This window comes from Nicotiana attenuata, unplaced genomic scaffold (assembly GCF_001879085.1).
Source record: "Nicotiana attenuata strain UT unplaced genomic scaffold, NIATTr2, whole genome shotgun sequence".
Classification (NCBI taxonomy): Eukaryota; Viridiplantae; Streptophyta; class Magnoliopsida; order Solanales; family Solanaceae; genus Nicotiana; species Nicotiana attenuata.
In genome coordinates this window covers 22,272-94,360 of record NW_017674312.1, presented here as the reverse complement: position 1 = coordinate 94,360, position 72,089 = coordinate 22,272, and the positions used below count along the sequence as shown (strand labels likewise).

The 72,089-nt window shown below is 39.1% G+C and overlaps 4 protein-coding genes across 8 annotated transcripts; all 4 read left to right on the top strand.

Annotated features, from left to right (window-relative positions):
- The first annotated feature begins 18,983 nt into the window (after window positions 1–18,983).
- On the top strand, window positions 18,984–21,201 carry LOC109218394 (coiled-coil-helix-coiled-coil-helix domain-containing protein 10, mitochondrial-like). The gene is made up of 5 exons (XM_019382761.1): window positions 18,984–19,090; window positions 20,060–20,110; window positions 20,279–20,362; window positions 20,602–20,777; window positions 20,916–21,201. The coding sequence occupies exons 1-5, from the start codon at window positions 19,072–19,074 to the stop codon at window positions 21,006–21,008; spliced, it is 423 nt and encodes a 140-aa protein (XP_019238306.1). The 5' UTR covers window positions 18,984–19,071; the 3' UTR covers window positions 21,009–21,201.
- A 2,104-nt stretch (window positions 21,202–23,305) lies between these two features.
- On the top strand, window positions 23,306–40,295 carry LOC109218393. Of its 5 annotated transcripts, XM_019382757.1 has the most exons (7): window positions 23,306–24,362; window positions 30,477–30,527; window positions 36,985–37,221; window positions 38,063–38,318; window positions 38,630–38,716; window positions 39,227–39,314; window positions 39,581–40,295. In XM_019382757.1, the coding sequence occupies exons 4-7, from the start codon at window positions 38,290–38,292 to the stop codon at window positions 39,863–39,865; spliced, it is 489 nt and encodes a 162-aa protein (XP_019238302.1). In that variant the 5' UTR covers window positions 23,306–24,362; window positions 30,477–30,527; window positions 36,985–37,221; window positions 38,063–38,289; the 3' UTR covers window positions 39,866–40,295. The 5 variants fall into 5 exon arrangements, 4 of the variants coding, with proteins under 4 accessions (XP_019238302.1, XP_019238305.1, XP_019238304.1 ...); XM_019382760.1 differs by lacking the exon at window positions 36,985–37,221; XM_019382758.1 differs by lacking the exon at window positions 23,306–24,362 and having other exon boundaries at window positions 30,503–30,527; window positions 36,998–37,221.
- Window positions 32,897–34,017, top strand: LOC109218392. The gene is made up of 2 exons (XM_019382756.1): window positions 32,897–33,640; window positions 33,967–34,017. The coding sequence occupies exons 1-2, from the start codon at window positions 32,897–32,899 to the stop codon at window positions 34,015–34,017; spliced, it is 795 nt and encodes a 264-aa protein (XP_019238301.1).
- A 10,851-nt stretch (window positions 40,296–51,146) lies between the features above and the next one.
- Window positions 51,147–57,988, top strand: LOC109218391. Its single transcript, XM_019382754.1, has 6 exons — window positions 51,147–51,218; window positions 54,728–54,892; window positions 55,030–55,089; window positions 55,495–55,592; window positions 57,142–57,459; window positions 57,613–57,988. The coding sequence occupies exons 1-6, from the start codon at window positions 51,147–51,149 to the stop codon at window positions 57,986–57,988; spliced, it is 1,089 nt and encodes a 362-aa protein (XP_019238299.1).
- The last annotated feature ends 14,101 nt before the right edge of the window (window positions 57,989–72,089 follow it).

Below are 72,089 nucleotides of genomic sequence, written 5' to 3'. Positions count from 1 at the left end.
GGCCCAGTATGCAGCTGTTTGTGTACAGGGCTTCAACTATACAGCTGATTATTATCTGGGCCCTTAGCAGGCCCAAACTCATTTATTTGGACAATTCAATTGAATTTTTGGTATCTGTTTTTCTGAGTTCTAAACCGACGCCATAGGCAACTGTTTTCAGAAGTTGAAGCTATTTAATCCTAACAATTTTTGACAAACACAGCAACTAAATGGTTCAAAACCACCGGAACGTGTAAACAATTATGCTATGACAGCCATTTGACTATTCGTGATCTACTGGAACAACCAAACCAAATAAAGTATATCTACTAGATTGTATATGTATCAAAACAAACAAGAAAATGCTTCAATACACACGCCGATTGTAAATCAAAATTTCATGTTTGCATCTAGATTATACATATTCTAATGGAACACACATGTACTCTAGAGTTTATTTTGTAGCACAGCGCTTATAGTTCAAAATCCTAATATACCTGCAGCTTTCACTGTATATGAATCTAACATAATTCTAATTCAACATTCATACTAGACATGACAGCAAGTTTTAAAACGAAATTAAATTGTACTACAATTACACTAGATAGAGTACTCATAACACGCCTAAACAGTTCAAACAGTCCAGTACAGTCCATAACAAATTACGATGAAAATTTAAATAACTCATGAAGCTATGTAAAACACAATGACTCGTTAAAGAAGAATCAGCAGAGAAATCAAGCATCACTTTTATTTCATTTCCAAACTTGCAAGCTACATCGAAGTGTACCTGGAAATGGAAGAAAGTAAAAGGAGCAGGAGTCAGCAGCAGCAAGAGGAAGTGAGCAGTGTTAAGCAACAAAAGCAACAACAGTCTCAAATCGAAGTCACAGCCACCAATTCAGTTACTGCAAGATTCCTTGACTAAAGTACCTAAACTACCCTTTTATTTATTCTGAAATTATCAACCTATACTAATTGACCCCATCCCCTTTTACTAACCATGGTTAACTAAATAAAGGTCTAGACTATTCAGCTATAACCAAAAATAATTTTAAAAACTCTAAAATTGAATTATTGAATCCAATTAATACAGAACAAGACTGAAAATTAACCCTAATTCATACTACTGTCAAACTATCCGTTAAACAAAATTAATAATCAAAATCAAACTAAATCGATGTTGAACTAAACTAGACTAAACAGTAAAAGCGAACAATCAAAGAACATGAAATGAACACAGGATTAACTAATCAGAAAATTCTAACAGAATCAATCGAAACAAAACTAAGCTAAAAATCAAAAATAATGCAAATAAAATAGAGTCATCAAACAAAATCAAATGAGGAAATAAAAACTCACTGATTTAGGTCTTCTAATTGATTGAATTCGAATTGAGTCCCCAAATAATATTATATGTTTGTTCTTGGTAAGAACAAACATATAATTTATTTAGGAAACCAAATCGACACTTGGTAGTCTTTGAAGGATTCAACCAGTTTTTTATAAAACCCTAGATCTAAAATTTTGAAAGTTGCGGTTGGATTTGGGGGAAAATAGTTCGGGGTTTAGGCACAGGAGAGTTAGGAGAGTGTAGGGTGTGATTTTTGGGAATTTTGGAGAAGTTAGGGTTTTGGGCCGGAACTTTGATTCGAGATTCAAAGGTCTTGGGTGTGTTTTGAGGGAAATGGATCGTGGATTCGGAACAAGGAGGTTGAGATGGGGTAGTGGTGTAAATTTGGGCGAGTTTGGGGCATCGCCGCTGACGGAGGCGATTTCCGGCCGGCGGCGGACGGCGGAGGAAGGCGGAGACACGATGGGGTATTGGCCGGCGTTACAGGGGTGGTCTGAGATGGTGAATGAGGGGTAGGGGGGGCTGGTTCGGACACTAATATATTAAAATTAACCCACTTCCCAGCCGTTGGATCAAAGATCCTCGACGGTCAGGATTAATTTTAACAAAACGACGTCGTTTTGAAGGGGACAGGGTCTGGACCGGGTTGGGGTGGACTGGGCTGGAACTGGGGGCGGGTTTGAGGACTAAAACTTGGGCCAACGGATTGATATTGGACTTGGGGTGAATTTGGCCCAAATTTGGGTCTTTTATTAAGGTGACTCAATTTTCTTTTGATTTTGTTTTCTTTCCCTTTTCAAATTAAATCTTAAAAGTCTAAATTAATTCTAAAAATTAAATTAACCTACCCAATCTATTTAATAATTGGCACAATTAATTAAATATCAAATTTAAAGGAAATCTAACCAAAATCAAAGCTAAGAATTAAACAAAGCAAAAATAACTCATTTTTTTGTGATTTTTATATTTTTTGTGAAATCCTAATTACCAATTAATCTAAAATATATAAGATTAAATCCTAAATGCAAATGCAATGCGAATTTTTGTATTTTTTATGAATTTGTGTTAAATTAAAACTGCAAATAAACACGAAAATTATGCAATTAATTCCTACAAATTAAACAATAAAATAAAAAAAATCCTAAATCTAAGAAATCTGTAGGAGTAATTCATGCGAGGCAAAAATCACATGCTCACAATGAACTAGGATAAATAATCAACACCCAATCATAAACAAGAATTAAACTAAATACCCATAAGGTTTACACACTAGGGTTGGAATCTAGCTACTCATAGTGGGAATTAAAGAAAATAAAGAAGAAATGCTAATTAAACTCATAATCAAAGATTTAAATGATAAAATATAATGTTTAAACACTAAAATAATCACAAACTTCTTAAAATGGCAAAATATAACGGTGTCAAGGCTCTATCAGAAGCCGATAAGTATGCACCCCATGTACACCAGATAGAGGTGAATGATGTACCTCAAGAAGAGAACCGAGGCATACAAGAGAAGATGAAGGCGGAGGAGCCAGACCTCACATTTTATCGAGAAGACTTATTTGTTGCTAGGGGACCTTCACCATAATCGTCCACTGTACCTTTCAGGATATATTGGTGAAGTAAAACTCCGACAAGTGCAAGTAGATCCGGGGTCAGCTATAAATGTTATACCCCTAAAAACGGTAAGGAAGCTCGGGATTCCCACCAGGAAGCTGAACAGCATTAAGACCCAGGGTACAACGCTGAGTCTCAGAAAGCTATGGGCAAGATTCGCCTCAAGTGCCAGATTGCAGATCTTAAGACAGAAGTAATTTGCTCCGTGATCGAGAACGAGACTTCCAACAGCCTTTTGCAGGGAAGGCCTTGGATCATGCAAATGGCATCTTTACCTTAAAGCTGCTGAAGATTGTTAAACGTAATTAACTATTCCACTTGATGAGCTCAGAGCGATGAAAAAGCATTTTCGGGAGAAGGGTAATGGAGACCAGGGAAGAGGGAAGCGTCAGTCAGCCTTAAGGCATGGAATCAACATTCTCGTTAGCTTTTTTAGTTGAGGTAAGGTATAAGATAAGGCATGCAAGTTCGTTCCTTGAAGTATTGTCCTCTTAGTTTAAGCTCTTGGATGATATAATCCATCTAATCAAAAGCAAGGAAGGATAGACAGTCCAACAGGTGTATAAGCATGAAGTGAAGATGAAGTAAGCATGGCTTTATTTGCGCGCCTCTGGAATTCCCTACAGCAGCTCAAACTTCGAAACTTTTAACTAAAAATATGAAACACGTCTATTTATAATGGCCAAAAATCCGCTGACAAAAATGCCCCTCGGGAGGTTCTGCGGCCGCACAACTCCATGTGCGGTCCGCAGATTTCTTCAGTTGACAGAAACTTGGATTCTGCAGTCGCACATTTCTGGATTGCGGCTACGAACCATATTCTAAGGCCGCACAATTCTTGTGCGGTCTGCACTTTAGCAAGGCTTTAGGACTTGGTCTTTTGCACACTCTCTGAATTTGGAATCATTTGTTAGTGCAGACCCTGTTCTTCGGCCGAAAAATTCATGTGCGGTCCGTACATTGGCAAAAGTCCTATTGGGTTTTTTCGCTTAGTTTGCGGCCGCAGATGGAATTCTGCAGTCCGCACTTTCTTCTACGGTCGCAGAAATCTTTCTGCGGACCACACTTCTTTGATTCTACGCCCTTTATTGCCTTGTGATTCAAAACACTCCTTTTTGAGTTGGATTTCATCATGGGAGACTAAACTTTCAACATTCCTGCAATTTGCATATTTTCATTAGTTTTGGGATTATAAATCAATACTTTCGGACTAATACAAAAGCAAAAAGGTGCTAATAAGTAGTCAAAATCCCCCCTTATCAATTCCTCCAAACATAAGTCTATTCTTGTCCTCAAGCAAATAAATAAGTTCTGTTACGCCCCGAACTTGGGGGCGAGACAGGCACCCGGTGCCTCACCTATCCTTGCGTACCAACTTACGACTGAGGGATTCCGAGCATATAATGTCAGATTTTGGCCTTGCGCCACGTTGCAAGACAATTGCGAATACTGACTAAATATCAATATAAAGTTGGGCCGACAAGGCCGTCATAACTAATACAACTGGCAAACCAACAAAATATACATAAAAGGACTACCAGCCCAACATACTGCACTAACTGACAGGATATGTCTACAAGCCTCTATTGGTGGATATACTGTGATCGGAACAGCTCCCCGACCTACTCATAACATATATACATATATACACAAGATTTACATAAAGCTTTAGACCCTACAACTCCGAAAGGCATGAAGCTTACCGATCAAGCTGAACTCGAGCAACACTTAATGAGGAGGTCTACCCGTCTGTCTGTCGGAACTTGCACGCATGAAATGCAGTCCCCAGAAAAGGGATGTCAGTACGAAATAATGTACCGAGTATATAAGGCAATATACTGAAAGCTGAAACTAAACTGATAATATAATAAGTGAAAGCAACTGGAAGTCAAAGATAATCTGAAGATATGCTTACCTGCTAATACTGACTCAACTCTCTCAATATAGTAAGTAAAATAGCTGTCCGGCCCTATAAGGCTCGGTATATATATATATATATATATATATATATACTGCTCTGCCGTAGTAGGCTCTCTCATAGGCGCTCGGCCATACTAGGCTATGTATCTCGACCAACTGGGCTCACTCATAGGCGCTCGGCCACAGTAGACTCGGTATATAACTTACCATCTGATCATAGGTTACCCAATAGGTGCCTGCCCATCGATTATTGCTCGATGGTAATGAAAATATTGTAATACTGTATATATAGACTCTCTGCTCTCTTGACTGGAAGAAGGAAATACTCAACTAAAAATGAAACGATAAAGAGAATATTGTAACTTACAAAACTATAAAAATATACGTGAATTCCGAGATATGAATTTTTCTTTATGATTCGTTATCAAACTCGTGTAATTACGAGATCATGCCAAAATGAAGGAAGGGCTTAGCCTAAACATACCTGAGCCGATTCTCTTGACAATCCCTTTAACACACGTCAATTGCGATAAATCACGTAACGGCGGATCGAAATAGGGGAAAATCTGTATGATATTCTTTGAGAAGGATTGCACCGTACTCCCTTAGAATCGCAAAATCTCGTTGCTATAGCACTGTAAAGTGCCGCATGAATTCTTTTTGGAGAATTCCATCCGTAATCTCCGGCAAGCATTCCCATTCCCGGCAGAGTTAAGTTACAGATGTTTCCAAACTTCACAATGTACGAGCTCTGACAAAAAAAAAAATAGTAACAGAGTGTTGTGACTAGTCGGGTAGACAGTCCCTTCTTGCCACAAAAATGTGACGACTTGAAGAGAACCCATTCATGAGTGCTGAATTTTGCAAAGAGAATAAATTAGTGGTGTACAATCTTGGAAGGCACTATAACAAAGGTGTCTAAATTAGTGATATAAAATCTTGGAGAGTGACCACCAAATTGTGGGCATCATGTAGTAGTTTCCATACATCAAAATGACCAGCCATGTTATTGCACTTCCCATAGAATTCCATCCATGCTACTATACTTAATGATTTGTTTCCTCCTATGTAATAAAGATGTTGTAATTTCATAAAGCAATATCCAAGAATTCTTACGTGTAACAAGGTATGTCTTATGACTCATTTTGCATGTTTTTGCCACTTGGCTAAACTTATGCCTTGTGGCAGCCCCAAATAATCCTTATCCACTTAATACCATAATTATCCCCATAATTAATCAATTATCTGCATAATTAAGAATTATCTTAAATTATTTAAAACACTACTCACTTTTAACACACTTTATACATCCTATCATCATGGTCATGAGTTACCTTGTATGGCACTAGTTCATAAATATCGGGTATTATTGCTCGGCCCGTATTTTATCCCAATATGCCAAACTTGGACGAAAATTCATTTTCTTTGACTTGCTTCCCCTCTCACCTTCACGAATTTACTCATCACTTGTTTGAAATAGCATAATACTTATAATCTTCAAATAATCTTTACCTTGGACTGATGTCAATTATCTTACGACAAATTCAATGTACAATACTACAGGGTGCAACATCGTCGTAATTTAATACTGCGAAGCGTAACATTATCGTAATGTAATACTGCAGGTCGAAATATCAACGTAATATTGCGGGTCGTAACATCATTCCCCCCTTTGGAACATTCGTCCCCGAATGTTGACTGATGCTCTTATCATTTTCATAACTTATAGCTCTTGTGAATACTTTAATACTCTCCTTGCCATTTAGGCAGTTGTTCTGTGAATAAATTCAAAGGCCAGGGCATTCCCCCCTTTGGGACTCTTTCCCACGCCATGACTTGTGATCGAATTCCTTCGATCTCGTAATTGTTGCTACCTTCTACCATGCAGCCTCTACGATACTGACCTTGTAAGTGTGCCTGTGCGGCTCTTATCTCCTTTTTTCCTCCAGCTTTTAGCCAATCTCTATGCAATCTTGCTTGCACCATAGATTTTCTTATATTATTCTGGAACATCAAGCGAGACATTGCATCGTCTCTAACTCTTGTTTACTTTCTTGGCTATATCTCTTGGTACTAGAAACCATAGGCTGGAAGATATACTACTGACGATGCCGCTATTATTCCTGGATACTATATCCTAGTGCTTCTAGCCTTTTCTCTGAAGTATGGACTATACCCTACCTTCTGCATCTGAGTATCTCGTACGTTGTTTACTTTTACCTTACCACTTTAAAATCTTGCATCGTATCTTCTATCTCTTTCATGACCTCCCTTCCACATAGGTATAATTCACGTCCATAACTTGAACTTTTATTATAATACTTGCACCTCTGGTGCCTATACAATCCGGTGGGAGCTCCATACTGAATTCTTATGAGGCTGGTATTTTTCTAACTGGCTTTATCGTAGAGCTATTATAAAATATGGCTACTGTACTATCTCTCGTGCACCTCTGATATTAAGAGTGATCCTGCAATGTTCTCAATTACGGTGTCCATAATTTTCTAGGTGCAATAATCAGATTCCTGATTCACTTTATTGAGGTAACTCTTTAGTTTCCTCCTTCTTCTGATCGGCCTTTATGTAGGCTTAAGTTATCTCCCGATCTGTGGTTCATGGTATTAGTTATTCTGTTTAGCCTTCCATGGGCACTGAGGAATATGCATGATACAATTCTTTAACAATTTAGTCCTTTGTCTATGACCTGGGCTCAATTTTTTCTTTTAACGTATACCAGAATCTTCTACGGCTGTATATGCTGCATGTATAAAACTCCGAAACCTAAGTGTGTTCATAACGTAACCAACTCTGGATCATTGATAGAATAATTTCTTTCGTTCCATCTTAGCTTTCTTTCAACGTAAGCTATTACTTTTCTTGGTCTTTCTGCCCCCTTGTTGCGTCCATACTTAGCTTATCTTAGTGCCCATACATGCCAGAGTTTTCGTGCAACTCATATGATCTCGAATATTACTTTTAATTTTACTTCCCTTTTATTAGCCACGGTAGGTGCCACTTTACTTTGGAGTGCTTACAATGTTTTTGTGAGACTGTTGTTAACGACCATTTCCTCTTTAGGTTATTGTTCTTAGGTTGCAGCCTTCTTCCTAATTTTCTCAGCTAGTCTTTCGTTGTAGTACTTAGGGAGAACCCTTGACTCTTGTAAAGTTGTGAGCTTATTACAGACCTTTTGATGTCCTTCCTTGCCTATAATCACTCGTAGTTGCTTACCTCCATGCCCTTGTGCTTGTAGGGTTGCTCCTGAACAAATATTTTGACTGTCTTCCCAGTGGCACTTTCTTTTATCCCCGTAATACTCATACGGAACCTTTAACTAACCCGACTCCTATTTGAATATATCTCAAGTATTATAATGACATTACGGGGGGCTAAATTCCCCATGTTGGTGTGTATTTCATTTATCTTGCATGATCTGGTGATTTGTTTGTAACCTCTTGTCTAGTCATGGCTAGGCTCTTCCTGAATCAACTACTAACTACTCGTCGGCCCACTCTCATATCCATATTCCTCGTAATCTTTCTTGGGTTATTTTCTTGTCTCAACTTACCTCACGTACTGGCTCCTTATCTGTCAATAACATCTTGGGCAAGAATCCTTACTTTCTTTTCTTGACGTCGTGCTTACATAATATTCTGGAATCATAGCATATCTGTAACATTTGAATAAGTGCAATCTCATCGCTTTCTCATTTTTTATCGCATTCTTCCTTTATCATTCCATATTCCCCTCCTTTGGGGAGTACTAAGACTTGGAGCTATGACGACCTACCTATAGATGTTTTTCCTCTTCATCTTTGGCGTCCTTTCACATCATCAATGACCCTTACTCTCCTTGCGGTAATCTTTCTGTACCAAGGATAACAAAATTCCCCACTCGCGATGGTGACACTTAGTGTAACTGGCACGTACAGTCCCCTAAGCTTAACTTTGCTCATATTGCTTGCTTTAGGGAAACGTCTCCTGAATGACCCTTCTCTGAATTCATCGTGGATCTTCTTTTGTTGTCCATTCTATTATTGCCGGAATACAATCTGAAATTCTCATGATGCTGAATATTATCAAATCACTCAGTTCCTACTTCATGTTTAGTTTATCTTGTTCACAAGTCCATACTGATTCCTATTACTCTAGGGTCTAACTTTTTCTTCTGTTAATCACGTTAAAGTCGCGAACTTATTTCTCGAAATAAGGATGTGACAGTATGGCCTATACCTTTTTGTTGTCTTAAGGCCCATCACCTCTCGTCTCTTTCTTCATTTGACTATAGATTCTGTAACACTCTACCGTTGCTATCCATGTATCACATTTCACTCATAATGCTTCATTATCCCTCTTCTTACTTCCCTGCTAATATTGTTATCTATCAATTTATTCTAAAAATTCGAACAAAACATTCTTTTGCTTTTAGCTCCCCTTGCTCCATCCATTGGCTCTTCGAATTTCCAAACATTCTTTCTCTACTAGGGACGGGAGCCACACTAAGGTAATATTTGCCCTTTCCAGGATTCCAGTGCACGTCTTTGTAGTACTCATATCTAGATGTACTATTTTAGAGTGCACCATCTAGGTATCTTACAAGGAGATCCATTAGCACCTTTGTAACATCCTTCGGAAATGTCAACTAGCGCAAACCATTCATTCATCATTTTGGGTTACTCTAACCCCAGCCGGATCCTGCTATCCTATCCTTCTCTTAAACCATATCCGTTAGTTCCCATAGGGCATGACTGAGATAGGTGTGGCCGATTATACGTACATCTATTGCTGTTGAAGGTAATTTAAAATGCTTATATCTCCCTTCCTGAATGGTAAATAATGATAATCTTTATTAACTGGGTACCTCGTACCCTTCTTCACCTTGCTTCTTTTACTTGCTGCAACTCGTGTCTAACTTCTGATTTCGTTATTCCTTTTTACTATAAGAATGGATAAGTATTCTATTCCTAAAAGCTCCTTATCCAGAACCATACACCATTTAGTACACGCATGATCTGCTGAATACCTCTCATTTACTCATCATAAGCAAGATGCAAAATCGAGTTCCTCTAACTCAACACTTCCACAGCTATATCTCTTATCGATCGTCTTTCTGAATGTAGGCATCGTCTTATTACGAATAAAATAGAAGTTCGGAATTTGAATTCTTATAAGTGAGCTCTACCACACGATCTAGAGTAAGAAGAAAGAGTGACAGTCCTAAATGCCTTGTAGCCTCCTGCTTATAGGTGTGGTGCACAACACACCCAAAAACAAGACTCCACTAGACACGGCTTGTAGACTTCCTAGGACGGAACTGCTCTGATACCACTTTTGTTACGCCTCGAACTTGGGGACGAGACCGGCACCCGGTGCCTCACCTATCCTTGCGTACCAACTTACGACTGAGGGATTCTGAGCATATAATGTCATACTTTGGCCATGGGCCACGTTGCAAGACAGTCGCGAATACTGACTAAATATCAAATATAAAGTTGGGCCGACAAGGCCGTCATAACTACTATAGCTGGGAAACCAACAAAATATACATAAAAGGACTACTAGCCCAACGTACTGCACTAACTAATAGGATATGTCTACAAGCCTCTACTCGTGGATATACTGTGATCGGAACAGCTCCCCGACCTACTCATAACATATATACATATATACACAAGATGTACATAAAGCTCTAGACCTGGCAACTCCGAAAGGCATGGAGCTTTCCGATCAAGCTGAACTCGAGCAACACTTAATGAGAAGGTCTACCCGTCTGTCTGTCTGAACTTGCACGCATGAAATGCAGCCCCCAAAAAAGGGACGTCAGTACAAAATAATGTACCGAGTATGTAAGGCAATATACTGAAAGCTGAAACTAAACTGATAATAAAATAAGTGAAAGCAACGGGAAGTCAAAGAAAATCTGAAGATATGCTTACCTGCTAATATTGACTCAACTCTCCCAATATAGTAAGTAAAATTGTTGTCCGGCCTTATAAGGATCGGTATATATATATATATATATATATATATATATATATATATATATATATATATATATATATATATATATGTAGTAGGCTCGCTCATAGGCGCTCGGCCATACTAGGCTCTGTATCTCGACCAACTGGGCTCGCTCATAGGCGCTCGGCCACAGTAGGCTCGGTATATAACTTACCATCTGATCAGAGGTTGCCCAATAGGGGCCTGCCCATCGATTATAGCTCGATGGTAATAAAAATACTGTAATACTGTATATATAGATCTGCCCTCTTAACTGGAAGAAAGAAATACTCAACTGAATACGAAATCCCGATAAAGAGAATATTGTAACTTACAAAACTAGAAAAATATACGTGAATTCCAAGATATGAATTTTTCTTTGTGCTTCGTTATCAAACTCGTGTAATTACGAGATCATGCCAAATTGAAGGAAGGGCTTAGCCTGAGATTCTCTTGACAATCCCTTTAACACGTCAATTGCGATAAATCACGTAACGGCGGATCGAAGTAGCGGAAAATTCGTATGGTATTCTTTGAGAAAAATTGCACCGTACTCCCTTAGAATCGCAAAATCCCGTTGCTATAGCACTGTAAAGTGTCGCATGAATTCTTTTTGGAGAATTCCATCCGTAATCTCCGGCAAGCATTTCCATTCCCGACAGAGTTAAGTTATAGATGTTTCCAAACTTCACAATGTACGAGCTCTGACAAAAAAAAAAATAGTAACAGTGTTGTGACTAGTCGGGTAGACAGTCCCTTCTTGCCAAAAAAATGTGACGACTTGAAGAGAACCCATTCATGAGTGCTGAATTTTGCAAAGAGAATAAATTAGTGGTGTAAAATCTTGGAAGGCACTATAACAAAGGTGTCTAAATTAGTGATATAAAATCTTGGAGAGTGACCACCAAATTGTGGGCATCATGTAGTAGTTTCCATACATCAAAATGACCAGCCATGTTATTGCACTTCCCTTAGAATTCCATCCATGCTACTATACTTAATGATTTGTTTCCTCATATGTAATACAGATGTTGTAATTTCATAAAGCAATATCCAAGAATTCTTACGTGTAACAAGGTATGTCTTATGACTCATTTTGCATGTTTTTGCCACTTGGCTTAACTTATGCCTTGTGGTAGCCCCAAATAATCCTTATCCACTTAATACCATAATTATCCCCACAATTAATTAATTATCCGCGTAATTAAGAATTACCTTAAACTATTAGAAACACTACTCACTTTTAACACACTTTATACATCCTATAATCATGGTCTTGCGTTACCTTGTATGGCACTAGTCCATAAATATCGGGTATTATTGCTCGGCCCGTATTTTATCCAATATGCCAAACATGGACGAAAGTTCATTTTCTTTGACTTGCTTCCCCTCTCACCTTCACGAATTTACTCATCACTTGTTTGAAATTGCATAATACTTATAATCTTCAAATAATCTTTACCTTGGACTGATGTCAATTACCTTACGACAAATTCAATGTACAATACTACAGGGTGCAACATCGCCGTAATTTAATACTGCGAAGCGTAATATTATCGTAATGTAATACTGCAGGACGAAATATCGACGTAATATATCGGGGCGTAACAAGTTCCCACTTCCTAGAGTTAAGGGTCATTTCAGCAAGTCAAAGGTGAGCCATTCACACATCAGTTGGGGCCAACAATTATCCAGAGTAATCATGAATTATCAACAAGGTGACAAGTCAAATTTTTATGCACATATAGTTCTAGTGTGACCATTGAGCTTCAAAAATTAACTTTACTCATCAAGGATTCTTGTTCTATCATGTAGGTCATGGTGGCCTCCAAACTCTTTCTCATATACTTTCCATTTTCCATGCTCACTTAAGAAATTAACACTCAATCTTAGGATTCATGAAAGGTTCACTCATCTCTCACAAGAGAATGTCACAAGTACAGCTTCAAGTACCATATGCTTGCCCCTCATGTAGATTGCTAATGTAAGCTCATTCGGTTTAAAATCAAGTAGAACTTCTTTCGGGATGTAATGAAGTCTTTTGGATTAGGGTAGGATACCAGAGAGTAAGTGGTTATACCTTTCCTTAAGCACTCCACACTTTCATTTCTAGGCTCTCAATTGCCAATTCTTAGATGCACTTTCTTTCCATTAGGGACTAGAGAGACTTAACATAACTCTTTCTTGTTCATTTCATTCTTTTTCTCCCTTTTTGATTTCTCAATGCTTGGGATCATTGCCTCTTTTTGAATCCATTAACCCTTCCACTTATTCACGTCTTACATTTTTCTTTTTTGTTCTTTTCTTTTCTTGCCTTCTCATCATTTCTTTTCTCTTTTTGTGCCTTGATACCTTTTTCAAATTGCTCATCTCTCCCCCAAACTTATGTTTTAAGCTATTTATTTCACAAGAGTGTTAAGGAAAGTCAGGGTGCCAAAAGAGGGTCACGATAAAATGGAAAAAGGCTTATAACATGGTTATCACATGAGAAAGGATAGAGCCTGGAAGGGGTTGACTAGAGATAACGACATTGGTTGGCAATAGAAACTTCAAACAGGCCAAGGAAAGCCTACAATTACTTCTCAGACCAAGCAAAACTTAGGATTTCGCCTTGAAACACATTCGGGGCAAGTTCTAAACCCTTCGCACGGATACTTGGACTAGCAACAATTTATCTCACCACTCACGCAACTAGATCATAGAAGTGGATAGAGTCGAGAGCCTACATCGACCACATCCAAGTTTAAAGGTCACTATGGTCCAATTAAACCACTCGATGATTGCTAAAGTCAACTCAAGAGTCACAAGGTCACTAACTTGAGTTATTCTTTCAAAAACCTTGTTTCTAACTATAAGCACGTAGTTAAGTGTGTTGGTACCAATTGAAGCATTGTTGACTCTTCGAGCATGACTTGATTAGGTCTTTTTATTCATTACTACTACTATTATCATCTAAACACCAAAACGGACTCATTCCCTTAAGAAAGTTATCATGCCATCTATCGTTGGGACCAGTCACTCGGTTCACACAACAACTACCTTTGGAAAAAACCGTGTCGTTAAGAAAACCAAAGGCGTATTGTCTACTAAAGCATAAAAAGAAGCTACGTGACAAAACAAGAACTAATGTGGAAAAGATAAAGAATGTAATAAGCAAAAACTAAGATAAAGAAGCTAATGAGCAAAAGCTACTAAAGATATAATGAATATACATAAAGAGAGAGAGAGAGAGAAGATAGATAAATACAAATAAGAAAAGAAAGAATATCATCAAATTATTGCAGCCCAAATGTATCAAAGTGTACCAATGTGTCAAATAAACTCCACCCCCCCTCCCCCGAATAAAAATAAGCATTGTCCCAATGCTTAGCAAAATAAGAGTAAAAGAGTAGAGTGAAGAAAACTCCCTATGGATCCTTGGAAATATCAGTGTCCCCAGCAATGGCATCTCCCTCAGGATCAGCCAAATGAATCTCATCATCGTCAAATCTAAGTGTGGCTGGGTTGAGAATTGAGAATTTTCCATCCGAATCAACTCCGAACCTCCCGAAATTCAATTCCGACCACACGTACAAGTCATAAAACATGAAGTGAAGCTATTCAAGGTCTCAAACCGCCGAACGACATGCTAGAGCTCAAAATGACCAATCGTTATCTTTACACTATTATTGGCCCCGGATGAAATAAGACGCTAGAGCATTTGTACAAAAGTGCGATAAATGTTAACGCTATGCATAGTTAGTGCATTAGCCAGCTGAACTTCTGCATTCAGTGGTGTCACCGTGGCCATTCATGAAATGGGTAATGGACATAGTCGGTCCTTTGCCACAAGGGGTAAGGTAAAACTTCCTTTGGTTTTAACTGACTATTTTACTAAGTGGATTGAAACAGGTGCTTACCAGAAAATCGGAGAACGAGAAGTGGTTGATTTTATATGGGATCACATCGTTTGCCGATTTGGAATCCCAAAAGATATTGATTGTCACAACGGGCCACAGTTTGTAGGATCAAAGGTCACAAAGTTTCTGGAAGGATTAAAGATCAAACGAATTATGTCTTCGCCATACCACCCGAGTGCTAATTGACAAGCGAGGTCAACCAACAAGATAATCATTCAAAACCTTAAAAAGAAGTTAGAAGATGCCAATGGCAAGTGGACAGATGAACTTCTGGGCATGCTATGGGCATATTGAACCACAGCAAAGTCGAGCACGGGTAAGACACCCTTTTCCCTCACATACAGTTCAGAGGCTTTGATACCAGTGAAAGTAGGGGAGCCGACCTTAAGGTTTTCCCGGGCAAATGAAGAAGCGAACAACGAAGTGTTGCCGGTCAAGTTAGATTTGCTCGAGGAGCACCAGGACCTGACATACGTGAGGATGAAAAGGTATTATAATTATACGACAAATTTTGATATTTCAAAGTAGGGGATTTGGTTCTAAGGAAGGTCACTCAAAGCACTCGAGAAGTCAATGCCGGAAAGCCGGGATCAACATGGGAAGGACCTTAACGGGTTTCAGCTGTAATCGATAAAGGCTCATATGAACTGGAAAATCAAAATGGAGTTAATTTGTCGAGAAATTGGAACATGACTCACCTCAAAAGGTATTATTGCTAAAGATCCTTGTTGGTACTGGAAGTATGTGCTGCACTCTTTTTTCCTTCGACCAGTTTTTGTCCTAAATGAATTTTTCTGGCAAGGTTTTTAATGAGGCAGCAATGTAAAGCATACTACAAAGGAAGGATCGTCGGAAAGTTGACCAAAAGCTCTGTATGGATCAAATCATATGACAATCAACCCGTGGAAGGTTAAATAATCTTTGGGCTGATAGTGTAGCTCGTATCCCAAGAGCCTCATCGACCTCCTATAACAGATTGTTTATCCGTCCACAAGCTGATTCCATTGATGAGCAAGCGACACAAAAGTTTTCTATGAAAGGAATGTGATCGGCGAGGGCAAGACCTCCAGTGTTCAAACTCTCATGCTTAGCATCCAAACATTGCGGGGAAATAATACATGACAAAACACTAAAAGTGTTACGAGAACCGTGGACTGTTACAATCGGGGTCGATGCCTTATCGGGACCGGAGACTGCATGATCATCCCCGTTGAAATAAGTTGTATAAGTTAGCAACATGTATTGGCAGATTTACTTACTTAAGCAAGTAAATGTTTATGTAAATGTACTTTTAAAGATAGAAGGAATAAATCAAAGTCCTTTTGTTTTTATCTTATTTCTTGTCCGATGATAAGTTAATTTATTTTATCATTTGAAAGTTAACAAAAATTTCAAATCTTTGTGCCGGAAAGGAAAGGAGACGTCCTCTTCAAGAGCACCGTAAACTTAAGGGCCTTATCTTATGAAATCCTCATAGTAAAGGGTAGATTCCGAAAGAATTTATGTCCGATGTCAAAAGGCTATCGAATGCGAACATATTCCCGAAGCTTTCTCAATCAAATGAAAAGGAATGTTTTTGCACAACACTTAAGCAAAAGTTTCTTTTATTAATTAAAGTTCCAAACTTAGTAAAAAGCTTTGGCATAATTACAAAAAGGGAAAAAATATATATAAACATTAACTCTTACCACTGGAACCCGAAGAGAGAGAGGAGACTTCATTTCCTTTATTAGGAGAAGGTTGTTCCGCCGCCGATTCGAGGCCTTCATCTTCTTCAGTTTCCACTTTGGATCCCGAATACTCAGAATTAGTATTCGAGCAGTCAAATGTAGCGGGCCAAGCAGGAAGATTCTCACGAGCAGTTATCTCTAGTCCTCAGGCCTGGGCAATACAGTCATTGATGTTGGCAATGCCTTCTTTGGCCTCCTCCAAAGTCTTCCTCTTCATATGATACATGGCGTAGGTTTTCACGAAGATGAGGGAATCTTCTTGGTCCTGGAGTTTTTCTCGGAGTTTATCAATTTTGGCTTGAAGCTCTTCATTTTCAGCCCTCATTGCCCTCATTGGTGGTTGAGTGAAGTCGGTTCTGACCCATTACTCTCTTGAGTCTCTCTTCAATTTTTGCCCTCCTCTCCTCAACAGCATTGGCCTCCTCGGTTTTGGCACACAAGATAGTCTCCAAGTTGTTAACTTGTTCCATGAAGGCAGACACACGCTCGACAGCAACAATCATTGTATCGTAAAGCTCGACCCATTTAGCCTTTGCTTCCTTACGACTCTCATGTAGCTGGACGGCTTCTTCTCTATGAGCCATCCTGTCTTGCTCAGAGTGCCACAGTTGGGCCTTGAGCTCATCCATTTGAGAGAATTTGGCCTCCAGCACCGGGAGGCGCTTAACAAGCTGATTCCTCTCAGCCAAAAGTTGATCTCATTCTGAAGCAATCTCTTGCTTGTCCAGAATCAATCTTTGCAGGCCCTCCGAGGCAAGAAGGTTGGCATGAAAAAAAGGATAAAACCAAGATTATTACTTTTAAAACATAAATTAAAAAAAAGGGTGACGAGAAGTGAGGTTGCTACCTATGCCGAGCAATGCATGATGTTGTTTATTAGGCACTCCCCATAAAGGGAGTCCATCTTTTTCCAATCCTTTGCTGAAGCCAGTGGCTTTAGGTAATTGGCAAGCTCCACCATCTTGGAGAGAATATGGAACTCCTTTGAAATCGAAACAGTGGCACTTCGCCTTCCACGTGGATCTTGAGAAGGTGCCGAGTAAGTATTTCCTAAGTTCCCGTGGTCGGGGGACCGTGGAGGAAAGGCATTCCGTACTTGTTTGGTTGATGTTGGTGGAGGAGAAGTAGTCGGTGCTGGTGGAGAAGGGACAGCTGGTGTCGGTGGATAAGGAATTGTTAGTGTAGATGGAGAAGAAACAACTAGTGTAGGAGGCGTGGAAGTTGTGGCCGGCTCAGTAGTCGGTGACAGAGGAAGGTCAGGGGCCGAACTCCTCAGACTGGGAACATCGGTAGGCATCGGAAAGGGGGAATCGGCATCTCAACCAAAACCCATTTCCCCTTAGAGTGCATGTGCTTTCTCTGACGGGATTTTGAAGCTCTGCCGGCTGAGCACCCGGTTGAGCTGATGAAGATCTTTTTCTTCTTTGAAGAGGGGCGCCTTCATCATTAGCCCCTTCTTCATCATCAATAACCATTGTAACCGGTACAGTTGATGATCTTTTCACTCTCTTCTCCTAAGCCCCAGTCGAGGAGGTTCACTTCCTCTTTGGTTTCTTGCTTTTAGATTGGCGACTCCGAGATGAGGCACCCTCACAGAGAATACCTGCATTTAAAGCCAACCGTTATGCACTGATCAATGGCGATTTTATTCTCATTTAAAGGGAGCTTAATTTGAGGATCTTGTCCCCTTAAAGACCATTTTAGGACATGAAACATTCTACACACAAAAGCTATAATCTATTACTCCCTCCATTTCAGTTTATGTGGACCTATTTGACCGGACACATAGTTTAAGAAAAAAGAGAAGACTTTTGAACTTGTGGTGTACAAAGAGGCACATACATTTTGTGTGGCTATAAATCATTGCACAAAGGTAAATTGTTTCCAAATATGAAAATGGGTCATTTCTTTTGCACGGACTAAAAAGAAAATAGATTCACATAAATTGAAATGGAGGGACTTGTTACGCCCGATTTGAACTCCTAAACGTTGCTTTTACCTTTATCCTCGAAAAGGCTAAATTCTTAGTCAGACTTGTTATCTCCTTTAATTTCAGTAGTTAATCTTATTTTCGTTCGTATTTCTTCATCGTTTTTAGATCAAATCGATTCGCTTGTCTATAAACCACGTTATAAATTTAACTCTATCGTTTTCAACTTTAAATTTTTTATTTTTAACTTAAATGATATAATTGTACAACCACACTAAAATCTTGATATACATAAGATCACAAGTTAAAAAAAATTATAGTTTTAACTCTTAAATTTCATGTTGACAAATATCACATTCGAACTAAAGAAGATTTGTTAAGTCAGCACATTCTGGAAAGACCGGCAAGATAATCAAATGCGGTGACTTCCATCATCCTCACGTGAGCTTCAGCACTAATTCATTCAATTAAGGCATCAACCACTTAAATATTGACACGTAACAATATATATCGCCGCCTACAATTTTCCCCCTAATATATCTATTTCAGGGAAAATATCATAGTCATATACGTGCATTTGAAGAGTTTTCTTCTCATCCCAAATCTCACGCTAGGGTTTCGCCGCCTCTATCAGGAAATCATGCCTCGCCGAAGCTCTGGTAATTACCATATTCTATCTACGTTTTATCTTTTTAATTTAGATCTACTTTCCATATTGCCTATCTTTTTTGTTTATTTTCTGATGTTGTTTGGTCACTCCTGGAAATTGAAATGGATTCTCTTACAGTGAATCGAAGAAATAATCTTCGTTTTTCATTTTTCATATTTGGAGGCAACTGATTCATCATAAAGTTTTGATTTTTCCTTTCTCTTTGAGTTTATTACTATAATTCTTGCTTTTACAACAAAAAGTTTTAAAATACTTGAAGAAAATATTTAAAGAATCTTAATTTTTGCAACGAATTAATTTAATGCTTCTCTTAGAACTTGCAAGTATGCGTATCTTATGAAGAAAACTGTAGAAGGTATAAATATTGATAAGATATTTGGTGACTTACTCGGATTTCATCCCCCAATTACCTGTAGATCTTTTTCATTGGCTTAATTAGATGAACAATTGAATATTCTCAATTGAGCTCAAGTTAGGTGATAATCCTTTCTGCGAAGGTTGACTGTAGTTCTGGGTTCGTGGGTTGAGAAGGAAATATGCTTCTGTTACATTGAAACCCTAATTGCACCCTAGATTATTTGCATTAGTATTTTCGTTGAAGGCCCTGTGTTTATTTGGGGTTATGTAGACAATAGTTTTATCTTTAATTGTGTCTGTTTGACTTGTGTTGAGTTTGAGGCTAGAAATTTTGACATGAGATTCACCAATTCCTAAAAGGGGGAGGAGATTCAGGCTGAATTTGTTACATTTCTAAAGGAACAAGTAGGGAGAGGGCGCACGGAATTGCTTAAAACCTCAATTATACAATTTTTTCTGTCTTAATTCTCCTTCAATGTTTGCATATGTCACTTTACCTTTTGTGCTGTAGTCTTCTGTTTGCTAAAGGAAATAAGGCTAACTTTTTGTAGCCCCTTTGTTCTGGTTGATGAGTTCAAATTTTCCATGTTTCGGTGTACAGGAAGATCTGCTCCTCGTCCTGCCCCTCGTGCGGCCCCTCGTCCTGCTCCAGGTTGGTTTTTTGGTTGTCAAACTTTTTACCTCATGGCAACTCATTTGGTTGGCATTTTTTTTTGTTGATATGGTTTAATCTATTTTCCTTGCTTGTGCTACTTCATATTCTATCGTTTAATCTATTTTCCTTGCTTGTGCTAATTCATATTCTATCTCATTTGTGCAGTGCACCATGCTCCTCCACCAGCTCCTATGCAAAGTAGCGGTGGTGGATCCATGCTTGGTGGTATTGGTTCCACCATAGCTCAAGGTATGGGTATATCCTGCATTATGTAAAAACTTACATCACAATTCATCAGTTATATTCTGTTTCCGAAGTTGCTCATAAATGAAAGAAAAAAGATTTGAAAAGAAGGGAAGGGAAGCCTCGCGTCGCTCGCTCGCTCGGCTTTGGATCCGGTCAAATAATTGGCTGATTAATTTCTGTTACAATTCTCCAATAAAATTGCTCATAAATGTCTCTTGTCTGTTTACCATTATGTCTTACAGGGATGGCCTTTGGTACTGGAAGTGCTGTGGCACACAGGGCTGTAGATGCGATCGTGGGTCCACGCACCATTCAACACGAAACTGTTGCTTCTGAGGTACCTGCTGCAGCAGCAGCTCCTACAACCATCGGTGCTGGGTCTGATGCTTGCAGTATGCACTCTAAAGCCTTCCAAGACGTAAGTGTCAACTTTGCACCTTCTAACTACTTTTACTTTGCAAATTTGAGATTGTTCTAGCCTTCATAGTCAGTATGACATGTCTTATTCTTACTAAAAGATTCTGATGATGCCATTCTTCTTTGGTTTATCTTGCAGTGCATCAATAGCTCTGGAAGCAACATTGGAAAGTGTCAATTCTACATGGATATGTTGTCCGAGTGCAGGAGGAACTCAATGCTGAATGCTTAAGCTTGTTGTGCCTCATTTTAATAACTTAGAACTCATTCTTAATCTGATTGTTGAAAACAGCGATGGAATTATGATAAAAGGCTGGGTGGTATTGATGGAGCAAGTGAATTTTGTTCTTGATACACTTTTGGGTCAAATAATTTATGCTGAAATATGAACTTTATAATATAGACTCCTTGGTTTTCAGTTTCAACATGCTTTATATACTATAATGTGCTTCCTTTGGCTTTTTTTGATTACTAGCCCGTTGTTGAGGACTTCTGTGGCTGTCAGTAAAGTTATAACTGCGACGAGCTGACGTATTAGCGTTTGGTGTTTGAAATACTGTCGTTGTTTTGGATGGGAACAATATTCAGCCTCGATTCCTGATACATTGAGTGTATGTGGGCGCATCTATAGGTTTGTATACCTATGCTAATAACTTGCCACTTAGTGCGTTTTTCTTAAAGCGGTTTATATTCAATTCTGAGCACTGAATTGGATAATCAGACGTCTGTTATACATGGGTCATTTTTTACATGGTGCGTAGCATATCCACGTCGTGTTTTACCCTGTATCTACTCGCCATTGTATTATTGTTAATTGGTATGTTAGTGGTCATTGACAAGGTTTTTCCAGCCTAACGGTCATATTGTTGATAGTCGAAAGCAGAATTAACTAAATCTTTTTTATTATCTAGACGAGCAGATAAGAGAAAACTTATGGAAAAGATTACTTGGATATTATATCCACTATGCTTTATCGTAGAACTGTGTCGTCAGTAGTTTTAATATGGCCCCTTGAATATACAATTGACAATCGTCAAGTGATGCTTAGGCCGTATTTAGGGGAGATATATTTTATGGTCTATTTTCTAATGTTCCATTTGTTGCACGATCATTTTATAGGAGATCAGTATGAAGTAATAGAGGTGATTGGAGGAGATCTTTTTTTCTTTCCTATTAAAATTGTAATTGTCGTAGGATATCTGTTCATTTAGTATACGACATCTATTTGTTGGTGAAGCTTCTAGCGGTAATTTATCTCCTTGCTCATTCCTTAATTTGCAGTGCAATGACAGTAATGTTGAGTCAACTTGCCAGTTAATTAATTCAGTTCTTAACAAGTACATTATCAGTTATGCTTCTATTTTTCATACTTTTTTCGAGGCTTCAATTTGGTCGTACTTCCAAGTTAGTAGGTTCACTTCTTACTCCAGAAGAAATTTTCCCACAGAAAATTACATAATAAATGTAATTTTAGAGGTAGTCGTTGGATTTGTATATTTCCCATTAATTAGAGAAATTTAGTATGAAAAAACTCTTCAAGTTGCAGCGATGTATTCTGATAGTCTACCTTACACCACTCGATGTTAATCCCATAGAAGGTCATCTCTTCTATTTTCACCTTCCTCTCTATTCACGGATCCACATCTTTTCTTAAGAACAAAGGCAAAAAAATTCACTCAATGTCGATGACATGGTGTTTTTGGCCATTCAGCAACAAAGTCAAAGATGTATTTTCATGATTTAAATTATCCTTGTTATTTACTTATTTATTTATGAGTAGGCAAAACATATTTTTGGTCAGCCACCAAAAACAACAGACTGAGAATAAGAATCAAGGAGTAGCTAGAATATAAAAGCTGGAAAGCAACTGCAATTGACTTATCATTCTGACAATTAAAAATTGAGTATTAGTTTTGTTGATGATACGAGGCATCTAGTGCGCCTTTGGAATGCCTCTTAACTAACATTTCCTATGAATTTTTTTTTACTGTTTACACAAATTACCAGTAAGATTTACTATTTTCTTAGCAGGTATATATAGATTATACACTAATTATACATGGTTATATACGTATTATATGTGGATTATACATATATTTGCGCGTACCCTTATTTCAAATTATGAGATTGCGTTGAAGAAGACGATAGATGGGAATGCCCATAATATGCTCACCATACCTAAATATTTCAATTCCAGTTCTATTGGACCATGCCATCACCTCAGCTTTTGGTGGAAGATCTTTCATCTAATTTTATTAACTCTATATTAAAGCTAATTGGGATAAAGCAAAACGAAACTAAGAGAAATTAAACAAACACATGGCAATTTTGATAGTGGTTGAAACCAGTTACGTCATTTTGGTGACACTCAGTGACTTGCAGAGATGCAGGTAAACTGAGAGTGGTGAAAACATTTGAAGTTGAGAAAGTAACAGTGGTTATACCAATTTCTCATCCAGCAGTGGCTAATTCCCCCCAAATGCTCTTCCTAAACATATATAATCACATAAAAAAACGTGACAAAAATTTTAATAACGTAAATCATATGTTGGATAATTTTCTCATTTCCCTTTCGAGCCAAATGCACTAACACTTTATCTTCAGGAATGCACTAACACTTGACCCTTTTAACTTGAACTTGAGATTTTCTCCGGCGACCCTTTTTATTTCCGGTTAAATCCCCGCCGGAACCACTTTTTCGTTTTGGCTTGCGTTCTTGGATATAAAGATTTACAGATTATCCTAACATCGATTGAAATCATTATCCGTCCTAATCTCCGGCGACCCTTTTTGCTCCGGTCAAATTCCCGCCGGAAAATCTTAAACTCGTGTTTTATTTGATTTTCACTTTGAAACTTTTTCCAAGACTTCCCATAAAATCTGATTTGCACTTGCTGATAGCGTTAACCACTGCTCGGCCGCCGGCAACGAACTTCCATACTTGCTCATAGCATTTATTTTAAGCTTTGTGGATTCTGACGTCTTTTAAATTTTAATTTTTCTTTCATATTTTTTAATTTTCTTTCGATCTCTGAGTTTGATAGTTGCGTCAAATTTTGCTTGATTACCACTTTTTCGTTTTGGCTTGCGTTCTTGGATACAAAAATTTACAGATTATTGTAACATCGATTGAAATCATTATCCGTCCTAATCTCCGACGAACCTTTTTACTCTGGTCAAATTCGGAAAATCTTAAATTCGTGTTTTATTGACAGCTCAAAATATTTTGATTTTAACCGCCAATTTTTTCACAATTTTGTTTACTTTAAGAGATTCCAAAATCTTTGACATCACTTATTGTGTAAACAATTTTTACAAATATTAATAATTCAATTTCTGAACTTTGAATTTGTTAGAATATTCTTCTCGCATTCGAGCAAGAATATCCGAGTTTCTTCGATTCATTTATGCATTCGAGAACTCCTCGCCGGTATCTTTGTGTGTTTTGCAGGTATCACTTTTGTGGCTATTTGGCGGCGGTAAGGAGGTGCACACGCACAAACAGTAGAGCAGCAGCTATACGTCGGGTTCCGCAGCATTGGGAGTATACCAAGTCGAAAGTTCTAGGTTCTATTCGCGGGAATTGGTACCTCCCGCCTCCTGTTTCTCTGTCTCCTGTGTTAATTACTTTGTTGTCGTAGTATTCCGTACTAGTCTAGTTAGTCTAGTAGTGGGCTTGTAGTTACTAGTTGCTCCCTTTGTTGTTTTGTGTGGTATTTTTTCTTTTTCATTTTTAGACCTTCGTAGGTATAGAGACTGTGGTTTGTAATGGCAGAGTAGGGTCATGTCCTCGGGGAGATTGGGTGGTGGGGAGGGGGGTAGGGTAAGGGTCAGGAGGTGGGACGGGGCCCAAAGGGGGTAAAGGGAACAAGGTCGCCTGTAGGTTGAGAATTGGATCGTGGAATATAGGGACGTTGACGGGTAAGTCTATAGAGCTGCCGAAGATTCTCCAAAGAGGAGGGTCAATATAGCGTGTGTGCAGGAGACTAGGTGGGTAGGATCGAAGGCGAGGGATGTAGACGGGTATAAATTGTGGTTCTCCGGAGTCGTGAAGGGCAAGAACGGAGTGGGCATTTTGGTGGATAGGGAGCTCAGAGAGTCGGTGGTAGAGGTTAGGCGGGTGAATGACAGATTGATGGCGATTAAGGTAGTAGTTGGAGGGAGCACTGTGAATGTCATTACCGCTATGCGCCACAAACGGGCTTAGACAAGGAGGTTAAAAGGCGCTTCTTGTTGGCCCAAGTAAAGGTTAGTTTTGAAGACTGACAAAGAAATTCAGGATGAACCAGGTCCATCACTCAGGTGCACAGAAACGGGCAGATTCGAGCATGTGGGTTGCACGTGAAGGAGATAAGCTTAACTTGGTGTATTTAATATCTCCTGATCGAAAAGGTTGCATAATTGATAAGGAGAATGACTCCTTTATCAAAGAGAACACAATTCAAGATAGGGAAGGAGTTAGAAGTTGAAATCAACTAGAACTCTTCTACCAAGGAAGAGTTGCATCAGAACTCTAGTTATTTCTTCATCTACTAACTCTATAAATTGCAGGATGTTCTCACATTAAAGTGTTGCACAAAAACGCAGAAGTTAAACGTGAATTGGGAGCAAAATAGCAAGGCTTTTTGCAAGCAGTTCGTGTGTAATTCAAGTGTGCAAACCAGAAGCTACATGAACCAGATTGAAGAACCAGCTCAATAAAGAGTTTTATGTGTCTTTCTTTATTTCTAGTTCAATTGTAGTAGGTGTTTTCATATTGTACCTTTCAGCTTTATCTAGAAGCAATTATAATAGGTATTTTGAGTATTCAAGTTAGAGTTAACTTGAAGTTGTCGCAGCAGTTAGAGGCTGGTTGCCACAACGGGATTAAAGTTAATCCTTAGGTTTACAAAGAGTTTTGTAAATGCTGTTTTGGCTCAGTGATTTTAGTGGAAGTTTGGGAAAATCCTACTGAGTAGTAGGTCGTGGTTTTTTCACCTTTTGAGCCAGGTGTTTTCCACGTAAAAATCTCTGTGTTCTTTATTTTATGTATTTATCATTCCGCAAACAACAGTAGTTAGTACATCTAGAAGAACCAGGTTCTTCTAGAGCGAAAATTGGGTACCACACAAATCACCCCCCCTCTTGTGTGGTATTGGCGTTTAGAACATCAATTGGTATCAGAGCAGGTTATCCTTGAAGAGGCTAACACCTTAGGAACAGATCAAAATGAGCGCACCACCTGGAAACTGGGAAGGTCAATCCACTGATAGGCCTCCACTCTTTAATGGCCACTACTACTCTTGGTGGAAAAATAGGATGAGAGATCATATCATAGGAGAGGACTATGAACTCTGGGACATAGTCACTGATGGTCCTTTGGAAACTACAAAAAAGACAAAGAAGAACGAGGAAGGAGTGTATGTGCCAAAAACAAGAGCTGACTGCAATGCTGAGGACTCGAGGAAGTGGGAAAAGAATGCAAAGGCCAAGAAATGGCTTGTGTGGGGACTTGGTTCAGACGAGTACAGTAGAATTCAAAGCTGTACCACTGCTAAGGAAATCTGGGACACTTTGCAAGTGGCTCATGAAGGAACACCTCAAGTGAAGAGGTCCAGAGGAACACTGTTGTATTCTCAATATGAGAATTTCATCATGAAGGAAGGGGAAACCATCCAAGAGATGTATACAAGGTTCACCACACTGACAAATGAACTTATGTCTCTTGGAAGGGTTATTCTTGAAGAAAACAAAGTTGAGAAGATTTTGACAAGGGTACTGCCAATCTCTTGGGAAAGCAAAATCACAGCTATTCAGGAATCAAAGAACATTGCCACTGTTAAGTTGGATGAGCTAATTGGAAATCTCACTGCCTATGAACTCAGAAGGCAAACCATGAAGATGGATGCACCCAAGAAGGAAAGGAGCATGGCATTCAGAATCACTGAAGGTGCTGATCTAGAGGAGGATGAAATGATCATGATCACAAAGGATTTCAAGAAGTACCTAATGAGGGAAAATGGTCCTTCAAGAAATGGAAGCTACAACAAACCAAGGGTTCCTGAAAAACAAACCAATGAGGGGTGTTACAAGTGTGGCAAGACTGATAACCACATCAAAAATTGCCCTCAATGGGAAATTGAATGGAAGAATGAAAGAGCTCAACGAAGGAACAGGAAGAAGGAACAGGTTCATCCCAAGAAGCACAAAGGATTAACAAAGGCTATGGTTGCTGCTTGGGGTGAAAGCTCAGATGATGACTCAGAAGACGAAGATGGAGATGAACAAGCACTTGTGGCAATTGGAGAATCCGATGAGGAATCTGAGGTAAGTATAATTCATCTCAAAGACAAGATTAAGTTTTTGTCTAAAGAAAGTCTATCTGAATTACTTCTAGATTTCATTGATGAATTTGAGGTTATAACCAATGAAAAGGAACAACTGTCTAAGGAATGTGTGATTCTGAAAGCTAAGTGCAAAAACTTGGAACTTAGGGCTAGTGAAAGTGATAGTAAAAATGCTGAGTTGAAGAACCAGGTTCATGAACTTGACACCACAGTCTTAGAGCTTAAATCTGAAAATCTTAAATTGAAATTAGGAACTGGTAAAAAGAAATCTGATCACACACAACTCACTTTAGAAGAAAATGTAGGAAAAATGAAAGATGAGTTGTACAAAAGAGATGAGCAGATAAGAGTCCTTAAGGAGGATCTAAACAAGGTCAAGCACGAGCTAGATAGAACCTGTAAATGGAATAGGTCCTCCGATGCACTTTCATGGCTACATGAACACCATAGTAGCACTAAGAGAGGACTTGGCTACGGGGCCCTTGCACCTAAGTGGGATCCCAAAAGCAAGTACCTCACACTTCCTGAGAGCAAAATTTGCACACATTGTGGTAAAACTGATCACTATAAAAGTGAATGTATTGCAAAAGAAAAGCCTAGTCAAAAGAATAAAGAATTTGTTCAAGGGAAAAATAGGCTGCCAGGTTGGGCTAAAAAGAATTTGATTCACCCTTTTGCCTATAGAAAGGGACCCAAACTAGTTTGGGTTCTTACGACTAACCCCTGATTTTCTTTCGCGGGTCCAAGTGAAGGGGAGCAGCCAAATATGGTACATGGATAGTGGCTGCTCAAAGCATATGACAGGAAGCAAGAACCAGTTCCTTTCACTTGAGGACCTCAAAGGAGGTAATGTCTCCTTTGGAAATGGGAAGAAAGGTGAGATCATTGGGGTTGAAAAGGTAGGTAAGACTGACTCTCACTCTATTGAGAATGTCTACTTGATAGATGGCCTAAAGTACAGTCTAATCAGTGTATCACAATTATGTGATAAAGGTAACTTGGTAGCATTCACCTCTACCAAATATTTTGTGATTAATCTTACCACTGACAAGATTGTTTTGCAGGAAAAAAGAGTAAACAATACATACATTGTAGATTTGTCCACACTTTCAGAAAATGAACTCATTTGCTTAAGTGTGTTGGACAATGATCCCCTCCTTTGGCACAAGAGATTTGGACATGCAAGTCTGAGCCAACTCAACATATTAGTCTCCAAGGATCTGGTGATAGGGCTGCTTAACATCAAGCTCAAGGAAGACAAAGTTTGTGAGGCTTGTGCAAGGGGGAAGCAGGTAAGATCCTCTTTTAAATGCAAGAAAGTGGTAAGTACCACCAGAACGATGGAACTGGTCCGTATGGATCTCTGTGGTCCAATGAGAATATTAAGCAGAGGTGGTAAAAGACATGTGATGGTGCTTGTTGATGATTACTCTAGGTTTACTTGGACATTGTTTTTAACATCTAAAGATGAAGCATTTGACATGTTTACTTCTTTTGTTAGAAAAACTCAGAAACAACTAGGTAATCAACTTGCATCAATTAGGTTTGATCATGGAACTAAATTTGAAAATCCTAAGTTTGCTGAATTTTTGCATGCTACATCATAAATAGTTGCATGACTAGACCTCTTGTTAAGAAGATTCCCTATGAGTCACTTAAAGGGAGAAAGCTAAATATATCCCATCTTAGGGCATTTAGATGCAAGTGCTTTGTGCACAATAATGGCAAAGACTCCCTAGGTAAGTATGATCCCAGAAGTAATGAGGGAGTATTCTCGGGATATTCTTCACATAGTAAAGCTTATAAGATATACAGTAAAAGAACTATGTGTGTAGAAAAAAATGTATATGTTATTTAAAACTAACATTCTTTCTGAGAAGCAGGAACAAGATAATGAAGAGATTGGGCTGATAAGAAATTCAAATGGTGAAACCATAGTCTAGCCTGAAGAAGCATCACAGGAAGGAACATGTGATGGAACAGGTCCCTCTACCCAGGGCAACATGACAGGGGGAACTGACTAGAGAGGAACTGATCCTCTAACCTCGAGGGAACCTGTCCATGAACCTATTCCTCAGTAATAAAACCAGGAAGGAACATCCAAAGAAATTGACACTCCTATTGCAACATCTACGAAATTGGATATAGATGAACCTGGTTCATCTGTTGATCAGAAGTTGTATAGGGGAATGATTGGTTCTCTTTTATATCTCACTACTAGCAGACCTGACATTGTGTGCAGTGTAGCTCTTTGTGCTCGATTTCAGGCAAATTCAAAGGAGTCCCACTTGACTAATGCAAAGAGAATATTCAGATACTTGAAAGGCACCACTGACCTTTGCCTTTGGTATCCAAAAGGTAGTAATTTTAATCTAGTGGGATATGCTGACGTTGATTATGCAGGTTTCCTAGTGGATTGGAAGAGCAGCCTCAGGTATGGCACACTTCCTTGTTCATGTCTTGTGTCATGGGCTACTAAAAAGCAAAATTCAGTGGCTTTATCTACTGCTGAAGCTAAGTATGCTGCTGCTGCTTCATGATTGTGCTCAATTGTTGTGGATCAAGCAGCAGTTGATGGATTTTGGTATTGAAGTTGGTTGCATCCCTANGCTGTACGGAGTCTATCCTGAATCATCTTAACCTTCTCCAATGCATCCTGAACTAACTACGTGCCCAATAGCCTGGCCTTACCCGGCTCAAACCAACCCACCGGGGATCTACACCTCCTACCATATAAGGCCTCATACGGCGCCATCTGAATGCTGGACTGATAGCTGTTATTATAAGCAAACTCCGCCAATGGCAAGAAATGATCCCAAGACCCTCCAAACTCAATCACACACGCACGGAGCATATCCTCAAGAATATGAATAGTGTGCTTGGACTGTCCGTCCGTCTGGGGGTGAAATGCTGTGCTCAACTCCACCCGAGTGCCTAAATCCTGCTGCACGGCTCTCCAGAACCGCGATGTAAACTGAGTACCTCTATCTGAAATGATAGAAACTGGAATACCATGCAGATAGCACATAGATGTTAGACACCATTTTTTTAGGGACAACTATGAGAAAGGCTTGATCACTATGGAGTTTTGTGCTACTGACAAGCAAATTGCTGACATCTTCACAAAAGCCTTAGGTAGAGATCACTTTGAGAGGAACAGGTTGAAATTAGGGATGATTAAGATCACCTAAAAGAACCAGTTCAAGGTTAAACGGAAAAAAAATTGAAAAAAAAATTTGGTTAGAAAGTCTGTAAATTGTGTATAATTAAATTAAATCTTGCTCAGTCTCATACTTTCCATAGTATACTCTCGTGCCATGTGTTAAAATGACTCATAATCTCTAATGATATTTTCTCTATTTTGGCAAATTTAGACTTACACAAGAGAATTATCAGTGAAGAACCTGGTTCATCAAGATAACACGGTATGTTTTCTATACTCTGCATAATTTGAAATTACTATATTTGGATCATGAGCAGAGTCCTACCAAATACCAAACTCCTTTTGGACTTATCCGTTACAAGTGAACCAGTCCAATTCAAAAGAGTTCCAACCGAATGGAAGTACCTAGATTATAGGGATACACTCCAATGTCTCTTCAAAGTTGAATTTCAGTTTGATTAAAACTTCTAAGAGTCTGAAAAGCTGTAGCTACCCCATCAATTATTCCCTGTATATTGATCAGTTTAGTGTATTCCTTACTTCATCTCTCTCAAGCGGTTAAAAAACTCTCGTTCTTCTTTCATCTTTCAAACACAATATAATTCTCTTCTCTTCCATACCCTAGCCCAGATATGTCGAACACTTCTAAAAATCCTTCATCACCACCACAGGAAATCACTTCCACACCTTCTACAATACCAATCTCTAAGAAAAGTAGAGTAAAGATGATGGCTCGTAAGATTGTGGCTGAAGGAGAGCAGATCAAGAAAATAAACAAGCAATTGAAATCAAGTAGGGAAGAAGAATCCTAGAAATTTGAAGATTCATTTAAGTCTGCTAATAAGGGGGAAGAAAGTAGGTATTCCGAAACTGAACAGGTATCTTCTGATTCTAAAGTTACTCCTGAGACAAATTCTGAAGTTGCTGCAAATTTAGAGAATGGATTTGTACTGATAGGATCTATAGCAGGTGTTGAGACTAAAGAATCTGAAAAAGTTGGTGGTAAAAATAAAAAGGGAAACAAAAAGGAGAGCACGGGTGCTAGGAGTACTGTGAGGGGAAAGGGTACAAGAGTGGTTGATTCTTCAACCACTCCTGTTGGTCTAACAAAAGAAACTGGTGCAATGGTTATTTGGGGAGAGGAATTTACTGAAATAGAAGAGAGTGTGAGCAAAACAGGGGGAAGTGGGTCTGGCGAAGCAGCTGAGGGGTTGTTTCAACTTGGGAAAAATATAGATGAACTTGTTTCATCTGAACAGGAAACCCTCTTGGACCTACTGGATAGGGTTATCAATGGCACCAAAACTCATGCCATTCCCTATGTTTTCATTCTCACAACTGTGCTTGTACATTTCAAGGTACAAGCAAGGATCATTTCGGGGTTAACACTCTGTTTGCTTGCGATTATGAAGTCAATGTCATTCTTAATGAACCTGGTTCATCTAAAAAGACACCTATCAATAGCAAAGTCAGAGTCTTGGTACAGGAGAGTGAGGCAAAGGATATTGAGATAGCAAGGCTGAAGACACGATTGGTTGAGGTAGAATCTGAGAGAGATGTTCTCAGAACTGAACTTGCAAGGGAAAAGGAGAAGAATGATGGAATTCTTCAAGACATGCTGAAACTTCTCCAAGCAAATAACCCAGCCCCTACATCTTCCAAGCCTTAAATCCTAGCCTAGTGTAGATCAACCAGTGACCCAGTTCGGGACGTTTTGTTTCTTTTGCTCATGTTTTCAGTATTTTTATTTCTTCTTATGCTTCGTGGTAGAATCTTATCAATCATCAATGAAATTCACTGTTTTTGCTCTAACTGTTTGTTCATATTTCTTTGATGGTTAAAATTCTTAGCTTGATCTATGATGATTAATCCATGATTGCATTTGACGTAGCCCCAGTGGCTAGGGGTGCGCGTTCGGGCAGTTCGGATTAAATATAGAATTTCGGTTTGGATTTTTGGTTTTTGGTTTTCGGGTTGAAGAAATGACAATCCAAATCCAATCCAAATAAGCTCGGATTGGATCGGATTTTTTAAGTTCGGTTTCGGATTAATCGGGTTGGATATTTTGGATTTTCGGTTTTGAGCTTATAAGTTGACATGTTTCTTCTTTTTACAAAAATGAATATCCAAATGAAGTACTCATATTAAATTGCATGAAAAGTTACTCACTCTCACCGCAATCATCCAAATAAAGTATTCAAGTAATGAATTTACTATCAAGAAAATACAACAGAGACATTAATACGACCGATGAGAAGTAGTAATAGTAAAACCATGTCCAAATAGAAAGTATTCTGACAGTAATTTAATAATTAATACTGCATATATGAAATAATATCTAATGGATAGGGTATTTAGCTTATTATTATTGACATATAGATAATGGACTAAATATAAAGTATAAAATTTTCGGATTTTCGGATATTCAAAAATCCAAAGTACCAAATCCAACATCCAATCCGAAATCCAAAAAATTTAAAATGTTCGAGAAGGTTTGGATGACAAGATGTTCGAGAAGGTTGCAAATGCGACAACCTCCAAGGAAACACGGGACATTCTTCAAACTTCCTTTAAATGTTTGGACAAAGTGAAAAAGGTTCCTCTCCAGGCCTTTAGAGGAGAGTTTGAATCATGCATATGAAAGAAAATGAATCTGTTTCAGATTACATTTCAAGAGTTTTGGCTATTGTCAATCAAATGAAAAGATATGGTGAAGAGTTGAAGGATGCTAGGGTCGTTGCAAAAATACTACGATCCCTAGATTCAAATTTTGATTATATTGTTGTTGCTATTGAAGAGTCCAAAGACTTGGACACCATGACCATAGATGAACTTTCGAGTTCTTTGCAAGCCCACGAAGAAAAATTGAAGAAACCGAAAGAAGAATCGGTTGAAAAGGCATTGCAAGCAAAACTTTCCTTCAAGGAGAAAGATGAAAGGCGTGGTTCACAGCAAAGAGGTCATGGAAATGCAAGAGGTCGTGGTAGAGGGGGAAGAGGTGGTAGTCAACCACCAAATAGAGACAATAAAAGCCTAGACTATAGTCAAAGAAGAGGTCGTGAAAGAGGCAAAGGATGGAGACAAAATCAAGGAAGGTATGACAAATCGAATGTTGAATATTATACTTGTCATAAATTTGGACATTTTTCCTGGGAATGTAAAGATAATTCGGAGGAGAAAAACAACTTTGTGGAGAGCAAAAATGAAGATGAAGATGCCACTCTACTTCTTGCATGCAAAGGAGAAGAAAATGTGGAAAAGAACAAATGGTATCTTATCTCAGGTGCAAGTAATCATATTTGTGGAAAGAAAAATTTATTTGCGGAGCATAAGGAGCTGAATGGTGGCCCAATCACTTTTGGAGACTCTTCGCGAGTTCAAATCAAAGGAAAATGTACGATTTTAATTCGCTTAAAAGATGAAAGTCATCAATTAATCTCCAATATTTTGTATGTGCCGGAGATGAAAAGTAATTTTTTAAGTTTGGGACAATTTTTAGAGAAAAATTATGACATTCATTTGAAAGACAAAAAGTTGTATATGAGAGATGAAAAGGGAAGATTGTTAGCCAAAGTACCTATGGCTAATAATAAAATGTTCATCTTATATCTTCAAAATGATGTTCCGAGGTGCTTGCTTTCATGTGCCAAAGATTCATCTTGGCTTTGGCATATGAGATTTGGTCACTTGAATTTTGATAGCCTAAGATTGATGAAGAAGGAAAGCATGGTGAATGGATTGCCAACAATTGATCATCCCAACCAACTTTCTGAAGGATGTCTCTTTGGAAAGCAAGCAAGGAAAAGCTTTCCTAAAGAGTCTTTAACAAGAGCAAGATGCCCTCTCGAGTTAATTCACATGGATGTGTGCGGACCTATCAAGCCATCTTCACTTGGTAAAAGTAATTATTTTTTACTTTTCATTGATGATTTTTCTCGAAAAACTTGGGTTTATTTTTTGAAGGCAAAATCAGAGGTGTTTGAAACCTTCAAAAAGTTTAAGAGCATGGTGGAGAAGCAAAGTGGCTATCGAATTAAGTCACTTAGGTCCGATAATGGTGGAGAATTCACTTCAAATGAATTCAAGATTTTCTGTGAGAAAAATGGAATTCGTCATTACTGACAGTTCCAAGATCACCACAGCAAAATGGCATCGTGGAGAGAAAGAATCGAACTATTCTCAACATGGCGAGGAGTATGTTGAAGAGCAAAAATATGCCAAAAGAGTTCTGGGCTGAAGCTGTTGCTTGTGCGGTGTACTTATCAAATCGGTGTCACACCAAAAGTGTTCGTGGAAAAATACCACAAGAGGCATGGAGTGATTTCAAGCCAAAAGTTGCTCATTTGCGAGTTTTTGGGAGCATCGCATATGCACATGTGTCAGATGAGAAGAGGTCTAAGCTTGATGACAAAAGTGAGAGGTATGTCTTCATTGGCTATGATCAAAGTTCTAAAGGTTATAAATTGTATAACCCCAAAAATGGCAAGGTCACCATAAGTAGAGATGTTGAGTTTGATGAAGATAATGCTTGGGAGTGGAAATCTAAAGAGCAAGAATACTCTTTTAGTCCATTCTTTGAAGATGATGAAGAAGAAGATGGGGAGCAGGCTATCACACCACCTTCAACACCTCCGCCACAAGATCAAGAAGTTGGGGAATCAAGCTCAAGTTCAAGTGAAGCACCTCACAAGAGTAGAAGTCTCTGTGACTTGTATGAAAATACGGAAGTGGTAAGAAATGACTTGTATGATTTTACTCATTTTTGTTTGCTGGTGGACAGTGAGCCTCTAAGCTTTGAAGATGCTTGCCAAAATTCCAAATGGAGGGATGCAATGGATGAAGAAATCAAAGCTATAAAAAAGAATGATACATGGGAGTTGGTCACACTTCCAAAAGGCAAAAGCACCATTGGAGTCAAATGGGTGTACAAGCTAAAGAAGAATTCCAAGGGAGAAATAGAAAGGTACAAAGCAAGATTGGTAGCTAAAGGCTACAAGCAAAAGGCCAGTATTGACTATGATGAAGTATTTGCGCCGGTTGCTCGTTTGGAAACAATTCGCTTTGTCATTGCTTTGGCGGCACAAAATCAATGGAAAATCAATCAAATGGATGTGAAGTCGGTTTTCTTGAATGGCGTATTGGAGGAAGAGGTCTATATTGATCAACCTTCGGGATATAAGGTTGAAGGACAAGAAGATAAAGTCTTGAAATTAAAGAAGGCTTTATATTGGTTGAAGCAAGCCCCGCGAGCTTGGAATAGTAGAATTGACAAATATTTCCAAGCAAATGGTTTTTCTAAGTATCCACATAAACATGAACTCTATGTAAAGATTGCTAAAAATGGTGACATCTTACTTGTTTGCTTGTATGTAGATGACTTGATATTTACGTGAAATAATCCAAAGATGTTTGAAGAATTCAAGAAAGCAATGGCTAGAGAATTTGAGATGACGGACATTGGCCTAATGTCCTACTATCTTGGAATTCAAGTAGCACAGAGGAAGGATGTCATTTTTATTTCTCAAGGAGAGTATGCAAAGGAAATTCTCAAGAAATTTGAGTTGGAGAATTGCAATCCCGTAAGCACCCCCGTTGAATGTGGAGTTAAAATATCCAAGCATGGAGATGGAGATAGAGTCAATCCCACATTTTTCAAGAGTCTTATTGGAAGCTTAAGGTATTTGTCATGTACAAGGCCGGATATTCTTTTTGGAGTTGGACTCCTGAGTCGCTTTATGGAAACTCCTACTACCTCGCACTTAAAGGTAGCCAAAAGAATACTTCGGTACATCAAAGGTACGCTTGATTATGGAATTCTTTATTCATCTTCTAAAGAATCCAAGTTCGTGGGATATTGTGATAGTGACTGGGCTGGTGATATTGATGATCGGAAAAGTACTATTGGACTGGTGATATTGATGATCGGAAAAGTACTACTGGGTTTGTTTTCTTTCTTGGAAATTCCGCATTTACATGGAATTCTAAGAAGCAACCAATTGTGACTTTGTCAACTTGTGAAGCGGAGTATGTAGCAGCTTGTTCGTGTGTTTGCCATGCAATTTGGCTAAGGAGCTTGTTGGAAGAACTTCACCAACCACAGAAGGATGCTACAAAGATTTTTGTTGACAACAAATCGGCTATAGATTTAGCCAAGAACCCGGTATTTCATGAAAGAAGCAAGCATATCGATACGAGATATCATTTTATTAGAGATTGCATATCTAATAAAGTTGTGGAGCTTGAGCATGTGAAGTCTGGAGATCAAATTGCGGATATTTTCACCAAGCCTTTGAAGATTGACGCTTTTCAAAAGTTAAGGATGGCGCTTGGAGTAATGAAACAAGTTTAAGGGGGATGTTAAAAATAGTAATAAACTTGTTTCCATTTGTCCACATTTGTTTAGATTTGTTTACATTAATTTAATATTTTCATACATATAGTTAGAAAAGAGTAAGGTGTGGACATGTGTGAATTTGTGTGAACTAGTGTAGGCATGTATGGACTAGTGTGTACATGTGTGGACTTAATTAATATGTACACATGAAGTTTAGGCTAGATACATGTAGGAGTTCTACTATAAATACCCATGTATGCTAGCCATTTGGAGCAAGTGAAGTTGAATAGAAATCATCTTTTCCTCCACCTCTCTAATAGTGAGTTTTGAGTGTTTGTTTAGTTGTCTTGCTCTCCCAAAATTTCTAATAAAATTGAAAGAAAAGGTCGACCTAGCAGCTGCTGGTCAGCAACTGAAGAGTGCTGATGTTGCTGTTCATAATTCGACACTGCGGTGTGGTATTTGTAACAAGAGGTGCTATGACGAGACTGCTATGGCAGCACATCTTAACGGGAGAAAGCATATGGCCAAAGTTCAAAAAACAATGAGTTCGAAGGTTGTGGCAGAGAGGAATCTTGAAGAGAAAGGATCTGATGTTTCCGAGAAACTTGTTACAAACAAGGTATGTCTGATGTTACTTCAGCAAGGTGTAGCCACTTTATCAGAAAATTGGATGCTCACTTATTTTCAGCTAGTTAGATGATAATTGAGACTGCTATTCTATTTCAGTCACCAAATGTCAGATTCCATGTTAGATTCTTACCATTGCGGATGTGCAAGTATATGACTACATATTCCACTGGTATTTTTGTTGCTGTTGTTGTAAATTAAGGTAGTTATTCCACTGGGCAAATATAGCAACTTTTTAATAAAGCAGGTTCCTCACCACCAACCAGGTTCCTCAGTTGTTATTCGTAGCTCCTCGTACTGTATGAAACTGTCGATAACTTCTCAACTTAGTAAGAAAGCATTAAAAAATGTGAACTTTCCTTAGTTAACAGCGAAATTAAATCTTTTCCTTATTTAATTTCTTATATTTTTGGTAACGGTGGTGTCCGGGCCAGCTTGCAAGTACCTCGACTATTCCACCGGGTACCTGCTATCTGCCACCAGCATAGGTACCAAGTAACTTTATCCACTAAGGTATCAATAGATAGGAAGAAATACTTCCAATATTTTTGGTCTGTACCAGGATTTGAACCTTGGTGTCCAAGGTTTGCACCCACTTAATTGACCACTAGACCACATCCTTGGGTACCATTCTTTTCCTTATTCTCTTGTAGATTCTTTTTGAAGTTTGCATTCGATATCTTAGTATTATCTTGAGCTTCTGTTTAATTCTCATGAGAATTTAAGAAGCCTATTGGAAAAACGGAGAGAACTGAAGCTCTTAAGTTTTTTTTTCTATAATCAAGCATAATCAATCAGTATGCCAGTTATTAAATTGTCTAGTGGACCTACAGGTCAAACATTTGAAGGTAAATGTTATTCGGATTGAGAATAATACGAAAGGACTACTAGAAAGGCCAAAGCAACTGAAGAGTGCTGATGTTGCTGCTCATAATTCTACGCTATGGTGTGGTACTTGTAACAAGAGGTACTCTGGCGAGATTGCTATGGCTGCACATCTTAACGGGAGAAATGAGTTCTAAGGCTGTGGCAGGGAGCTATCTCGAAGAGACTAGATTTGATGTCCCTGAGAAACTTATTGCAAACAAGGTATGTTTGATGTTACTTCAGCAAGGAGTAGCCACTTCTTTGGTAAATTGGTGCCACTTATTTTCAGCTAGGTACATGAGAGTTGAGACTGCTACTTTGTTTCAGTCGCCAAATGTTAGATTCTTACCATTAAGGACGTGTAAATGTATGACTGCATGTCCACTGCATAATGCATAAATATTTATTTATTTATTTATTTTGTTGATAAAGTAAGGTAATTATTCCACTGGACAATGTAGCAACTTCAAACTTGACTATTCATTCTTTTCAATGCTCGTCATTAGTGTATGTATCATGATCTCCTATTGCAGTCCAAAGATTATAGTCTGGATCATCACACGGAAGAGATCAAGACTACTGATACTAGCAATAAAGCAGGAATGCTCACTGCTAACCAGGTGCCACAGCTATTTTTCCTAGTTGTATTGTATGAAACTGTTGTTAACTTCTTATGCTGCTGCTTTATTGGCGTTTTCACACCATAATAAATCTGAAAATTACATTGGCAGTTGAGTACTAATTATTGAATGGTTTGCATAAAGTAATGAAATCATGCACTGATTATTATTTCCAGCAAATTCATGAATTCGCTCCTTCTGCATAGACACAATGTACCTTCCGACCCATAAAATATTGTATATGCGCGTTAATAGGCTGCATTGTGCAGCTATCAGCTGTCTCAAATAAAGCATAAAAAAATTATGAATTTCCCTTGGTATTAACTGCGAAAACCTCACTCAGTATTTTTGTCTATGGGATTTGAATCCTGGTCTCCAACGTTTGCACCCGCTTTATTAACTACTAGGCCACATAATTGGGTGCCGTTCTCTTATTCTTTTGTTGTGAAAATCATTTCATCCACGCACATTCTTTCATTCCTTAATAACATTCATAGTGCCCCTAAACAGAATTGAGTGTGAAGATGGTGGTCCTGTTTGGGAAGATATCAAAGCAATAGAACAAATGGCAAAACATGAAGCAGCTGAGCCAAAACAGGTAATATTTTTTAACACTAGAATTTCATTGGTTGTTTTTTTTTTTTTTTTTGGAATATTATGTGTTCACAAGTATTATCTGGAGTCTGGATGCAATTACTCAGCAAACAAGCTGTCTGGTGAGGAGAACTAGCGGTTTGCGATACTTTTAGTGGCCAAGTTAGGAAGAGTAAACAAATACTAGCCTAGTATTTGTTTTTTCTTTCTTCTGTAATCAAGCAAAAGTAATCAATATGCCAGTTATTAAAGTTTCCCATGGACCTGCAGGTTAAAAATTTGAAGGTGAATCTAATTCAGATTGCGAATAATACGACAGGTTTGCTAGTCAAGGAAGCGGCAGTTCCAGAAGAGATTAAACTACGAGAGACTATTTCTTCAAAGGAAGTTGAGACAGAGTGGGCTTGTGCAGAATGCCAATTGACAACCACCTCGGAGCATCACTTCACGTCCCGTCTTAACAGAAGGAGACACAGGGAAAAGTCTAAAGCGCTGAAAACTTGCAAGCACACGGCCAAGAGCGAAGGAGACCTGCCTGTTGCAACAAAAAATTAAAAGCAGGAGCTAGTAAAACATGTAGCTGCAGCACCATTAGCGCACAGTACTACTGAAATATTGGTGTCCAGTTCATGAACTCAGTTTGAGAATATGATGGAATTAGTTCACGAAGTTACGGAAAGAGAGGTGTAATTAGAGAGATATTGTAGAGAAGAAATTGGTGTATTTTGATGTATGCATTCCATATCTGTTTAACATGTATCTTCACTCGATGAAATCTACAATTGTACTTCAGGTGTTCCCTAGTTATAGTTGCATATTTTGCTAAAGTCATGTAATCGTAAAGGGAGACCTGGAATTGTTATTTTGCTAGTAGTAGCTGTAGGTGTTGGATATGGTATTCTGATAACGAATTAACCATACACAACTTATTTGACAATATTAACTTGTGGCAGCTTAATTGTAAATTTCAGCTCAAGGTTGATGATTTTTCGGCATTTTTCATTTTATGGAAAATAGTTTCTGCATGTTTTTGTTACAAATTTAGCTTCGCAACTTGCAATAGACCTTTATTTTAATGACCAATCATGACATTTAACTCTCATTTGTGACCAAAGGATGTAGTGGGATGCATGAGATTCCTCACCCTTAACAAGATGTTTCGGATTCGAGCTCTCGAATTGAGAGATTTTGTTTAATGATCCAATCGGTCATTTCGAGTTTTAGCATCTTCCTCCTTGATTTGAGGTTTCCCGTGGGTTCATTTGGTATCTTATTGTGGGTATAAATTGTTTTGGTCCTGAAGGGTTCGAGAAGGATTAGAACGCTATCTTGCTATTTGGAAGGTTAAAAGTAAAAAAATAGTGACTTTACCCCTCGGATTTGGTACACGGTTTGAGTCGTTGCTTGAAGCTTCTAACAGTTTGTAAGATGTATTTGGACAATTAGTACCCTAGTTGGAACTTTAAGGGTTCTTGCGTGAAAAACTAGCAAAAATCCTGCACCAGATGTGCATGTCTGAGGTGCCTGCGTCGCGAGCGAGGCTGACCTCTAGCACCTGAAGTCCTGCAATTTCAATACTTTGTATAAATAGCCCCATTTCGTATTGGGAGAATGACACAGTCAGGGGCGGCTCAATCACATGCGGACCCTAAAGCCAAAGTTTAATATGAGGCCTAAATTTTTAAAAAAAAAAATTATAAGAAATATTTTTATTTGAAGTCTATTCTTCTAGCTTTTTGAGATATAAAGTTGTTAATATTCTTTTTTATAATCGATTTTTTTCTAATAATTCCTTCTCAATTAATATTATTGCCAACTCATTTAGTCTTTCTTGAGATATTGTTGATTTTAAATAAGATATTATAGAGCAATAGAAGTATAGAATTATTGGAAGCTTGAAAGTATTGTTGAACACTTAAACTAATGAAATCTTGGAGAAAGAAGGTGATTAAGAATATTAAAGAGAAAGACAAAAAATATGTGGAGGTTTTTAAACTACGAAGAGATTGGGAAAAAGAAAGATTGACATGGACAAACTAAGAAAGGGAGAGTAAATTTTTACATGTTATCTAATGAAAGAGTAAAAAGTGAAACATTGGAACGTCAGAAAACTATTCATCTATCCATTTTTAAATAAGCCAACTTATTACTTTATTTTTTATATATATAAAGAGTTTTCTTTCTTTTTATATTAAAAACTCTATTTTTTAGTATTAAAAGTACTAAATATTATTTTTAAACACCTATAAACCTATTATTTTTAAGAAAATGGGGCCCCCAAAATTTGGGGGCCTAAGACACCGGCCTTACCACTCCTAAGGTTAGAGCCGGCCTTGGACACAGTTATCCACAAAAACAAAACTATTTACCCTTGTCTACCCATTTGTTTTTCTACCCATAAACTAATTACATTTCCTACTCATAGTAGTTTTTGAGGGAAATTTTTTCCTTATTCTCCAATTCTTTTTTATTTCTATGCTTNGATCCACCTTGGGACGATACTATACCTCAATAACCGTATTTCATAGCATCCTAACATGATTCATCTTATGGGGGTATTCCAATCCCGTGCAATTCATAAAATCCCTTTTCTTTAAATCATTCCTCAATCAAAGGCCTAAATGTCATCCTTTTATCTATCACAATTACACCCTTATTCTACTAACGGGGCAGCATTTCCTCTCTTCTAATTGCTCCTAGTCTTAGACTCCTCTGTGTTCATTCAGGCTGTACCGAGCTTTTTATTATATATGGAAATCATCATTCCCTTGTTTTGATGGGTTTAATCCCAAGGACATACATATTCTCGTCACCTTCTCACTCACCTTTTCACATCCTTACTCCTATCTACCTAAAACCTTGTTGCTCTGCGATACTTTACCTTACGACCTACACTTATCTATTTATACTACTCGCAACCTTCCTTTAACTTGCTAGCACCATAAATTTCCTTTCGTGCCTTCTCAGTTGTCCTTAAATGTAAGCATTCACTTTTCCTGGTCGTTCTATCACTTGTTGCATGAATACTTGGCTTGTCTTATTGCCCACGAATACTATAATTTCCTATACCTCGTATGATCTCAAACATCACCTTTGATGAGTTCTTTTTTTTTTTTTTTTTAGGTGCCACTTTCTTATGGAGTGTATACAATATTGTAGTGAGACTGTTATTACAAGATCATTTACTGTTTATCTCACTATGCTTAGGTGGAAACCTTCTTTCTTATTTCCTCAGCTAGTCTTTTATTGTAGTACTTAGGGAGACCTTCTGGCTCTTGTAAAGTTGCGAGTGTGATATGTCGTACACTCGAAGGAAATTTTCGTTGTTCTTACTTGCCTACAATAATCCTTAGTTACATAACTTCATGCCCTTGTGCTCGTAGGGTTACTTTTAATCTCAAATTTTGACTGTCTCCTTATTGGCACTCTCTCTTATTTTCATAAAACATAAATGGTACCTTTAACGGTCTCAACTCCTATCTGAAAATTTTCAGATGATTGTAATCTCGTATCTACGAGACTGGATTCCCTATGCTGCGGTTCACTACATTTATCTTGCATGATCTATTCATTTATCTGTGACTTCTTGTCTAGCCATAACCGGGCTCTTTCTGAATCAACTACTAATTACTCGTTGGTCCATTCTCATATATATTCTGCATAATCTCTCTTGGGTTATTTTCTTTGTCTTAACTTACCACTCGTACTGGCTCCTTATGTATCAAGTGTTCATTCACACTTATTTATCAATAACATCTGGTGTGGGAACCCTTACTGCCTCTCTCCGATGACGTGCTTGTGTAATGTTCTGGAGTCGCAACATATCTGTAGGAACTGAACAAATGCAACATCATCCCTTTCTCCTTTTTACCACATTCTTCCTTTACCATTCCATAGTTACCTGAACCGCTTAACTCCGACTTAATACCATATCACACCATATTCCCCCTTTAGGGGAGTACTAAGATTTAATACTACGACGATCTACCTATAGATGTTTCACCTCTTCATCTTTGGCATCTTTTCACATTATCAATGAACCTTAATCGCCTTATGGTAACCTTCTGTACCAGGGATAACTAAATTTCTTACGCACGAAGGTGACACCTAGTGTAACTGGCACACTTAGTCCCTTAAGATTAGCTCTGCTCAGACTGCTTGCTTTAGGTAAGCGACTTCCTAAATGACCTTTAAAGGTTATTCGTCTATTGTCTATTCTATTACTGTTGGAACACGATCTCTGAAATTCTCACGATGTCGACTATTACCAAATCCTCCGGTCCCTAATTCATGTTTGATTTTATCTTGTTCTCCAACCCATACTGATTTTTATTACTCCCGGGGTCTAATTTAGCCTTTTGGTAATCAATTCTGGTCATTAACTTATTTCTCGAAATGAGGATATGACTTTATGGCTTATACTCTTTTATTGCATCAAGGCCTGTGACCTCTTGTCTTTCCCTTCACTTGGATGTAGACTCTGTCCTCCTGTCATATTTTGATTTACTATTATCACCGATTTATCACATCTTACTCATAATATTTTATTTACTCTCTTCTTATCCTCCGACTAATATTTCTATCTATCACTTTATTCTGAAAACTTCAACAAAACGTCCTTTCACTTTTAGCTCCCCTTGCTTCATCTCACTGGCTTTTCGGGATGCCTAATTCTCTCTCTCTCTCTCTCTCTCTCTCTCTAGGGGCGGGAGTCATACTAAGGTAAATATTTATCCCTTTTAGGATTCCACTGCCTATCTTCTGAAATTTCTGAATATTCTAGTATTCATATCTGATTGCACTATTCTAGAGTTCATCATCTGGGTGTCTCACAAGGAGATCTATTACCACATCTGCACTACCCTTCGGAAATGTTAGCTAATGATAACAATCCATCCATAATTTTTGGTTACACTAATCCTAGCTTGATCCTCATATTACATCATTCTCTTAAATTATAATTGTCAGCTCCCATAGGGCATATTGAGATTGGTGTGGTCAATTATATATAACTCTGTTACTGTTCAAGGTAACTACGAATGCATGTATTTCTCTGCCTGAATTGTAAATACTGAACCTTCATTAACTGGTACCTCGTAACCTTCGCCACCTTGCTTCTTTTATTTGTTGAAACTTGTATCTACCTTCTGATTCTCTTGTTGCTTTTTACCATATGGGTGGATAGATATCCATGCCTTGGGGCTCCTTTTCAAGAAGCTCACACATCTTAGTAGACACATGATCTGCTGAAGAACTTACATTTACTCATCATCAGTATGATGCAAAATCGAGTTCCTCTAACTCAGCTCTTCCAGAGCCACATTCAATCTCTAACCACNAAACTATTATATAATACACATAATTTATGTCCATCGGCACACAAAAATTCCAGCATTGCAACTCATGTTCATATAAATAATTTCATAATAGAATTCACTTAAAATGCAGCTAAAACAACCAAAACAATGTTCAAACTACCATATGATACCAATCTGGCATATAACTATACCAACATGGTGTTGACATCCAATTTTGTCCCTCCTTTCTTCTAATTAATTCCTTGAGCTTCTAAGTTATAAATACATCAAATACTTTATTTTTCAGTACTGCTTTACTTTTATTATTGTTGTGATTATTGTATTACTACTACTATAGCTATTATTAATATCACTATTGTTGCTACTAATATTATCACTGTTATACTAATTATTAATAGTATTTTAAGCAATATTATTATTATTATTATTATTATTATTATGTGTTCGAAAATAATATATTTGAGTCCAATTTAGAAGCTGAAAAGAAAAAGGAAGAAAGGAAAAAGACTTGAGCAATAATAGCATAAATATTCGGACAACCCATTAAACTCCAACCCAATGGCCTTAAATCATCTAACACCAGCCCAAAATCAAGCTTTCCAGCTTTTAAATCACCAGGCCTATTCAATCCCACTTCCCATAAGCCCAAGTCTGTTAACTTAGTTAGGGTTTCATTTTCTTCTAAGCAGAGCCTCTCTCTCTGCTATGTCCTCCATACCTACCCCTTTGTCCTCTTCTCCATTTTTGATTAAAATTCAAGCTTCAACAGTCAAGGACAACCCTTGTCCGCCCAATTTCAAGCAAAGAAAAACCTTCTCTCATCCTACTTTGGCATGTATCGATGACAAATAAATGATCCTCCTATTTTTACGCTACAAGACTTGTCGATTCTCACCACCTCAGACAAGATCTTACCATTTCGTGCAAGAACTGAGCGAATCACGTGAGTGCCTATGTCACGACCCAAACCGGATGGGCCGCGACGAGCACCCGGTGCCTTACTCAACCGAGTACCAACATAACATATCTTTCTTATCATACTATCATGGTAAATGAGCTAGAAAACTCGTCATGAGATAACAAGAATGAAACATAGGGGAATACTCAACATCTGACGACCCACCATGATATGCAAACTTATACATGTGACATACGGGCCTATAAGGCCGACATGGCCATTTGTAAACTCAAAACATAAGCCGAAAAGGCCATACAAGTATCCATACACCTGACATCTGTCTACAAGCCTCTAAGAGTACCTAATATCATAAAGGTCGGGACAGGGCCCCGCCATACCAATCAATACATATCCAAAGCATATTGACCAAATAGGCAACTCCGGAGCAAGTGGAGTACACCAACACCTTCGCTGAGCTGATAGCCTACTAGGAGGAATGTCAACCTGTCTATCGGGACCTGCGGGCATGAAACGCAGCGTCTCCAGGCAAAAGGGACGTCAGTATGAATAAAGTACCGAGTATGTAAGGCAGGAAAGCATAAATAAGAACAGTAATGTAAAGAGAGATAGAGGAGATACAACCTGTAACATCTGAGTGCCTCTGAGGGCTACTGACATGAAATGCATAATACATATATATACATAAACCTTTAAAAACATACGCCTCTATGGGCATCATCATCATCATATCATACCCGGCCTCAAAGAGGACTCGGTAAAAACGTACCCGGCCATCATAAGGCTCGGTAGAATCATACCCGGCCACGTGGAGCTCGGTAAACCCAACTGATCAGTGGTTGCACAATAGGTGCCATACCCGGCCGACTATAGCGCGGCTCGGTAGAGTAAAATAGATACATATATAATGCATGCTGGACTCATGGAGTCACGTTCTAAACCTTTTGGAGTGACATAAGGTCATTGCACCATCGATTAACATTATGGACATCATACCATCAATATGAACTTCACTAGGACTCAAGGATCATACATACTTTCTTGGAATAACTTTGTAAGGAAAGAACAACATGGACAACCTTAGTTGCTAGGAGTAGATTCATTATGAAATAGCGTATCGTTTACGTTCGTTTCACTATAGATCATGCCAAAAGAATGAAGGGAGAGCCTTAACATACCTTGTATATTCTTCCCAACCTCAAGCTATGCAATTTCACGGCTCCTTAGTCTACAATAAGAGAAATGACACTCTCGTTATCGTTTAAGTGTCGTAACTATTATGTATCGACCACAATCTATTTTACAATGAAATGGACAGCACCTCCCCTATATATATGACTTTACACTAGTCAAAACAATCACAAATAGCCCAACATACCCCTATCACTTCATACACAACACGACAACCATAATAGTGTCAAACAATCCGAAAATGTTACGATGAACGACCAACAAACAACCTTGCCATTATGTGGTGTTTCTCCACACCCTTCCTCCTTTCAACTCCATCAAAAACAGTAGTAAAAGAGACAACCCAATACCAACACAAAACAGCCCAAAAACAGTCCCACAAGTTCATCAACTCAAACATAATTTTTCGGTTTACTTAAACACGTTTCGACTTGTCTTTTCTTTCAAATTGAGAAATACAACCAAAAGTACATCATTACACCTCTTATACAATAAACCAACCATGAATTTAACTTAAAAATAAGTTCACAACCAGCCAACCATTGCACAAGATCAAACAACATACCATTCTTCCGAAACTAGCTAGGTCTATTCTTTACGATCGAGTTACAACTCGCAAACGCATAGATAATGGAAGGAGAAGCATAAACTTACCTTGTACTGAGTATCACCCACGAAACCTTGTCCTTTTTCATCAAAAATAAGTTCCTCAACACAGATACAAGAAGGAGAAAGAGAAACTAGCATGCTGTCCGGAGTTTTCAGCACTAGAATCGCGTCGTAACACCCGGAATACCCTAGGGTTTGTGTGGGATTTTGGGGGAGGAGTTGCAGGGGTTCAATTAGGTTTTCTTTGTCTGAAATACAGGTGAAATAACTCAGTTTTTATTCCCTTAAAAGACCCCTCTTGGCCGACTTTGGGGCTTTTAATTAAGTCCTCTCATTTTGGATAGTAGGTGATGCACCTACTTGTCACCTACCAGTCTGCGCTGTCTCGCAAAAATGCAAATATCTCTCTACTCCAATATCGTATCGACGAACGGTTTAATGCATTGGAAACTAGACTCGTAGATCTTCAATTTGATATGTAGATCATCCCCTGATTCCAAGATATTGGGAGAAAAGCTCAGTTACATTTGACCTAATTTTCAGCACATTTATGAATGGAACTTGTGATGACCTTTTTCCAACTTTTGTTCCACAACTCGCTTGACTTCAAAACATAACACACGACTATCATACGACTACAATAACTCATAACTTAACCTCCTCATCATGTTAATCACCCTAGTCTCTCCCCAAAAGAATATGTTATTACATTCCAAACTTGTCGATTTTCGACGAAACCTATTTTCTTCAATTAGTTTAGCGACTAAGCTTTCCAACCCTTTTGGTACTTGTTATTCATGATCTTAAATATTTGTAACCTCCAAGGTAACATGATTAACTTACTTTATTTGCTTCCAAATATAATCTCATTTTCGAGCTTACATCAATGACTTACGACGTACTCTCACGTATGAAAACTTGGGGTGTAACAGCCTACTGCGGTTCCAACGTTCAGATTTGAACGGCTCCATTTGACTTCATTTGAAATATGAAGCACAAAACAATATCCCGCCTAAAACACAATCCCTAGCTGATGCAAACAAGATTGGCCTCAGCTTGCGTGACATGTACGGACAGCCTAATGAGTTGTACCTAGCTGTTAGAAGTTAGTTATAGGCGTCTAAGTTGAAAGTTGTTAAGTGAGCAGTTTAGTCCCTATAGGTTTCTTGAAGCAAGTTTGGTAAATTGTAATTAGGCCCATAGATTTAACTTCAATTAACACATATAGTCCCTGTCAGAAGTAGTTATAGGTTTTTGTTTTGTAGTGAGTAGTGGAGCCTATATGTAATGCTCAATGAGCTGCAGATTGGTCATAATTGAAAACCCCTTTTTGTTTTACCCTAATTTTCTCTTCTTAGCTTCTTTTTTCTTTTTTCGTTACTGTTACATTGACCTCATCGGCATCAGTGTATCAGAGCATATTCTGGGCTCTGTGAGAAACCATGGCTGGAGAATCTACTGAGGTCGTGGAGATGTTACACAAGATGGCTGCAGATATGTCTAGCTTCACAGCTCGTCAAGACCAGCTTGAAGCTTTTCAAGCGCGGACCTGCAAAAATCAGGAAGAAACTGTCAACGATTTGAGAGAAGTGCTTAATGAGGTTATACATGGCAGCAGAAGACTGGAACGAGGCAAAGACATAGATACACGAGGAGGTGAGTTGTATTCTCCTAGTGATCTTCCTCTCAGTATAGGAGAAATGGCAACTCCCAACTCCATGGGAGGAACTTGCTCAGTTTCTTCAAGTATTTCTCTCCCTAGCAGTACTCCGACTTCAAACCTTGTACCCCCTGCTCGAAATATTGCAGTGGGAGTAAATTGGACTTCTCTTGGACCTTCGAACCAAATTCCGCTAAACCCTAGCTTACAGAACCCCAACACAGTCATAAGAACACAGCCTGTTATGATGAGTACACAAGGACCCTCAGGTCCCTATTCTCCTCAACCCAGAAACCAGCCAGCTCCACATCATCTTCCCTCTGAATCCCAAAGAAATTATTATACCCAACCTTATCAATATGCTAACACCCCTAATCGAGTTCAATATCCTTACAACCCCTATAATCAGCCATCACACTACCCCTTAGCCTACCAAGTAATACTCATGTAACCCCACCTATATACCACCAAGTTCCTTATGAACCAGCTCCTAATCCACATCATAACACACCTAGGAACAACTCTTGGCAAGCTGCCCTTCATCCACCAAACACTTCCCTACCAACACTCCTATTTACTAAGTATGCTAAGGTTGAGTTCCCAAGGTTCAATAGTGAGGACCTAAGGACATGGCTGTATAAAGTGGATCAATTCTTCTTTGAGGAGGATGTTACTATACAACAGAAGCTGAAATTAGTATCTATGCACTTTGAGGGTGATGCCCTACAGTGGCATTTTGGGTACATGAGGAGTAGAGGCCAAATGCCCCTTCCTGCATGGGAGGAGTATATTTGGGCATTATGTGATAGCTTTGGTGCAGAATATACTGACCCCATGACTGAGATAATGAATGTTAAGCACACAGGAACTGTGAAGGAGTACCAGCAAGCCTTCAACAGTGTCATGACTAGGTTGGACATATCGACTGGACATGCCATTAGTATCTTTCTCAACAACCTTAAACCAGAATTGAGTAATGCTGTAAGAGTGGGGAACCCCGGCACTTTACCTCAGGCTTACTACTTGGCTAGACTACAGGAAGCCAATTTTACAGCCCAAAGCAAAGCTATTAGGAGTTTAAGCTCAGGATCTTCTATGAGCAGAGGATGAGGTGGACTTTATTCTACCAGCTGGCAAAAAGATGGCTCTTCAGGGTTCAATGTTGACATCCAATTTTGTCCCTCCTTTCTTCCAAACTATTTCTTTAAGCTTCTAATATTGCTAATAATAAGAATAGTTATTTTACCATTTTTAGTATAAACTAGACCTAATTATTATAATAATTTACTTAATATCACTATTACTGGTATTCTTAATATCACTACTATTACTACTACTACCACTGCTACAAAAATTATTATTTTATTGTTGGTATTATTATCATTATCAGTAATATGACTATTATTGAGTTAATTACCTATTTTAATATGTAATATTATATATTTTCAAATTAAATTTTTATGGAGTCTATTTATTAAGACTAAGAAGCCCATGATATTTTTAAAGTAAGAAAGGAAAAGATCATCGTTTGGGTTAATAAAGTAGGTCTAATCTTCTTGCATAAAATTCAATAGGTCTTAGCCTAAACCTTTGTCACGGCCCAGAATGCAAAGACCCAGCCCAATCGGTCTCCAACTCATTTCCAACAACCGTAAATATTATTTTCTAAAACTAATTTCTATAAATTTTGTTATTTTGTTGCCTTCGTTATCATGTTTCCGCTTGCCTAGCCGATGTGTTAGGTGCCATCACGACGGGTAGGGATTTTGGATCGTGATAAGTTGGTATCAGAGCCCTGGTTCATAGGTATTATGAGTCACGAGCAGGTTTAGTAGAGTCTTGCGGATCTCTAGGAGACGTCTGTGCTTATCTTCAAGAGGCTACTGAGTAATTAGGAAAACATCACTTTCTTGTATTCTTGTTGTGCAAATTTGTTGATTTCGGGAGCTAAACTTCTATTATTCTATTGTCTCATCGATGGTTAGGACACGTCCTACCGGATCGGGGGGACGACCACCAGTACTACCAGCTAGGGTCGCGATAGGCTGGGGCCGCAGTAGAGGCTGAGGTGCGTCTCGTACAGCAGCTAGAGTAGCACCCGTGAAGCTCTCAATTTCTCCATCTCAGGAGCAGATACCAGATATGGTTGAGCTGATGGGACCAGCTAAGGCACCAGTTGTACCCATTGTGTTTGTAGGCCATGAGGAGGCTTTGGTGTAAGGCCCCGTGAAATTTTTACTCAAAAACCCGAAATCTCGTAGTGTCAAGTTAAATATTTTTCAGAAATACGTGTTTCTGCGGTCCATTATGCGGTAGCATAATAGCTATGCGGACCACATAGTTGCTGCAGAGTAAGGCAGAATGTTGGTTAGTTTTGAGGTCAACTATGCGGCCAATTATGCGATCGCATAATCAATATGCGGGCCACATAGTCATCGCATAACCTCCTTGGAATTTTGCGAGGGGCAGTTCTGCGGTGCATTATGCGACCGCAGAACAGGTATGCGGACCGCATTCTTATCGTATACCCGAGCAGAATGTTCAAGTTTTGAGGGCCATTCTCCCGTTTGCGGGCCGCATATCAGTTATGCGGTCGCATATGCGACCGCAGATTGGGTCGGGGCTTCTATTTTCTAACTTTTAAAACCCGACCCCATCCCATTAAAAACACCCCATTAGACCCCTTTTATGCTATTTTACTGCATTTAGAGTAAGAGAAGGAGTTCTAGAGGGAGAAACAAATTCTCTCCCAAGTCACTACAATCCTTGCCCAAATCTTTAAAGATTTTCAAGTAAAAATTGCTAGGCCTTCAACCTAAGAGGTAAGAACTTGTGCTCTAATCTTTGATTTTGAAATTCCTATTAAAACAAGTGATTAACAAGTGGGTTCATGGGTATAGGGATTGATTATCTTGCATGCATGAATGGTAGTAGGGTATGGGGGGATTGTGAGCTAAAAATATAACAAATGGGGTGTAGGATGATAAAAATCTCTCACAAAAAGGGTCCTAAAATCACAATGCACACTTAGTGCTTGATAATATACTCAAATAAGCTAGAATCTTAATCATCTCTCTGATTTTTTGATTCAACTTGTAATTTTCATAAAATAGATCGAAGTTGCTAAGTGTTCCGGAATTTTGTATGAATTTAAGGAAAGCTCTATTGAGGTATGTATGGCTAAAAACCCCTCTTCTTAGAAATTGAGCTCCTTTGGTGTCCATGCAAATGTTGTTAAGACCGTAATTTGATTGATGTATTGATTGTTATTTCATATGAATTGGTGCTGCAAAATATATACGTGAAAGGTGTGTCTCAATGTGTTCAATATGCTATCCTTGGTAATTTAAGGTTGTGAGAAGAATGTGAACCATGTGTTGAAATGCCTAGACTTCAAGTCAAGTTTAAACTGAGATTGTTGTGCCAAATCGTGGGAGAAAACTCGATATGGTTGATACTCCTAATTGCTCTTATATGTACCAAATGTATTTGATTGATTGTGTCTAGTTGTTGGTAATCTATAAAGATGTTTGAAATGAATTTGGGAAAATGAGTGTGGCCAACGTACCGAGAACTTGAGTTATAATTGTGCCTGGTGTATGATTTCTGAAATATTCTATATGCCCATGATTCATGTTTCCTCTTGTGTGTACTTGAAGTCTTGAATTGAATGGCTTGTTGTTGAAATTGATATTGATGTGAAATATGTGAAAATGATGTGAAATGTGGGGAAGAAGAGCTTGAGTTATGAAATGTGGCCTAGTGCCAAGTATGATGTGATTGTGGCCCCAGGTTCTTATGAATTGATATATGTGAAATAAAGATTGAAATGATATGATTAATGAAAAATGAACAACATCTTGGTAAGACGGCCTAGCCGATCGGGTTGTGATCGGATACCATGCCGCACACATGGTGGTATTGTGCTGCTATTGAATCCGAAAAGTGAGAATGGGATTATGATTGAAGTACATGTCTCAAATGAGGCAACCTAGCCGATCGGGTCGTGATTGAACGCGCAATAAAGCGGTGGTATTGTGAATGATGTTGAAAAGTATTAAATGCCGCAACCTAGAGCTATGGGAATTATGTGAAAGTTATATAATTCTTCGATTGATGATGTGGTGATTGTTTAAAGCTTTGATTGACCTTTATGATTTCTTTGTTCTTGAATGATAGTTCTTTCTACTGAGATGGTGTTTATCATTCTTTGTTTTTGTATGATAGTTCTTTTTATTAAGATGGTGTTTATGATTTCTTTGTTCTTGTATGATAGTCCTTTCTAATGAGATGGTGTTTAGTTATACATACTAGTACTATTCCATGGTACTAACGTCCCTTTTGCCGGGGCGCTACATCTTTAACTGGATGTAGGTGATTCCATATCAGACAGTGTTGGTCGCGGCTAGTGGCGCATCCTCTTTTCAGCCGACTTGGTGAGCCCCACTTCATTTCGGTGTCCTGTATCATTTGTTTATCATGTACTCATATTTTGAGGTATAGCCGGAGCCTTGTTGCCGGTATTTCCATATTTCTCTTCAGTTGTATTTAGAGGCTCCGTAGACGGGTTGTGGGTGGTGTCGGGTATTGGAATCAAAATAGAAATATTGAAATTTGGCAAAGATGTATAAAACTTGTAATATCTTGAAAATTATGAACGAAGTTGCTAATGGAAATGAAATGGAAGTCGTTAAATAATTGATTAATGGTGTACATTTCCTCTTTATTCAAAGACGAATTTGGGTAGTATGAAACCTAACAGGCTTGCTCAGTCGGGTTTACTCGGTTGAGCGCCGGTCGAGCTCCTCGGTTTTTGGGGCGTGACATTTGGCCCAGATATTGAGTGTATGCACTAGCCTTGCTCAAGCAATTTCAGTTCAGGCCGCACCAACCACTTCTCAGGCCGGGGGAGGTGCTTAGACTATCACCCCCCATACTCTAGAGTAGGTGGTTCAGGGACTTCAGACACCGGGGGTAGTACTCAGGGGCGTACGCAGAACTTTTAGTAAGCGGTGTCGATATTTAAGGAAACGAGTAAACTGTGGGATAAATAGCGAAAGAGATGAGAAGCTTAGAATGACGATAGCAAAGAAGCTTGTTTAAAATTTGAAAAATCGCATCTTTTTAAAAATTATGGTTCCATGTATGCTTAAATAACTTCCTCTACGCATTCAAATATTTTTTTAATCACTTATAGAATGTGAATGTTAGGTTTAATTGATTAATTATTATGATGAAATTGAGGGTTCAATTCTCTATAAACTCTAGTTTTCCAAAAGGACCATGCATTTTGAAAACAAATAATGTCTAGTGCAGAGGTCGATCCCCAGACATCAGGCAAGAAAAATGAAGCCCGACCACTACGTCAGACGCTGCTTTATGCCATAAACATCATTTATATTTTGTATTATCGTTTTGACTTTTTGCATATATGCCTATATAGTAAAATTTTCCGATCAAGCGGTGTCGGATGACACCACTTGAATACACGTGCATCCGCCCCTGGTAGTACTAGCCCACCTGGTTGTAGCTGCTCAGGCCCAGGTGGGTCCACCTATGAGTGACGAGGAGCAGAAGAGGCTAGAGAGGTTTGGGAGGCTCAGGCCTCTAACTTTCAGTGGGACTAAGTCAGAGGATGCTTAGGATTTCTTAGACATATGCCAGCCGATCCTTTGCAAGACGGGTATTTTGGAGACTAGTGGAGTCTCTTTACTACTTTTCAGCAGTCGGGGGCAGCCTTCAGATGGTGTGAGGCCTATGAGTTGAGTAGGCCAGCCGGTTCTGCACCACTTACGTGGCACGGGTTCTCAGTTCTTTTCTTAGAGAAGTTTGTTCCACAACCCGCAGGGAGGAGTTGCGGATGCTGTTTGCGCAGCTATGCCATTAGGGTATGTCCATGACCCAATATGAGATGAGATTTTCAGAGTTGGATCGTCACGCGATATGGTTAGTTCCCATAGAGAGGGAGAGGATTAGGAGATTCATTGATGGCATCAACTATGGACTGCGCTTTCTCATGACTCAGGATATTGCATTAGGTGCAAGGTTCGACGAGGTGGTTGATATTGCTAGGCGGCTAGAGCAGGTTTGTAGTCAGGAGCATGAGTAGAGGCCTCATGCTTCGGGTGGTTTCAGCGTTGTTTCTTCTGGAGGACAGTCCCATCACAGTAGGGGTCGTCCCTATAGGCCTGCTCAGTTTGAATGGAAAGCGTTCTAAGAAGAGAAAATTACCATGGTTATGGGCCTCCCATTAGCCCTTCGATATTTCCATCCAAGCACGCTTCAAGTATGAACTCTGTGACACCAGGCCCCTGACCCATTGCTCGAGATTGGGGATCACCTCCGGAACGACGGCCACAGCTAAAACACAAAGGTTTAGATGAGGAAGGAAGAAAATAAGCAAAACGACAGAGTTAGATATTCAAGGAAAGCAATACTTACGATTCATGTTCTATTTTTCAGGGAATGACATGTCATTGACAAGGATTAGGTCCGAAGTCTTTACTCGGACAAATCTACCCATCCAACCTCGGTCTCAGGCCTCGTCTATGCTCGAAAATGGGGGTTTGGTGGCTCGGTGGCTCGGTGGTAAAGCTTGATCATGCCTCCACGATAAAGCCGGGGGCTGTAGAGATGCATAAGGTGATCGAGGGTAAAAAGATGCCCCTCGATCTTACTTGCAAAGAATCGGAGGAGGATCACGATCCTCTAGAATGATGGATGGATTTGGCCAAGAGTGACATCGTACCTCTTGCAAAAGGCGACGATGAATGGGTCTAAGGGACCTATCGGAAGGGGTAAGTGTAGACACTCAGATACCCCTCCACATGAGTTGTGATGGATTTTTCGGAGGTAGGAACTACTACATATTTGCCTACCCAGTTGCACTCCTCTTTCACCTTCTCGAGGAGATCTTCTGTAACCGTACATATGTACCTCAACATATGTTCGCATCGACCCGGTGTTGAGGGTGTATTCTCCATCCTGAAATTAGCGGCAGTACTTCGTCGGAACAAAGTCCTCAAGAGGATGCTCCGTCGCGGCTACGGCGTCGGCGGACTTTGACGAGGAAGCGCTTTCCTTGTATGGGACAGTTTTTGAGGTCTTAGCCATTTTGTAGATGGGGAAGAATGAAACGGAGGAAGAACCTTTGGTGTTTTGCGATGGAACAAGTAAGAAAATTTAGAGATCTAAAAATATAGAGCTCTGAAGAAGGCAAAGATTTTTGAAATTAGAGGGAAGAAGATTTGTAAGTAAAGTTTTGAAAGATGAAGAAAGATGCATTTATAGGCTGAAGACGACGGTTCAGTGCTGGTGGTGCCGACCATCGACTGACAAGCATTAAATGCCTAGAGAACTGTACCGATGAGACGTTTCAGTCACCTCTGCCGCTTACGTCGGGATAAACGGAGGGGAAGTTCGAAGACTCAATTCGTTTCTCTCATTGCACTCCAAAAAATGAGGGGACTATCTGTATACGGTCAAAATCGAGCTTGCCTAATTTTGTATGACTAACCGAAATCGAATGTGGTGGGTGCACCAACGCATTTAACGTCGACATGTCATTATATACAGATATTAGTATAGATGTCATGTGCATTAATTTGGTCTGTTCGGTCTGTTTTGGCTTAATTTTACAAAGTTATTTAGTTACTTTTTCGATTCATAAATAGACATTAATCTCATCCATATCTTGGATCTTGCATTCCTAATATGTTCCAGGAAGACGAAGAAGAAAACAAAAATAATTCGTGTTGGTTTTAGCTAGAAGGATAATAACAAACTGACAAATATTACATTTACAGTTCATGACAAGCTCGCAAGGAGCACCTATTCAATTCTTAACTAAAAGCATATAAAACTATAAATCTTGATCAATCGCTAAAGTATCGGGAAAACGTTAGATATGAAAGACTGATATTACATTTTTTGTTTTAAAAAAAAAAGCACTTATTAATAACAACAACAGTATATAACAATAAGAATAGTCTTCCGAGCAAGTACCAAATGTATAGTCCATACGTATAATGAATTTTCATCTAATATTATCCCTATTAAAAATCATTAGGCCAATTAAATCTTCTCTTTAAGGGCAAGGATCGAAGCAATCAAAAGTTCAAAACACAACTCGTTAAAGGTTTGAAAACTCAAGCATGACTATGACCTACTTTTTAAATTCTTTGTTATTCCTTGCAATCATCAATGGAATCCATGCAGTGAACTACTCAGTCACCATTACGACTGCATCCGGTACTCGATTTGACCGTGACATTGGTGGCCAATACACCCTTCAAACTCTTGATTCTGCCACCAATTTCATCTGTAACGATATCCTCAAGATCAACTGCCCCATCAACCGCAAAGATGTCCAACACATCACCATATTCGTCGCTGATGACATGGATGGAGACGACGTTGCATATCAAGACAACAACGAGATCCATGTCAATTCCAGGTAGTGAAGCCAGAGGCGGATGCAGCCCATATATATATATTAAATCTCAACAAATATTAAATTCTGATTCAATTATTTGAAAATTACAACATATATAAAATTAGTTAGAGTTAACCCATGCATCATGTTTAAATTTTTAATCCACCGCTGCAGGTACATAGAAGGTTACTCTGGTGACGTGAAAAGAGAAATCACTGGAGTGTTGTATCATGAAATGACCCATGTTTGGCAGTGGAAAGGTAATGGACAAGCTCCTCAAGGATTAATTGAAGGAGTTGCTGATTATGTGAGGCTCAAAGCTGGGTTTGCACCTAGTCATTGGGTGAAGTCTGGCCAAGGTAGCACTTGGGACCAAGGCTACGACGTGACAGCTCGGTTTCTTGATTACTGCAATTCTCTTAAAGATGGGTTCGTGGTGGAACTCAACAAGAAGATGAGAGATGCTTATAGCCATAGTTATTTCTGTGACTTGCTAGGAAAATCTGTGGATCAGCTCTGGGAGGATTACAAGGCTACATTTACGTATTAAGTTTGCCTAAAACAATTCGTGCATGATGATTGATGAAATGGACACTGATGAAAAGTAGACGTCCTCGAAAAATTAAGCTTGTTTAATTTCCTTTTCTAATGAAAAAGCATTAGTGTTGTTATACTCTCACATTATCTGATGCAAGAGTAGTGCTATTTTCTCAAATGCTTGCCGTCTAAAATTTACTTTTTCCGTCTCAATTTATGTGCACTGTTCAGATTTCAAGATTTAATTAAGTTTTACATTGGTTGTGACTTTTTCGTATGCCTTTTAAATATTTTAAATTTATAAAAAATTAACTTATACTCCCTCTTTCCAGTTTATGTGAATCTATTCCTTTTTGGTCCGTTCAAAAAAGAACGACCCCTTTCTAAATTTGGTAACAATTTAGCTTAAACTTACAATTCTACCCTTAATGAGAAGCTTTTATAACCACACAAATACTCTGGGCCCTTTTTTGACTTATTTAGGACCACAAATTCCAAAAGTCTTCATTTTTTCTTAAACTCTGTGCCCAGTCAAACAAGTTCACATAAATTGGAACGGAGGGAGTAGTACTTTTTGGTTTTTATATTATTTTCAAATATAAATTTTATTTTTAAAAAACTTAAAATTCTATGATCAAATTAAGGTTAAAATTATAAAGTTTGGCTCTCGAAATTCGAACTGCACCACGTAAACTGGGAAGAGGGTAATTAAGTAAATAAATATGTGCTCTCTCTAACAACTTTAACCTCTAAAAGAAAAAATGGTCACCCACCTCAATAGTTACCATAGTTCTACACTTCTCAAAATGTCTTTGCAACCTCCTCATTTATCCATATTTAGGGCTGACTAAGAAGACATGGTTATTTTTGGGTAAGGTTATTTAGCCATTATTCAAGTGATCTTAGAAAATACTAGAAACTATAGATTCTGAAGTTTACCAGTAAATAGGGAACAAAGAAATAAGTGTTGTGATTGAAAATCTTATTTTAAACTATCTATTACTACGGACGTAATTTAAGAGAACAAAATTTTAGATTAGCAATGGATAGATCACATATGTTCAAACTATTAAATACCTTCTAAAAAGAGAAACCTATTCCTTCTTTAACAAGTTAAATAAAACTTTTGACGAAATGATTCTCATAATTTTATATGGTGTCACAGTAAACTGGATTTTTTATTCTCACCTATTATCAATTTCATGTTATGTATTCCTGAAATAATCAGACTGTATTGGGTGATACCCTTTTTTTTGCTTGAGCCCGACCAGGTTGGGTCCGGTCCGGGGCAAGTCGGGGCCATCAAACCCGACCTGGATGCAAGGTAGAACGACGGCCACGTCTACAACCGAGGTCGAGTCATTTCGAGACCGTTGCAGAGCTCGATATGAGTCACCACCGGATGGAGAAACACACAAGGTCGGAAGCCGGACTCGTAACGGATAACCAAGCGTCGCCGGATATCTCGCCCAAACGTGATTTTCTCAACCACTTCAGGCCATTAAGGCGTAATTACAGGGATCCACGATGTAATTAATTTACCTACCTTATTTTTACCCTTAATCAGAATGTATAAAAGGGGAGAAGACCCCATAAAGAGGGCACCGGGAAAAAACCATTACACTACAGTACCATCTCTCTAAATTCTTGTACGCTATCAAGCACAATTGTTCTAAGCAATATTATATTCTGCGATTATTTACTTTAACAGCAATTGTTGAGTTTTTATCTTTATTTTCCTCAACCTAAACCTTTTGTATCTTTTAGTTCACGGATCCTTAAAACCCCATATAAATTCAATTGTTATCCGGATTCCAGGGTAAACAATTTTCCTTATTCTATTATGTTTAATTTTATGGGTGGATAGAAGCAAACACATAATCCTAATATTTTCGTGAAATGATAATCATATTATTTTAGAAATTAAAAGAAAAAAGTTAGAAAGGGCTGACTACCATACACAACAAACAGTGTCACGAGTTGTCGGCAAGAATTAATTATAGATGGTTCTTCGCTTCCTAGCATCTACGCACATAAATTGATAAACATGATGAGGTTAGGACAATAATTAATCATAGCTAGGTCACCTATTTTCTACGAGGATATATACTTTCAAATAAGAGGAAAAGATATGAAACACGTCATCTTTGTAGCTTGGAACAAGAAATAAAAGAACTACTCAATTAAAAGGAAAAATAAATTGGATATAGTAATGAAAAGAAGATGAATTCAAGCCACATAAATAGGCGCATGTTATTTTGAATTATGCAAGTGCTAATATTTGTTGGCGCACGGAGAAGGCTAATTTAGACTAGTCATTATGATTTACTTGGGGCTATGAATTGTATGACTTAATTTATGACTAGCGTATGACAATTGTTTTCACCGGCCGTCTATAAATGAATTTTACTCAATTTTCTTCCTCCTCTTTAGCCTTTTGGTATATTCAACTATCATCAAATTGAAACACAAAATATCTCTGGAAATGAGGTTAAATATAAATACGTTCAAAAAATTCAAATTCGTTAAGGCGAGTCGTACCAAAATAATAGAATTAAGTTATATTAACACGGTTTGTCTTTGTTTTTTTGAAAATAAAAATGACGTTACAATAATTTATTTATATGTTTTCTTCTTAATGCCGACACTACGTACGAAAAATCATGCATACGCCACTGATGATGTAACACTCCTCAAATCTATAAAAGTTTCAACACATGCTAAATATAATTTTGTTTTAATCTTAAATTATACTTCTATTACGGATTTAAACCCTTGTGATTAACTTTAGAGTTACTTCTCTATCTATAAATAATTGAATACACAAGTAGGGGAATATTAACAATTTTAATATTATTAATTATTAAAAGTGGGTATCATTAATTAATAGTTAAGTGAAAACAAAACAAACCCAAAAAAAAAAAAAACAAAAACAAACTAAAAGCAATAAAAAAAAAATAGGGGGAGAAACCTAAAAGCCCATAAAGGACTGTTGGAACCAAAAGGATTGAAATCCTTTATATGAAAAAAACAGAGAAACCTTCTGTTCCTTCTCACGAACAAAACCACGAAACAGAGGTAGCAAATCCAGCGAACTATTTCACGCAGACAACACAAAAATTCTAGGCTTCTTTACAAATAACTAGTTCTTGAACACAGGTATGAAAAATTTTCTATCCTCAACTATCCTACAGTATAAGAATTGGATAGGTTAATTCCCTTCTTTCTCTGTATCAACAGTAAATTCCATGTTTAGGTGTGAAACTTTGAAATTAATTAAAATGCACTAATTGTTGTAGAATTGATTGTTTGACGGGTATAAATTGGACTGGGGCCTACGTATTTGCTCGAGGAGTTTTGAGGTGAGTTGATATAACCCTTTACTAAAGTGGTTTAACTCACAGAAGCATGCATACAAGGTGTTTGATGAATTGTCTAAAAGAGTTAATATGTACTTAATTGAAGTGAGTGAGTACTGTAACGACCCGGCCGGTTGTTTCATGAGTTACCGCTCCATTTCCACCATTTTTGCTTCTTTATTCTTTGTTCATCTATGTTATATGGTATCGGGTTAGTCGGTTCGAATTCGGAATGGTTTTGGAAAGGTCTGAGACACTTAGTCTCTCAAGTTGGTCTTTTAGTTGGAAAAGTCAACCGGAAGTTGACTTGTGAGGAAACAATCTTGGAATTTTGCTTTTATGATTCGAATAGCTTCGGGAGGTGATTTGGGACTTAGGAGTATGATCAGAATGTGTTTTAGCGGTCCGGAGTAGATTTAGGCTTGAATTGGCGAAATTAGAATTTTGGCATTTTCCGGTTGGTAGCAAGGATTTTGATATAGGGGTCGGAGTGGAATTCCGGAAGTTGGAGTAGGTCGTTGTGTCATTTGGGACGTGTATGCAAAATTCAGGTAATTCGGACGAGTATTGATAGACTTTTTGATCGAAATCGGAATTCGAAAGTTTTAGGAGTTCTTAGGCTTGAATCCGTGGTTGATTTGATGTTTTGATGTTGTTTTGAGTGTTCCGAAGGTTGGGACAAGTTTGAATGATGTTATGGGATGTGTTGGCATGTTTGGTTGAGGTCCCGGGGGCCTCGGGTGAGTTTCGGGTGGTTAAACGGATCAAATTCATGTTTGAAAAGTTGTAGATTTTCTTTAGTTCTGTTGCAGGCATTTTGGTTGTTCGCGACCATGTAGAATGGTCTACGATTGCGTAGGCATAGTCGAGCAAGGGTGATATTTGTTCTACGTGATCGCATAGGTAAGACCGCGACCGCGTTTAGCTGGGAAGTTGTTGTTCGTGAACGCGGGGTCAGGGTCGCGTTCGCATAGAAGGAAAGGAGCTGGTGAGGAGTAGGCAGGTTGTTCTATGCGATCGCGCGGGAGAGGCCGTGATCGCGTGAGTTTGTGAAGCCAGTGTTTCACGATCGCGTGGAGGTGTTCGCGATCGTGTAGGGTTAAATGGGGCCAGTCATCATTTGTGCTTCGCGATCTCAGGGCTATTTCCGCGATCGCGGTGAAGGAATTTTCAATCACTGGGAAGAATGTTTAAAAAGCCATTTTCGCGATTTTTGGCCATAGTTCACCATTTTTGAGTCGGTTTTGGAGCTTCTTGTGGGAGATTGAAGAGGTAATTCAAGAGAACTTCTTTGAGGTAAGATTATTGCTCCTAAACCTCGATCCTGTGTTGATTCTTACTGGTTGAAACATGAAATTTGTGGAATCTAAAGCCTAAAATTGGGGAGTTAGGGCTTGAAATTGGAGACTTTTATTTGAGGATTTGAGCGGTCGTTTGTGGTCAGATTTTGATGTATTTGATTTGTATGAACTCGTGAGAGTGTAAGGATTCTAGTTTTATAATTTTTATCGGAATCCGAGACGTGGGCCGGGGGGTCGGGTTTGGTCAATTTCAGGATTTTTGGTGTGAATTAGTTATTTGCGAGTGGATTCCGATTTTGGACAGATTCGATGCGTGTTGCGGCCGATTCGAGAGGCAAGGGCGTCGCGAGCTAGAGTTTGGCTTAGATTGAGGTAAGTAACGCTTCCAAACTTGGTTCTGAGGGTTCGAAACCCAGAATTATGTGTTCTATGATTACTATTGAGGTGACGCAAATGCCAAGTGACGGGCGTGTGGCGTGCACCGTGGGAATTGCAGCCTGGATCATTTCATGGCCCCGCTTAGTGACTCTTTCTTGCTGATATTTGTGTCGCACTTATGTGATTAAGTTGATCCGCTGTAAATCATGCTAATCATCATGTTAAGGCTTTACGACAATACTGTTGAGACCCTAGGGGTCGATTCTTGCTGTCGTGTTACTTGCTTTATTGATATTTTATACTCAGTCCTGTTCATGCATATTATATCATGCCTCAGTCTCGATTATTGTTATTTGACATATCATATCATTTTTCGGGCTAGTATCATGACATTTTGTGCCCGTGTGAGTGATACTAGAGAGTGATGACTGAGTAAGGCCGAGAGCCTGATTGTGAGTGACAGTATATAGGATCGGGCTGCGCGCCGCAGCGGTTATGTTGATGATTATGATAGCGCTATGGCTGTAGGAGCCCCTCCGGAGTCTGTAGCACACCCCTAGTGAGCGCAATTGATGATATTGAGGGATGGATCTTCCCTGGACATGGATCTTGTCCGAAGTATTTATACCTGGAGATGGATCTTCTCCATAGGGCTGGAATGGCCTTCCTCAGTACTGGATGATTGCGGTTAGTGATATATATATATATTCCGGGATGGATTTTCCCTGGGTCTGATGACCATATACAGTACGGAGTGGTTGAGCATTTGTGAGTGGAGGTACACGAAACATTGATCATGTTATATGTGCTTTGGTACATAGAGATTTACTGAGCATTATACTCCGTAATGTTTAGACTGCATTTATTTACTGTTGATATATTACTTGAATCTGCAAGAATGTCTACTTTTCTGTACATTTTAATTTATACTACTTGTTGAGGATTGGTTCGTCACTACCTGTCAGTCCATAGTTTGGACTTGTTACTTACTGAGTTGGTGTATTCACGTTACCCCCATGCATCCCTGTGTGCAGATCCAGGTATCTCAGGGCACGGTAGCGGTTGCTGATCATTTTATTTGCGGACTTCCTTGGAGATAGCGAGGTAGCTGCTGGGCGATCGTAATCCCGCCTTCTCCTTCCTTATCTTCCTTTCATTGTGTTGTTGGCTATTCTCATACTATGTTAGTCTTGTCTTATTTCGAACCATTGTAGTATTTTGCTCATGGCTAGTGACACCCGAGGTCGAGCATGTATTTTCTGCTTTATTTTGATCTTTACTTTATGTCTTTTATTGGAACTCTATTAAAATATGGTTTTACTTAAGTTTTAAATGAAATCTGGAGTGTTTGGGAATTTAGTTGGCTGGCCTAGTTTCACGATAGGCTCCATCACCACCAGGTCAATTTTAGGGTCGTGACAAGTTGGTATCAGAGCCTAGGTTACATAGGTTTCACGGGTCATGAGCAGGTTTAGTAAAGTCTCGCGGATCAGTACGAAGACGTCTGTACTTATCCTCGGGAGGCTTCGAAACCTTTAGGAAAAACATCACAATTCTTGAACTCCTGTCGTGCGAATCTGTTGATTCTGGTAACTAAACTTTTGTTATTCTATTCTCTCACAGATGGTGAGGACACGTGCTACCGGTCAGGACAGACGACCACCGGTACCACCAGCTGGGGCCACTAGAGGCCGAGGACGTGGTCGAGGCCGTGGTAGGGGCAGGGGTGCAGCCCGCACAGCAGCTAGGGTAGCACAGCCAGATCCTCCAGCAGCCCCAGTTCAGGATCATGTCCCAGTTGTGGACGCTCCAGTAGCACCATCTCAGGCACCGGCTGTGCCTATTGTTATTCCGGGTCTTCAGCAAACCTTGGATCAGATCTTGACCGTGTGCACTAGTCTTGCTCAGGCGATCGCAATTTCTACTACCGCAGCCACTTCTCAGGCTGGGGGAGGCACTCAAACTCCCGCCGCTCGTACACCCGAGCAGGTTGTGCAGGGACTTTAGACACCGGAGGCACCACCAGCCCAGCAGGTTGCACCTGCTCAGGATTATGTGGTTCCAGTTATGCCTGATGACGAGCAGTGTCGATTGGAGAGATTTGGTAGGCTTCAGCCTCCGACTTTCAGTGGAGCAGAGGGCGAGGAAGCCCAGGGTTTCTTGGACAAGTGTAAGAGGATTCTACGTACAACGGGTATTCTGGAGACTAGTGGGGTCTCATTTACTACTTTTCAGTTTTCCAGAGCTGCCTTCACCTGGTGGGAGGCTTATAAGAGGCGTAGGCCTGTTGGTGCACCGCCCCTTACCTGGCAGCAGTTCTCCGCTCTCTTCCTGGAGAAGTGTGTGCCGTAGTCCCGCAGAGAGGAGCTGCACAGGCAGTTCGAGCAGTTATGCCAAGATGATATGACTGTGACGTAGTATGAGATGAGGTTTTCTGAGTTAGCCCATCATGCTCTATGGTTGGTCCCCACAGACCGGGAGAGGATCGGGAGATTCGTGGATGGCCTCACTTATCAGCTTCGGATTCTCATGACCAAAAGAGGGTGTCAGGTGCTACGTTTGAGGAGGTTATTGACATCGCTCACGAGATAGAGTTGGTTCGTCGCCAGGAGCGAGAGAAGAGGGAGGCCAAGAGGCCTCGGGGATCTGGTAGTTTTGGTGGTGCTCTTTCGAGAGGTCAGTTTCAGCACGGCAGGGGCCATCCATTCAGGCATGCTCATCCAGCGCGTTCGGGCCACCGTGGTGGATCATCTGGGCACAGTTCTCACAGTTCCCATTAGGGTCACTCATCTCTCAGTGCATTTCCAGCTCAGAGTTCGACTCAGGAACCATCAGTTCAGGGCTCATCTATGCCTGGTTCTAGTGGGCATCTCGGTGCTCGGGGCTTCCTTCAGTCCCCACCGCCATTTGCCGAGAGAGGTTGCTTTGAGTGTAGAGATTTGGGTCATATCAAGAGGTTCTATCCCCATCTCACGGGAGGTTCGTCCCAGAAGAGGAGTCAGCCTTCGATTTCAGCACTAGTTACTTTCCCACCTGCTCAGTCAGCTCGGGGCGGAGGACAGTCAGCTAGGGGTCGCCCCAGAGGGAGAGGTCGATCAGGTGGCGGTCATGCCCGTTTCTATGCACTGCCAGCTAGAACCTATGCTATTGCTTCAGATGCTGTGATTATAGGTAATGTCTCAGTTTGCCACAGAGATGCCTCTGTGTTATTTGATCCCAGTTCCACTTTTTCCTATGTGTCATCATATCTTGCTCGTTATTTGGATATGCCCCATGAGTCTCTTGCTTCGTCTGTTCATGTATCTACTCCGGTGGGCGATACTGTTGTTGTAGACCGAGTATACCGATCGTGTGTGGTGACTATTGGGGGTATGGAGACCCGAGTGGATCTTCTGTTACTTTGTATGGTGGATTTTGATGTGATTTTGGGCATGGATTGGTTATCCCCGTGCCGTGCTATTCTGGACTGTCATGCTAAGACAGTGGCGTTATCGATGCTGGGTGTGCCACAGATTGAGTGGCGAGGTTCGACTAATTTTGTCCCCAGTAGGGTGATTTCGTTCTTGAAGGCCCAACGGATGGTTAGGAAAGGTTGTCTTTCATACTTAGCCTTCGTGAGGGATGTCAGGCAGATGCTCCTACTGTTGATTCTGTTTCAGTTGTGAGGAATTTTCCCGATGTATTTCCTGCAGACCTGCCAGGCATGCCCCCGGACAGGGATATTGATTTTGGTATTGACCCGGTGCCGGGCACTCAGCCCATCTCTATTCCGTCGTATGGCACCAGTGGAGTTGAAGGAGCAGCTTCAGGAACTCCTTGATAAGGGGTTCATTCGGCCTAGTGTTTCGCTGTGGGGTGCGCCTGTTCTGTTCATTAAGAAGAAGGATGGCATTATGAGGATGTGCATTGATTACAGGCAGTTGAACAAGGTTACAATTAAGAAAAAGTATCCCCTGCCTCGCATTGATGATTTGTTCGACCAGCTTCAGGGAGCAAGGGTATTCTCCAAGATTGATCTCCGTTCAGGGTATCACCAGTTGAAGATCAGGGACTCAGATATTCTTAAGACAACTTTCAGGACCCGATATGGTCATTATGAGTTCCTTGTGATGTCTTTTGGGCTGACCAACGCCCCAATAGCGTTCATTCATTTGATGAACAACGTGTTCCGGCCTTATCTTGACTCGTTTGTTATTGTATTCATTGATAATATCCTGGTATACTCGCGTAGTCAGGAGGAGCACGCGGAGCATTTGAGAGTTGTGTTGCAGAGATTGAGGGAGGAGAAGCTTTATGCAAAGTTCTCCAAATGTGAGTTTTCCCTTAAGTCGATGGCTTTCTTGGGGCACGTGGTGTCCAACGAGGGTATTCAGGTTGATCTGAAGAAGATAGAGGCGGTTTAGAGTTGGCCCAAACCGTCCTCAGCCACAGAGATTCGCAGTTTTCTTGGATTGGCGGGCTATTACCGTCGGTTAGTTCAGGGAATTTCATCTATTGCTTCACCCTTGACCAAGTTGACTTAGAAGGGTGCTCCATTCCAGAGGTCGGATGAGTGTGAGGTGAGCTTTCAGAAGCTCAAGACTGCCCTGACCACAACTCCAGTGTTAGTGTTTCTATCAGCTTCAGGTTCATACACAGTGTATTGTGATGCTTCGAGAGTGGGTATTGGGTGTGTGTTAATGCAGGAGGGTAGAGTTATTGCTTATGCTTCTCGTCAGTTAAAGCCCCATGAGAAGAAATAACCTGTTCATGATTTAGAGTTGGCTACCATTGTTCACGCGTTGAAGATTTGGAGGCATTACTTGTATTGTCTGTCTTGTGAGGTGTTTACTGATCATCGTAGCCTCCAGCACTTGTTCAAGCAGAAGGATCTCAATTTGATGCAGCGGAGATGGTTGGAGATGCTAAAGGACTATGATATTACTATCTTGTACCATCCGGGGAAGGCCAATGTAGTGGCCGATGCTTTGAGTAGGAAGGCGGTGAGTATGGGCAGTCTTGCATTTATCCCTGTTGGGGAGAGACCTCTCGCAGTTGATGTTCAGGCCTTGGCCAACCGGTTGGTGAGGTTGGATATTTCGGAGCCCAGTCGGGTCTTAGCTAGTGTGCGTTCGCGGTCTTCCTTTTTTGATCACATCAGAGAGCGCCATTATGATGATCCTCACTTGCTTGTCCTTAAGGACACAGTTCAGCACGACGATGCCCAAGATGTGACCATTGGTGATGATGGGTGTTGACACCCAATTTTTCCCTATATATTTTCAATATGCAAAATACTTTCAAAATAGCATATATATATGCATATATAAGCATGTCCAAGCATTTTATTATTTTTCCCATAATTTTAAAGGTTTTTTAAACCGATTTATTTTCCTTTTTCATCCATAAATCTTAATAATTATCTTCAAAATTATTATTTTTGGTAATTCATCTATTGTATTTTCATACTTATGCCAAAATAGGGCTAAGGTAATTTTTATATATTTTTTACAATATTATTAGTAATTTTAAAGCTAATTGCATATAATTACAATATTAGCCATTTTAAGGTCTAATTGCATTATATGTTCATAAAATCGAGTCTTATATTTTTAAATTGATATTTATGTGTTATAAATCAATTTGGACTTTTAAAATTAATTTTCAGAAAATATTTGCTATTTTTTTTAATAAAATAAAAAGGAGAAAATGGCTATTTAACTCGTAGCCACATTTGGCTTCCAATTTAACCCCAAATCAAGCCCCAATTCCCCAGCCCATTTTAATTTTTACCGGACCCTAACCCTTTTAAAACCAACCCAAACCCCGATCCCCCACCTACCCTTTTAATCTAGGCCGTTGATCACTCAGATCAACGGCTACCATTCACCCTTCCATGATTAAACCCAAATGACCCCTTAACCTACTTCATTCCTCACAACCCGCCGCCCTTGAATCCCTCTCCTCTCAATTCTCTCTGCAGCCTCACATAAACCCTAGTCGTCGCCACCCAATTCCACCCCAGTTATTTTCAGTCCCTACCTAATCCATGGACTCCCATGGCGTTTTGATACGTGTACTCGTCTCCTATGTCTACTGGTTACCTATTTTCGTGATTCCATGGACAGATCTCGAAGAGATCCAGTCCAATCTTGGTTCAACTTCGATCTCTGGTCTTTTTCCGGCCATCCATGGCTGTTCAAGTTAGATCCTTGACTTTTCCGGCTATATCGGTAACTTTTTAAAGTCTTTCTCACTTTCTCTGGGTTCTTTGAAACCCTAGCTCTAAGAGTCGTTCGATTTTTTCTTTCAGATCTGTCTTATATCTGTGCTTGTTATGAACTTCTTAGTGTTTTCTTAAAGGTTCTCCGATTTTCTTTCAAAGTGACTCTTCGCTTTCAAATAAGGGTTTCTTAAAACTCTTATTAAAGACCTCTTCTCCGATTTTCGGTGTTGTTTTACTACGTTTAAACGATGTACTTATGTTTTTCTTCTATCTAGTTCATTGTGTTGAAACCCTAGTTACTTTTGGGTTTTTATCCGAGTTCTGAAGCTGTCTTTGTTTGTTTGAATGTTGTTTTGATTGAGGACTTTGTGTTTGAATCCTTTTTCTTGTTTGACTTACTGGGTTCTGAGTTCTTACGATTTTTTTAAACTCGACTATTGCATAAACCCTAATTTCTCAAAAAGGTTTTTCCTTACTTGCTGCTATGAGTTTGGAAACTTTACTTGTTTCTGTGTGTTGATCTCCTTTACCTGTTACTATGTTTTCTTCACTTTTAATTCTATGTGACCACTTGACCTTGTTGCCTACTATGCTTCGAGTAGGTTTCTTTACTACTAAATCCTAGCTTACTCCTGCTACTGCTGTATGTCTAATTTTCTCCTCTTTGTCAATATGTTTGACCCTGCACGTCTAATATACCTGTCCATCCTTTGCTATTTATATGTTGAAGTGTAGAGTCATGCTTCTTTCTTGATTGATCTTGATTTCTTCAATGTTACGACTGACTGCAAAGGGTTCCCTTATAAACCCTAATTTTACTTGTTTGTTTAAATTGATTGATCCCCTTCCTTTAATTGCTGTGATATTTTACCTTGAATCCTTTCTCAAAATTAAGTGTATTTTATACTTAGACTCAAATATTTACTTTATACTTTTCCTGCCCCTTATAGGGCAAGAATCAATTTGTCTCAAACTGATTTCTTTCCTTAATTAGCCCTGTTAGTATCCGTTTGAGCAGTAATCCCTTGATTAAGGGAAGTACTTGTGTTAATTGATTTTGATTGTGGTTATTTCGATGTCTGAGTTGAAATTTTACTTGTTACCTTATTCTTCACTCATTTTCAAAACAATAAATACCATGCCCTCTTTTCTTTAAAGACACGAACAATTGAGTTCAGAACACACACTTACACACTCAAAACTCTTTCCTTCTCTACTATTACTTGTGCTACTGCTTTGTCTAGCCGACTGAAAGCCAAATCTAGACTATGGAATCCTTCTTATTTTACCTTTCTGCACCTTTCTTTCTCTACTGGTATGTCCTAGTTAATTTTTTTTCAAGCCTCAACAACAATATGCTTCCTTAATTGTTTCAGTTTCCCTCATTCTTGTTCATTTCGGCTTGTGGTTCGGTTAAAACACATTATCAGCATGCTATAATATCCCCTTCCCCCTCTAGATTAATGCATTCCCTTATGTTTGTTACTTATTGTGTTCTTGCTATCCTATGAATCCCAAACCCCTATCCCCTCCAATGTGTTGTGTTCTTCTTGCTGGATTGTGATCATGCCAGTATCAGCTATTGCTCTGCATGTCTAAACCAGACCCCTGCCGGGGTCATGTGCTTATAGAGAAGTGTATCCCCAAAGTCCTTTGACCCCCTTTGAATGACTACTGATTCTGTGTAGTTTTGAGTCTTACTACTACAACTGATTTCAATCACCTCTGTCATTAATTGCTTTAAAATGGACTATCAGACCAGCTTTTTAAATAAATCTCTTTCAACATGTGTTCTGCACTTCCACTATATTCTTAGAATCTAGGTTCTGCCCCTCTTGTGTGAGCCTTGCCTTGGGACCCTTGAGCTCCCTCTAAACTTGGACACATAAGAGCTGGCCCTTCCACACTACACTCATTCTGTTGGTTATGCAAATCAGGGTGTGAGCACTGCCCGGGACTCCTTGAGGTCCTTAGGGAACTCTGACACACCTAGATATGAGAAGGCTTTGGAATAACATTGGCATTGAAGTGATTAATTACATAACTCAGAGAGGAAGTCAAGATCAGGCTTCCTATGGTTGTAGCTTCTTGTTTTTTTTTCTTTCATTTCTGTTCATGTAATTCAATCCTATGGTTTGTAATAACTTGTAAACGAGTATGTGGTTGGCTAGTGAAAAGGGATGGGAAATATGCATGTTTTAGCTATTAAAAGGGTAGAAAGAATGTCACTAGGTTTACATTCCTACTTACGCAATAGAATCCCTGCTTAGGACTCATTTCATGCATTAGAGATCCTGTTCCTTAGGATTTACACTTATCATTTTTCAGCATGTCCATTTCACTATCATATCACTTTGCAAATCCTGCGTTAAATGTGTTAATAACCAGTGTTTCTGCAATCATGTTCCTACTGCCATGCACACTTAGAGATCCTGTTTTAGGCTAAATAACACTAACAAGTATATCATCTCTGCATATCCTAGTAACTACTGTTCTAAACGCTGTAATACTTGCGCATATAGAAATCCTGTTTAGGGTTCTGCATATACATTCNATTATCCAGTGTCTGCAAAACTCAGGTTCCCCTACACCAACAATATGGCCGAGTATGAAGTCTGCATCTTAGGGCTCAAAATGGCCATTGACTTGAACGTGCAGGAGTTGCTAGTGATTGGAGATTCAGATTTACTTATACATCAGGTACGAGAAGAATGGGCAACCAAGAACTCCAAGATACTCCCGTATCTGCATCATGTACAGGAATTGAGAAAGATGTTCACGAAGACAGAATTCCAATATGTTCCCAAAGTCCACAATGAATTCGCCGATGCATTGGCCACCCTACCATCTATGATACAGCATCCCGACAAG

Coding starts and splice junctions, on each gene's coding strand:
- LOC109218394 (XM_019382761.1), top strand. Junction 20,111..20,278: donor GGCCCCTCGTCCTGCTCCAG/GTTGGTTTTTTG, acceptor TCATTTGTGCAG/TGCACCATGCTCCTCCACCA. Junction 20,778..20,915: donor ACTCTAAAGCCTTCCAAGAC/GTAAGTGTCAAC, acceptor TTTATCTTGCAG/TGCATCAATAGCTCTGGAAG.
- LOC109218392 (XM_019382756.1), top strand. CDS start 32,897: ATGCATATGAAAGAAAATGAATCTGTTTCAGATTACATTTCAAGAGTT. Junction 33,641..33,966: donor CTTTTGGAGACTCTTCGCGA/GTTCAAATCAAA, acceptor GAATTTTGATAG/CCTAAGATTGATGAAGAAGG.
- LOC109218393 (XM_019382759.1), top strand. CDS start 38,290: ATGTCCCTGAGAAACTTATTGCAAACAAG. Junction 38,717..39,226: donor GAATGCTCACTGCTAACCAG/GTGCCACAGCTA, acceptor GCCCCTAAACAG/AATTGAGTGTGAAGATGGTG. Junction 39,315..39,580: donor AAGCAGCTGAGCCAAAACAG/GTAATATTTTTT, acceptor ATGGACCTGCAG/GTTAAAAATTTGAAGGTGAA.
- LOC109218391 (XM_019382754.1), top strand. CDS start 51,147: ATGGTTGAGCTGATGGGACCAGCTAAGGCACCAGTTGTACCCATTGTG. Junction 55,090..55,494: donor TTGCTAGGCGGCTAGAGCAG/GTTTGTAGTCAG, acceptor GACAAGGATTAG/GTCCGAAGTCTTTACTCGGA. Junction 55,593..57,141: donor GGTGGCTCGGTGGCTCGGTG/GTAAAGCTTGAT, acceptor AACTCGTTAAAG/GTTTGAAAACTCAAGCATGA.